The sequence below is a fragment of the Diabrotica virgifera genome, chromosome 6 (genome assembly GCF_917563875.1).
Source record: "Diabrotica virgifera virgifera chromosome 6, PGI_DIABVI_V3a".
NCBI classification, from domain to species: domain Eukaryota; kingdom Metazoa; phylum Arthropoda; class Insecta; order Coleoptera; family Chrysomelidae; genus Diabrotica; species Diabrotica virgifera.
This window is the reverse complement of record NC_065448.1, coordinates 102,206,225-102,278,313: the sequence shown is the minus strand read 5'-3', so window position 1 is coordinate 102,278,313 and position 72,089 is coordinate 102,206,225. Positions and strand designations below refer to the sequence as shown.

At 33.4% G+C, this 72,089-nt stretch overlaps 2 protein-coding genes across 3 annotated transcripts; one reads left to right on the top strand and one right to left on the bottom strand.

The window, feature by feature from the left end:
• The first annotated feature begins 26,902 nt into the window (after positions 1-26,902).
• LOC114343442 (UNC93-like protein MFSD11) lies at positions 26,903-28,102 on the top strand. Its single transcript, XM_028294272.2, has one exon. It carries the CDS (start codon positions 26,903-26,905, stop codon positions 28,100-28,102), a length of 1,200 nt encoding a protein of 399 aa, XP_028150073.1.
• Positions 28,103-43,555: 15,453 nt separating this feature from the next.
• On the bottom strand, positions 43,556-48,392 carry LOC126885900 (uncharacterized). 2 transcript variants are annotated; one of them, XM_050652692.1, is made up of 2 exons: positions 47,406-48,392; positions 43,556-43,907 (listed from the first exon to the last, which is right to left on the bottom strand). In XM_050652692.1, the coding sequence occupies exons 1-2, from the start codon at positions 47,680-47,682 to the stop codon at positions 43,654-43,656; spliced, it is 531 nt and encodes a 176-aa protein (XP_050508649.1). In that variant the 5' UTR covers positions 47,683-48,392; the 3' UTR covers positions 43,556-43,653. The 2 variants fall into 2 exon arrangements, with proteins under 2 accessions (XP_050508649.1, XP_050508650.1); XM_050652693.1 differs by having other exon boundaries at positions 47,421-48,392.
• Positions 48,393-72,089: the final 23,697 nt, after the last annotated feature.

Below are 72,089 nucleotides of genomic sequence, written 5' to 3'. Positions count from 1 at the left end.
CGTTTGCACTAATTTACTACCGAAATCTATCGAAACTGCAGAAGATAAGGTGCCTTAGGCACCAGATGCTCCGGAGTCTGTTTTGATGTCGTATTTATGTTCAGAAACCCCAAAAACCCATGACTAATTCATTTGCACCAACTAAGTACCGAAAACCCTCGAAACTCCAGAAGATGACGTGCCCTAGGTACCAGGTGCTCTGGTGTCTGTTCTGATGACGCAATCGTGTTCAACAACGCCAAAATACGATTACTAAGTAATCAGCTTGCACCAATTGAATGTCTAAAACCCTCAGAACTTCAGAAGATGACCTGCCTTAGGCACCAGGTGCGCCGAGGGTGAGATCTGATGGCGTATTCGCGTTCAGCAACCCCAAAAACCTATGAGTAATCCATTTGCATCAATTTAGTACCGAAGACTCTCGAAGCTTCAGAAGATGACGCTCCTAGCAATAACCTTGGGCACCAGTTTCTCCGGGATTCGATTCTGATGGCATATTCGTATCTAGCGAACTCAAGAAGCACTCGAAACTCCAGAAGATGACGTCCCTTGCAATGACTCTGGGTACCAGGTGCTCCGTGGGTCTGTTCTAATGGTATATTCGTGTTTAGCGACCTCAAAAACACCCTTACTAATCCATTTGCATCCATTTTTTGCCAAAAACCCTCGTAACGACATAAGATAACGTGCCCTAGTAGCGATCCTGGTCACCAGATTCTCCGGAGTTCACTTCTGATATCATACTCGTGTTTAGCAACCCCAAAAGCACGTAAGTAATCCATTTGCATCAACTTAATACCGAAAGCCCTCGAGACTCCAGAAGATGACGTCCCTTGCAGTCACCTTGGGCACCAGGTGATCGAGAGGTCTGTTCTGGTGGCATTTTCGTGTTTAACGACTCAAAAAACCCCGAGTAATCCATTTTTATAAATTTCATGCGAAATCTCTCAAACTCCAGAAGAAGACGCCCCTTGCAGTGAGCTTGGGATTCAGGTGCACAGGGAGCCGGTGTTGATGGCATATTCGTGTTTAGCGACCTCAAAAACCCGTAAGTAATCCGTTTGCATAAATTTGCTACCGAAAGCCCTCGAAACTCCAGAAGATAACGTCCCTTACAGTGGCCTTGGGCACCAGGTGATCCTAAGTACTGTCCTAATGGCATCTTCGTGTTTAACCACCTCAAAAACCCCCCAAGTACAGATGAGTCCAGGAATCTTTACCCGTGCGTCATCATTTAAAGTATACGAAATAAGTCGATGATAAGTCGGAAATTGAAATTTACTAAATGCAACAGCAAGTCACTTACAGTCACTTGCTGTTGCGTTTAGTAAATTTCAGTTTCCGACTTATCATCGACTTATTTCGTATGCTTTAAATGATGACGCACGGGTAAAGATTCGCGGACTCAACTGTAGTCCAGTTACATCAATTTAGTGCCGAAATCCCTCGAAACTCCAGAAGATGACGTGCCTTAGTAGCGACCCTGGGCACCAGGTACACCGGAGGTCAATTGTGATATCATATTTGTATTTAGCGACCCCTAAAACTCGTGAGTAATTCGTTTGCATCGCTTTAATGCCGAAAACCATGGATACTCCAGAAGATGACGTCTCTTGCCGTGATCTTGGGCACCAGGTGAGCCGGGGATCAGTTCTGATGGCGTAACCGCATTTAGTGACCCAAAAAACTCCCAAATAATAAATTTTGTTTCTTAGTATACTGATATTGACTTTATTTTTATATTTATGCAATTTTGGATGCATTTTATGCACTTTACAGTGCAATTATGCATTTCCACCCATTTTTAAATAGTAGACATTTTCCTGACGTCATCCTGAACATAATGCAAAAAACTGTAAGTCTCTAGGTGCTGTATTTAAAAATTTATTTATTCGGGTGTTTTTAGTGCTAAATGCTTGTCTAATAAGAAGTTTTCCGCTAACATCAGAGGAACCGTCTGTCTTGATCCCTTACTTAGGACACTATTTATTTTTGTGAGGATATGTCTTGTGTAATGTTTTAAACTACCTGTAACCGTCTATTTTGTACTTTTAGCTTTTAAGGTTTTATAAAAAAACTCTTGCACTGGGCCTGAGAATGAGGCATATATTGTAAGCCTCGAAACCGGTCGCCTTATTTAACACCAATAAAGATTGTGAGTTTTGATCCTTTTTTCATATATTATTATCATGGACTCACACCTACAACCATTTCATCACTTCAGGTTTGACTTGATAGTGTCTGTTAAGCCTTTTCAGCTATAAAAATTTCTGTTTAAGTTAAAATATATAGGGTGGCCGGACGAAAACAAAACAATTTCCGGTATTTTCGATTATTTTACTTTCATCTCTAAACCGGGATGATATTGTTTATTGGCAATGGACGCCACATACGTCGATTTAATTGATTTACGCGGCCAAAATTATTTTACAGCATATTTCTACTAAAACTGGTACAAATCAAAGAAGAATGTTTTTTTAAAATTGACTTGTATTTTTCACAGAAAAAATCAAAATTTAATATTGATACAAAATATGCAGGTTTTTTACTTATACCTCAGTCGGTATCTGACATATCGGACTCAGTATTTGGGGTCACCCGGTAGGTAACAGCATTTTAATCATTTCGGAACAAAATGACCGTCGTTTTTTGTGACAACTACACCCTATGATTAGTTAAGACTTACTGAAAGTATTTAACCCTTATCCGGGCAAGGTGGGTCCAACGGGCCCGAGACGCAAATTCTTTTATCATAAACTGAAAAAAAATTTATTAAATTTTATGCATCACTGAATTTGTTTAGAAGTATGTTTCCTTAAATATAGTCATGAGCTATTCAAAACATTTATTATCATTTTTGAAATTATTGCTTCGAAAGAATTTTGTCACGTAAAGGGGCAACACGGGCCCGTTGGACCCTATTTGTATTTATAGCTAAAGTCTAAATATTTGTTACAGAAGTTAATCTGGTAGTCAGGTAATATTTTTGTCGATTATCTAAACGACTTTTATGATTCCTCAAATCCAATAATAAAGTCTAAACGTGTAACAAACAATGTAAACATCTCTTTGATGTGAACATCAAAGAGATGCTTACAATAGGTGTTATATAAATATATTCTAAATGAATTTTAGAAACTGATACTCATTGTTGGAATGCAATAATATTATTAGGTAGATACCTATGCATATTTTGAAATAAAAAATGCATCTGCTATCAGTCGTTTGATATCGATGTTAGTGTAGAAAACTAAGCTCCTAAAAATATATTGAATTACAGTGAAAGTAGATAGTGCGAATAAAATGTCCCGAAAACTAAACAATGGTTTTTATTTTAATTGTTTTTTTAAATCTAATACTTAATAATAATTTAATTTGTCACATAATTTGCTATTCTATTTGGGAATAAGCTAATCTTGTGGCTTAGTCCCAACTAAAATAGTAAATTGATATGACAAAGTATTAATTTGTAACAGTAAAATAATAATATTCTTCTGACTTATGCGTTTTATTCATTTTGTAAAAATTGCTTTTGTCGGTACTTTATACGTGAGCTGCTTATTAACATAATCTTTTCTCAGAATGGTTTTCACACAATAATGAAAGGCAACAACACCGTAATCTTTTTCCGGGGTATGCGTAAACATCAACCCCTCTTTTCAAATAAAATGGCCTGGTAGATTTACAGAAGTTTTTATTTATTTATTAATTAAGTCTTTATTTGGCTCCAAATGTTTATTACTTGTAAATAAATATTTTTTCTACAATAGTTTTCTTGCATTTCATTATTTTGTGCAAATCCTTCAGGTAGATCGCACCCTCGAGGTAGACCACATACTATAGTAGCAGCTGTTTTTTTAATCTAGACAATTTAAATTCAACTTTAATAAAAAATCAAAAAAGAATATTAGAAATATAAATGGGTAAATATGAATAGTACATTCAAGAACAGTGGTGGGCCCAAGGGACCCATGTGTTGCCCGGATAAGGGTTAAGCTGTTACCAAGACAAAGAATGTGCGTATGTACAAGCATTGGTACAAGTCAAAACATGTTTATGGTGTACAATTTATTGTACGTCAAGCACATCTGGGTTAAAGCTGGTGTACTATGATTAAACTTATCTAACATATTAGACTGCACTATAACACTTATAAAATTCACTTCAAATTAAAAATAAAAAAGTGAAGTAGTATGAGAAGCTATAAATTCATTACTATTAAAAAATTCCATTCATTGTGTTTCAACTATCAACTACTGCAGTAGGTAATGATGAAAGTATACAAAATGAGAAACAGTTTAACAAATGTATTATTGCTAAGCATAGCATTTTTATTTCTATACATATATAGGAATTCAAACGAAGAGCAACATTCAAAAAATTGTCATCGATAGTATAAAGAAAGAGAAACCATCTTACAAAGAAAATGGGTACTACAGCCAAGGTCTAAATAACGCATTCTTTGCTGTATCCACTTGGGCAGTACCATCAGTCATTAATATGTTTGGAGTAAAAGTGTGTATGTGCTTGGGCGCCTTTTTTAATATTTGGTTTATATTACAATTTTTGTTAGAAGAAGTTTGGATTCTGTACCTGTTTTGTGGTTTAGCAGGGATTGGTTCAGCTTTATTAGGAGCAGCGCAAGGTGATTATTTAGCTCTCAATTCCTCAGAAACAACGATGAATAGAAATACTGCCATATTTACAATAATTTCGAGTTTCAGTATGATAATTGGTAACATAATTGTTATGTCTGGGTTAAGTGGAAAACATGAAATAAATAAGAACACAGTGTAACGTTGAGTGATACTCATCGTCACTTTATAATATGCATTTCAAAATATTTATTAGGAAAAGCAACTCCCAATAAGTATGCAACCAAATATACTTCAGCCTGTCGTAGGTATTGCCTAGATTTTTAATAAGTATTTGGACAAAGTTGGTGACTTTTAGGGGAATTCGTAATCTAGAAGTTGGTCCGTGTGACGATACGGCTTCCGGCTGACGTGTTTGTCATTGCTTCCAGGAGAGCAGGCCGTCACTTAATTTTCAACTCTTGTACAGAAGACATCTAATCTACCAATCTCCGGTGGCCATTGCAAGAATTTACCTTTTAGTTGAAAAAGTTATAAGATTAATTTACGTTGGAGGAAGTTTTTATTTTGTTTTGGGTTTTGTGAAGAGTTTGAGGAGAAGAGTTTTTTGTTTCCAATACTTTTTTTGAAGAGCAATGGCCACTGGAGAAAAAGGAAATTAAGTCACCGTTTTGTTTTGTTGGATATGGAATAAGCAATCAGTTTGGGGTTTCTTTTGGTTTGGATTGGGATTTTTCTGTTTTTTTTTTTGGAATGAACATTGATTTTTACCGGTACTAGTAAGTACCTCCTCATCGGACCATCCGTATTGTGGTTGAGTATCTCCCCAGGATTGGAAACCGGAGGATACCTACCTGGCTCTCCCATCATCAACCTCTCAAGGAGTTTGGAGAAGCCTCCGTCCCTACTTTTGTAGAAGCGACAGGTTTTTATTATAAAATATACATTTTCAATTCTTTAAATAACTTCTTGCAATATTAATATTTTTTTTCAATAAATTAGAAATAACCTTAATAATCATATAAACTCATTTTGTCTAAAATCACCATTTTGTAATATTCAATCATTTTTTTCCAATAAGTTTTATCATTCACTGTTCGTACCATTCATTTAAAATAGTCCGGGAATTATAAACTATATGTTAAGGTGTTGTATACAATATCTACGGTTTTAATTCCTATTTAATAACCATATTTCAGTTAACAGGTATTGTACTCAGGGTTATCCCTTAGGTCCGATACGAGATTGTCAACCAATACTGTAACCAATATCCGTATTACATTTTTGCTTAGGTAAATAACTTGTGATTCCAAATAACTGTCTTAATCTAACTAATTATGTTCTTTGTTTTAATTTTATTGTAATCTCATTGTCGACAGGAGCGTACTTTTCTAGTACAACAGGTACTGATTAGCTAGTTTGTATAAAATTGTATATAGGGGTTATAGGTTTTTTCATTAAATTTGTTGGTTGTACATACTTATATGTTTTATTATCCTACCATTTTAATAGTACCATTTTAATAATATTAGTTAGGTATAGCAATATAGGTCACGTGGAGAAGAATTTATAAAATCCTTCCCTGGCGCTCAACACTACTTCTGAATATCTTCTTGGTCAGTAGTTCCCTTTCTTTTCATTACTCCTTATATTCATTTATTTTCTTTGTCATTCCAGTATTTCATAAGGTACCGTCTTACTAGGGCATGCAAATTGGCCTAATCCTCCCCTGAGCCCTACTCTTTAGTCTCTTAAATTTCCAGCTAGCCTAGTTTGAGGAAACTTCCATAACTAAGTAACTACCCCTTTAAAGCTATATCTATTCTGCCACATCGAGCCTCATTTCGTTACAACAGGTATATTGCGTTTTGACAATATTCTCAGGAGTCACTGACAGGCGGTTAATTGAAGGCCAAATCACCACATACACGCAGTTTTCGTAAAGGCGTTGGCACGCTCCATCCCAAAACTGCATGTGTGTGGCGTCTCAACTGCAGTTCATTAACTTAACTACTCAAATAACGGCCTTCAGTCCTGGCCTGCATGCCATGGCCTCTTCGATATCCGTAAGTGAGTGGCCAGCATAAGCAACTAGTTGGTCTATCCGGAATATTTATATGTATCGGAGAAATATTTGGAGGAACCATAATAACAATGATTGGGGAAAAATAGTTGGCTTGGGTAGGACAGTCATGATAGTGATAGGATGTTCTGTGCACTGCTTGAGTTTTATTTTAATTTTCATTAATCTTCCAGATAGTTCCCTAATCGCCGATACGGAAGACGCAGCAATTATAGAAAGTAATACGTTTATTGCTATTTTTTGTTCGTTTCTTTTAGGGTTTGGTGACTGTATAAATGGAAATGTTATATATAGCTTATTGGGAACAGTATATTCTAAAAGTGCTGCTGAAGTCTGTTCCATCTTACAATCTTTTGAGAGTATTGCATCGGTTATTAATTTTATGACTGCTGAGCTACTAGGACTTTATTATCAACTTGCAGCTTTAGAGGTATCACTTGCCATAAGGTCCCATTTAAAATTATCGGTCACAGTGGCTCTGTAACGTCGTCTGTCACTATTACGTCACCTGTCATAACTAGTTAAGAAGCTTACGTCCGTTTATTTCGTTCCTCCAAATTTCACTATTATAGGTATAACCGTTCAAAAGATATGAGGGGGGTACGGACTTTTGATTAGCACTGTATATTAATAACATAGGTATGCAAAGTCCGCAGATAGTGTGCTACTTTTTTTATAAACAAAATGACGCCCGAAAATCGTGTTTCTTTCAATTATTGCTCTATAACTCCGAAGATTTTAACTTCACAACAAAAACACTCAAATAAAAATTAACCGCAGCAATTAAATTCGTTTAATTTTTACCGGCTACTGCAGTTATAATCCATACCAAGAAAGCTTTTATTTTACCAAGTTATTTAATTACTGATAAATAATTACTTACCCAAAAAATTTATTTGAAAATTCGAGATTTTGTTGCGAAAACCCACATTTTCCGAGGAAAATTTTCGTCGAAGCAAATCGGGTAAAACATGCCTCTATGTAGAATTAAATTGGTGTGAATTTTTATTTGAGTGTTTTTGGTGTAAAATTAAAATCTTCGGAGCTATAGACCAATAATAGAAAAAAATAAGATTTGGGGGCGCCATTTTAATAATAAAAAAAGTAGCACACTATCTGCGGACTTTGCATACCTATTATTAATATATAGGATCATAATGTTCGATTCCAGCAATAAAACTGCTGGTAAATAACCTTTCTTTGTACTTTACTAATTAGACCAGCTACCAACTATTTTTTTTTAATTTAAAGATTATGCAAAAAAACGAAAAATTTATATTTTATCGATAAAATACTAAATAAGCAACTCATCTTTATAATCTTTATAAGTTTGATCAATGTATCATGATTATTTTGGTTATTATTGCGATCGTAAATTGTTAATTAACAATTGAATTGTTGCTAAAATATTCGTTTAATTTTCACCGGGTTCTGGAATTACAATCTGTACCAAGAAAGCTTTGATGTCACTAAGTTATCTAATTATTGATTAATAATTACTTACCTGAAACTTTATTTGAAAATTAGAGTTTTTGTTGGAAAAACTTTTGTCGGAGCAAATCGGGAAAAACATATCTCTATGCAGAATTTAATTGCTGTGAATTTCTATTTGAGTGCTTTTTGTAAAGTTAAAATCTTCGGAGTTATAGAGCAATAATGAAAAAAATACGATTTTTCGGCGCCATTTTGTTTATAAAAAAAGTCGCACACTATCTGCGGACTTTGCATACCTATATTATTAATATATAGGGTGTTTCATTAATAATTGTCCATATAGTAACTGAAGAAACCTTAGCACAAAATACGAAGATTTAACCTAAAACACTTAAATAAAATGTGGTTCCTAACTGAGTTACAGGGTGTTTTATCTAAAAATTTAAAAATTATTTTTGCTCAGCATTTTAAAACTATTCGACGTATCCTTTTCATACTTGGCAAAAAGTGCGACTACTAGACACCCTACTAAATTATGATAAACAAACGTTTCTAGCTACTGCCAGAGGCGTACGACAGAGGATGGTAAATGGTTGACCCTTCTCAAATTCTACGCCACTGGAGGAATTACTATTTTAGTGCCATTTTTAGATTTTCCAATACTTTCTACGTAAATAATATTCTCTTTATCGGTAACGATAAAGTCGTTAGTTTTCGAGATATTTGAAGTTAAATATGAAACGGCGCAGTTATTTTGGTTAATTTTAGGATAATATGATTCATATGATTAAAATTTAAAAATTATTTGTACCCAGTACTTTAAACCTATTTGGCGCATCCTTATCATACTTAGCAGAAAGTGTAGGTACTATACAACCTACTAAATTAAGATAAATAAACGTTTTTAGCTACTACCAGAGGCGTACGACAGGGGATAGTGGCTGGTTGACCCTTCCCAAATTCTACGCCACTGACGAAATTGCTATTTTAGTGTAATTTTTTGATTTTGCAATACTTTTTATGTAAGTAACATACTCTTTATTCGTAACGATAATATGATTACTTTTCGAGATATTTGAAATTAAAAATGAAGCGACACCATTCATTAATCAAAATAACTGTGTCGTTTCATTTTTAACTTCAATGATCTCGAAAACTAATGACTTTATCGCTACGAATGAAGAGTATTTTATTTTCATAGAACGTATTGGAGAATCCAAAAATTGAACTAAAATAGCAATTTCGCCAGTGGCGTAGAATTTGTAAGGGGTCAACCACTCACTTTCCCCTGTCGTACGCCTCTGGTAATAGCCAGAAATATTTGTTTAACATAATTTAGTAGTTTGTATAGTAGCTATACTTTCTGCCAGGTATCAAAAGGATACGTCGAATAGTTTTAAAATGCTGAGCAAAAATATTTTGTAAATTTTAAGATAAAACACCCTGTAACTCAGTAAGGAACCACATTTTATTTAAGTGTTTTAGGTTAAATCTTCGTATTGTGCGCTAAGGTTTCTCCAGTTACTATATGGACAATTATTAATGAAACACCCTGTATAGGATCTTATAATTCGCTTCCAGCAATAAAATTGCTGGTAAATAACTTTTCCATGAATTTTGCTAATTAGCCCAGAGTAATAATTTAATAATCAAGTGTCAAATGTGCTTAAAAAATAAAGATAAAAGAGTTTGCCATAAAATAAACGTTGCGCTAAGGGACGCGTATGACCGGTACTAGAAATTTCCATCTGAGATAATCGATTTATCTCTAGACTCTAGAAGATGAATATACGTACCAGTTTTAGTTTTTCTAAATAGAAGCGTTCTGGGAATTTTTTAAATTGCTAATTACAAGGCCCCATCTTCAAAGAGCTCTAACTCCTTTAGGAAGCATTTTCGGACTAGGTGAATTGGGTTAAATTGTGTTAAAATTATCTAAGAAATCTTCGTTTTTATTTTGCCAGGAGAGTTTCAGGATATCCTCTATAATATAACTACATCGATTATATACATAGTTCAGTTTACGTTTAGTTTGGCAAGTGGTTTCAGTTCCCGCAATCATCAAAAAAGAGGAAAAAAGTAATAATTCAGTCTAACCACTGTCGAGATGGTAGCCATCTTTTGTTATTTTAGTAAGGGTATCTTGGAAGATGCAGTTGATATCGGAAGGTACCTTGCTGCTCATTATTTTGAACACCTCCTTTTCTTAAAGTTCCGTTTTCTATCGAAGGTTGGATATCATCATCATCATCAGGGCTTTTCATTCCGGGTGGAATGTTTGCCGCTCTTACTTTGAGCTCTCAGATTCGCTTATTACGGTGAATCACTCCGCATTCCACTTGTATGTTGTCAACGTTTGTTGTATGACTTGGCTTTCGTTACAATTTTCTTCCACTCATTTCGATATGTGCATAGTTCCCTCCAGTTTCTCACTTCCAGAATTTTGATATCTCTCATGACCTGGTCCTCCCATCTCTCTCTCTGGGTCTTTCCCTTGGTCTTTCAGTTGCTGGTTTCCATCTGGTGATCTTAATCAGTAGCTCGTTTTTCCTTCTCTCTATGTGTCTCAGCCACCTCAGCCTCTGTGCTTTAATACATCTAACTATATCTTCTCCCTTTATTATGTCTCTTGGTTAATGGTTCATTCTTCTTCTCATTTCTCCGTTGTCCATTCTTATCGGGCCCATAATGCGTCTGAGGATTTTCCTTTCGAATATTCTCAATTTTTCTTTATTTTTTACCGTAAGGCACATTGTCTCAGCTGCGTACGTAACTACTGGTCTGATTGCAACTCCGTATATTTTCAGTTTTGTATTTCTGGATAAATTCTTGTCCTTCATAAGCCTATCATATCTCCAGTATGTTCTGTTGCCTGCTAGTATTCGTTCCGTTACTTCTTCACTTCTCTTGTTTTGGCCATTCACTATTACTCCCAAATATTTAAATTGTTGGACTCTTTCAAAAGTGTAGTTTTCTATTTTGATTTCTCTCATCCTGTTATTTTCTCTTCTAGAGCAGAGTAGATATTTTGTTTTTCCTTCGTTAATTTCTAGACCTCTTGTCCGTGCTTCTTTTGCCAGGATTGTTACTGCTTCTTTTAATCTTTCCTTGTCTCTTCCCATAAGAACTAAATCATCTGCATATGCAACTATTTGTGTTGAGGAGTGGGCTATAGTTCCTTTAATTTTGCTGGCCTTGACTGTTCCTTCTAGTGCTATGTTGAATAATGTGGTTGACAGGGAATCGCCTTGTCGCACTCCTGTTTCTATTGCAATTGATTTTGTGCCACTTTCTTCTGTTGTTACTTTAGCTCGAGCTCCATCCATGGTCATTTTTGTTAATCTGATTAATTTTGCTGGTATATCTTGATTTTCCATTTCAATAAATAATTTATTTCTTCCAATACAGTCAAAGGCTTGTCTGAAGTCTACGAAGAGGATGTGGAGTTCTATGTTGTATTCGTGGCATTTTTCGATTGTTTGTGTAACTATGTAGATCGCATCTGTAGGGGAGTTGGATATCAACATGCAAATTTTTACTTTATTTATGACAGTCCTAAAAAGTTGAATAAAGCTAAATTATTCACTCAGATTTCTCAACCAAGAGGTCCTGCTTCTTCTTCTTCTATCTATTTTATCTTCCATAATCGACTGTAACAGTATGTTTCTTCGTCCTCTCATGAGATGTCCAAAATATTTATGTACTTACAATAGTGTGGACAAGTTTCTCGTTCTTATGGATTATCTCACATATTAACGAACAGTTGTCACAGGAAAGTTAAATGAGACGTAGGTGAGACAAGGATGCCTACTTTCGCCAATGTTTTTTAAGCCTACTTGAAGAAGTCCTAAAGGAGATTACTCTTAAAGGTGAAACAGTTAGAATTAAATGGAGTTCTCATTAAGAACACTAGATATGCGGGTGAGACTGTCATCTTAGCCGAAACCATTGTAGATCTTCAGTGACTGGTGACCAGAATAGCGGAGTATGCACAAGAATTCAGTCTCACAATGAACGCCAAGGAGATAGAATTTATGAAAATATTGAATACTTCAAGAAATTACTCCCAAGAAATTTATGAGAATATTCTCATAAACGGAACCAATGTCGAATGAGTACACCAATATGCATATCTTGGAACAATGATAAATTCCACAAATGAACTTCTAAGAAGTCGAAATCAGAATGGGAAGGCTAGAGCTAAGTTTAACAAAATGAGAACAGTACTCTGCACAAGAGATTTGAAGTCATAAATAAGAGTTACGTTGACCAGGTGCTACGTTTTCTCGACTTCGCTTTATTAAATGGAAGGTTGGACCACGAGTACGAAATCAGTGAAAAGACTGGAATTGGATTAAAACTATTCACGTGCTTAGGAGCTTTTATAAATATTTTATTTATCTTGGAATTTTGGAAGAAGTTTATAGATTATATTCGGCCTCATCTCATAAATAAATGATTTTGTAGTACCTCCGCCTATGGCTATTTCCACAATATTTTAAAGCGTAATTGAAACTTCCCTGCCTCCTGCTTCTCTCCTCACATATCCGATCTCAGTCTTCGTTTATTGTGCTACAGGTTCACACTGCGTAAATTAATTATTAGTAAATTAGTAGTGATTTCGACAACAAATTACCGGAAAACAATGCCTAAGCAGGGAGAAAAACGAAAAAGAAGTCTATCATCAGACAGAGGAATATATAAGATCTAAAAAAGTCTGGAAAGGAGATTAGATGCTATTAAAAACAAGCGAATACATCGTTCCAAACGCATTTCGTCTTATGAAAATAGTGCGACTGATATTCTTGACAGTAACCAGACAGAAATTTCGAATACGGAGCGGAATGAAAGTGAAGGTACGTTGTAATAATAATATTCTGTTGATTATGCATTACTCACCTAAATTATTATCGCATGTATAAATAAAAAACTATTGCTACAAATACCAAATATCCACTTCTACTATAAGGAGTTTGTGTGGACACCTGACCGAAGTAGGTATTTACATTGATTATTTGTCTGTGATGACGAATATTGACAATACTGGAATATTCAATATTTTTATTTTTCTCTTTTTCTGCTTTTCTTTTTGGAGACTATCCAAGTAAATATTTGTTTGTGATGACAAATATTCAGGACAAAACATTTTTTCTCTCTTTCTTCTTTTCCTTTTGGAAATTATCCAAGTAAATATTTGTTTGTGATGACAAATATCGTCAATAGTATAGTTAATACCGTCTGATAAAAAGTATGCAGAAGAAATTGATATTTGTTTGTGATGACAAATATTCAGGACAAAATATTTTTTTTCTCTCTTCTGCCTTTCTTTTTGAAAATTATCCAAGTAAATATTTGTTTGTGTTGACAAATATTCAGGACAAAATAATTTTTTTTTCTCTTTCTGCTTTTCTTTTGAAAATTATCCAAGTAAATATTTGTTTGTGATGACAAATATCGTCAATAGTATAGTTCATACCATCTGATAAAATTTATGCAGAAGAAATTAATATTTGTTTGTGATGACAAATATTCAGGATAAAATATATTTTTCTCTCTCTCTTCTGCTTTTCTTTTTGAAAATTATCCAAGTAAATATTTGTTTGTGTTGACAAATATTCAGGACAAAATATTTTTTTTTCTCTTTCTGCTTTTCTTTTGAAAATTATCCAAGTAAATATTTGGTTGTGATGGCAAATATTCAGGACAAAATATTTGTTGGGATAACAAATTTTGTAGAGGAGATATACTAACCTATTGATAATGAATATTGTTTGTGATAACAATTATTGAAAATAATAATACCTTGCTGTTTGTAGTGACAAACAAGGGTTTGAAAGCATAGGGTTTGAAATACATGTTGGGTTTCAAGTCAGATAGAAGGTAGTGTGCCTTTTGGATTGCAAGAAGATATTCTATCAATTCTGGGCGATGATAATAAAGTGAAAATGTCATTTGCAAGACCCATACAAACAGATATTGCCGCCCGATGAGCTCATATTTTAACTTCTGGACTAGAGAAAGATATCCGCAAAGACCTTACAAGCAAATATCTGCCTCCAGAAAATTGCAAGCTTGTGGCTCCTCCAAATGAAAATCCGGAAGTAAAAATAGCAGTAAGTGACTCGTTGGGTACTTCTTCAGCAACAAGTTGGTGCTAGTATGGCGGCTATGGGAATAGCCCTAACAAACATGCTTAGTGAAAAGGAGACAGGAAATAAAGAGCATATTAAGCTACTTAGCAATGCCAGCCGCTTATATTGGCAAATATTCATAATTCTGAGTCAATTTTACGACGAGAATTAATAGCCAATAATTTAAATAAAGATATGACGGAGGTGCTAAAGGACACACCAATAACTGAAAATCTTTTTGGAAATGATCTTGACAACAAGGTCAAGACGGCGAAAAAGTTGGAAAAATCAGGGCAGCAATTGAAGGTAAAAAAAAGAGAGTTACCAGAACGACAGGAGACGTCGTTATTAAACCAAGGGACAGAACATGAGGTTAGCGAGGTATGTGGTCGTTTAAAATTTTTTTTTATGAAAGGTGGCAACAAGTATTAAAATACATAAAAGGTATGGTTATCCCACCTGTAAAGAAGCGAAAACAAACAATTGTAGCTTCTGAGGATAAGAGGTCAACTAAAGAGGTAAGAATTATTACAAACCTTATAAATAAATTAATGCTTAGTGGTGCAATATCTATAGTTGATCATAGTGATGATCAATATATTTCTAAGGTTTTTGCAATTCCAAAATCAGATGGATCATACCGTCTTATTTTAAATCTAAATAAATTTAGATTTGTTGAAAATCCACATTTTAAGATAGAAGGTAATAAAGTAGTGGTCAGACTTATATTTCAAGGTTGTTTCATGTCAAAAATTGATTTAAGATATGCTTACCATTTAATTAATCAGACTAAAACCAACATTACCTCTACGAATGTGTGCACATATTTAGGGTTTACTTTAGACTCCAATAATTTGACAGTAACATTACCCAACAGCAAAAAATTGAAGATTCTAAAAATGCTTCAATATTTTTTGCGATTACCGGAATGTAAAATTAGGAAATTTGCAAAAAATTTTGGAACTCTTGTTTCCGCTTGCCCGGCTATAAAATTTGCTTTTTTACACATAAAATTATTTGAACGTCATAAATATTTAGCATTGATCTGAGAATGAAAAGGAACACCACACAAATTATTTAGAGCTTCTCGCATTACCTTTTGGCATAAAACGTTTTGCATCAGAACTATCAGATTGTAACATCTTGTGTCGCATAGATAATACTACAGCGATCTCTTGTATCAATAGAATGGACAGTGTCCGGTTCGAAAAATTAAATTCGATTACAAGGCAGATCTGGATGTGGTGTGAGCAAAGAAATACTTATTTATTTGTTATATATAAATTCTAAAGATAACCGCGAGGCAGATAAATCGTCTCGCCAGGTTAACAAAGAGACGGAGTGGAGTTTGTCAAAGGACTCTTTTAAAAAAATAGTAGATATATTTGGTAAACCTAATATTGATCTTTTTGCTAGCAGATTAAATAAAAAATGTCCTATTTTTATATCATGGAAACGGGATCCAGAAGCATCAAATATTGATGCTTTTACAGTAGATTAGGGCTCTCTTGATTTTTATGCATTCCTCCTTTTTCCTTAGTATTGAGAGTACTTCAGAAAATTATAGAAAACAAAGCAGTAGGAATAGTTGTTGTTCCCCTTTGGAACTCCCTACCATGGTTTCCAATTTTTCAGTCCTTATTAATAAGTGAGCCGTTGATTTTTAAACCTAAAACAGACTTTTACTTTCTTTTAACAGAATGCTTCACCCTCTGTGGAAAAACCTTTCCCTGGTGGCAGGGAGATTATCAGGAAAGCTCTGTTAAGGGGAGATGTGCCAAAGGACTCTTTAGATATATGTTTATGTTCAATAACTCCTTCCACATTAAAACAATATAATTTAGGACTTAGATTATGGTGGGAATTCTTTTCTAAGGTTAACACTAATCCATATGAAGTTACTGGGCCAAGTGTCTTAGAGTTTTTGACCCTTCACTTTAAAAAGGGGGCAGCTTATGGGTAGCTAAATACGTACAGATCGGCGATCGCTTATATAGCAGGCCCAGAACTAGGACAGGATTATAGGAAAGAGATTTTTTAAAGGTATTTTCACTTTAAGACGACCTTTACCGGGGTATGAAAATACCTGGGATCCAGGCATAGCTCTGAAGTATTTGCGAACTCTTGAAAATAATACCATTTCACTTGAAATTCTTACAAATAATTAGTCACCTTAATGGCCCTTGCAACTGGGTACAGAATAAAAACTTTAAGTCTTATTGACATTGATAATATAATAGAGCATGACGGTAAAATTGAAATTAAAATCTCTGATAGAACAAAAACAACAACTATTAATAAAACTAAACCCTTTCTTTTCTTACCATTTTTTGAGAAGGATCCAGATATTTGTGTAGCAAGAGCCCTTAAAATGCATCTGGAAAAGATAAAAGATTTAAGAGGATCATGCAGAGCCTTATTGCTGACTCATAAGAAACCCTTTCATAAGGCCACTCCACAAACCATTGGCAGATGGATCAAGTTTATTCTACAACAGAGTGGCCTGGATATAAGTCAATTTAAAGCACACAGCACACGCCACGCCGCAATATCTGCGGCAGCTAGAAAAGGAGTCAGTTTTGACACTATAAGATTGGCGGCAGGTTTGACGCAAAATTCTAAGACATTTGCAAAAATTTACAATAGCCCCTTAGTTTGTAATAAAGAATTTGCAAATACGATTTTAAAATATGTAAAAGAACCTGATTTATGGTAAGAACTATAATACTTGTAAGGATTTTTTAATATAATTTTAGTTTAAGTTTGGATAAAACCTAATACCTTAGGTTATTGGCATAGTGTTAACTAACTGCCTCAGGGCATTTTTAGATAGGAACTTTATAATTTACGCATAGCAATATGTTGTAAATTATTATAATAAAGTTGTTGCAACGACTTTAAACATCTACAAAATCATTTATTTATGAGATGAGGCCGAATATAATCTTAAGATCAAACGAACTTACCTGAAGTGATGTTCGATCTTGATTATATGAGGCCTCATCGAAATAAATAAGTCCCAACCCACCCTAACAATTTCGAAAAATACCCATATGTTGCAACAACAACTTTCAAATAGACTGGGATCGGATATGTGAGGAGAGAAGCAGGAGGCAGGGAAGTTTCAATTACGCTTTAAAATATTGTGGAAATAGCCATAGGCGGAGGTACTACAAAATCATTTATTTATTTCGATGAGGCCTCATATAATCAAGATCGAACATCACTTCAGGTAAGTTCGTTTGATCTTAAGATTATACACGTTCTGCGGTTTATCAGGTATGATTTGCCCTATATTGTGAATAGAAGAAGACGAATATTTAGCTCAAAATTCTTCAGACAAATCAATGAAGCTCTTACCTAGTCTGGAATTTCAATTGGTACTTTTTTGAAATACACATAGTTTCAAAAGTTATGCATCACCTCTCCTATTAACGATGTTTACTCTTTTATAAATCCGTATCTTTATCACATATTTAATGGGCCTTTTGTATAAAAAATATACCATTTTTGGTTTTTATTTTATTTGATTACCCATTTAATTGACCTGGTTTTGCCAAGGTGTAAACATTTGAAAAATTTATTCTGGTGAAATTTTTGAAAACGTGATTAAAAATGAATCGTACTTTAATTTCTGAGTTGGACCGTATAAGAATTACCGATTTAGTTGAAGAAGGCCATCCACAGTGGTTCGTGGAGGAAAGAGTGGGTGTTTCTCAGAGTGATGTCTCATGGATATGGAATAGGTTCCTGGAGACAAACTCGATACGGAATAGAACTCGGTCTAGTAGACCCAGAGTTACCAATGATCGACAGAATAGATATATCAGAATTTCCATCTGTAGAAATTCTTCTATATTTGTACCAGCCCTCCAAAAAGAATTCAGGCATGATACAGGAGTCAGAGTATCGTTGGCTACAATGAGAAGAATTTTTGACTCAATCGACCAATAAGAGTTCCTCAGATACAACCTAGACATGTTTTGAACCGCCTCCAGTAGGCTCAAGAACGCATACAGCTCCCACAACTATTTTGTAATTTTGCGCTTTTTTCAGACGAGACCAGAATCTGTTTAAATAGTGATAACCGGCGAATTCGTGTGCGGCTATTTGTGCAGCTCTTGTTGGCTCTGGTCACACACAAATTCGCCGGTTATCTCTATTTAAACAGATTCTGGTCTCGTCTGAAAAAGCGCAAAATTCCAAAATTGTTGGGGGAGTTGTATGTGTTCTTGAGTCCACTGGAGGCGGTCCAAAACATGTCTAGGTTGTAGCTGAGGAACTCTTATTAGTCGACGACTCCTCAAAGGTGAGTCTAAAATGTTTGTTCTTATTGTAGCCAACGATGCTCTGACTCCTGTAGCATGCCTGAATTCTCTTTGGGGGGCTGGTACAGACATAGAAGAATTTCTACAGATGGAAACTCTGATATATCTATTCTGTCGATCATTGATAACTCGGGGTCTACCAGACCGAGTTCTATTTCGTATCGAGTTTGTCTCCAGGAACCTATTCCATATCCGTGAGATATTACTCTGAGAAACACCCACTCTTTCCTACACGAACCGCTGTGAATGGCCTTCTTCAACTAAATCGATAATTCTTGTACGGTCCAACTCAGAAATTAAAGTAAGATTCATTTTTAATCGCGTTTTCAAAAATTTCACCAAAATAAATTTTCCAAATGTTTACACCTTAGCAAAACCAGGTCAATTAAATGGTATTCAAATAAAATAAAAAACCAAAAAAGGTATATTTTTTATAAAAAAAGGCCCATTAAATATGTGATAAAGATACGGATTTATAAAAGCGTAAACATCGTGAATACGAGGGGTGATGCATAACTTTTGAAACTATGTGTATATACGCGAGAGTTTTGAATCCAACACTATAAACTAACCAAGTCGGCGTCCAGCTACACTCGATTGCAAGTGATTACTGATTACTAACTAGAGCTCGGGAAATATGCAAAATGCATATTAAGTGTATATTTGCATATTTTGGATAAATTTTGTAAGTGCATATGCATTTATTAAAATTGCACATTTTTAGACTTTTTTACATTTTTTTTTGCATAGATGCATTTTAAAGAGAAATGAGAAGTCTCAGATCTAAACAATAAATCTGAAAATTCTCGTGGAACCACTTTCTGGTAATATCCTTAATATCTGCCTTTTACAATTTATAAGGCGACGAATGAAGGAGACGAAGGGGACTCTACAATATGTAGTAACATTTTGTTAGTGAAAACATTTTGTTAAACAAATGAAATAGAGAATGTGGAAAAATCCCCTTACGAATAATTCACACATCCACCATTTCGGGCTGGGAAAAATTTTTTGAATAGAATCAAAGATCGAAACACCAGTTCTTAGAAATGTGTTTCGCCCTCTTCAACCTCTCTACGTACGAGTGGTCGTTAAACCAGTACCTGTGGATCTTTTGATCACTGAGTGTGTTTCAGAGATCTACATTTTTTGTTTTTTCAAAAACATTTTGTTATTGTTAAGTGATGCTGCGCCATATGACCAGAGGTGGACAACATTTAAAAATATTTTTTTCAAATTTGTTACTTGTCTAGAGCACGCGTCTGCTACAAATAGAGCAGCAGGATGCTACAATCTGTAAGGATGGAATTTACAATGGTCAATACCCTTGTATAAAATATAAAAACATATTTTTAAAAGCCTTTCTGCGCGTATAGGTGTATAAAGATCGTTTACCTAATGTGCCTTTACCACCTGAACTTGTGATAAGTAGATGGAGAACATGGTTAAATTATGTAAATTTCTTAACCGATAATTTTGAGGGAATAAGAGACGTCATTTGTAGTTTCGACGTAGACGCAATTGACGTGCTATGAAAAATGTGTGGATATTTAAAAAAACCGTTATGAAAAAGTAATTTGACAGATATAGTATTCAAACACATAAAAGTATTGAAATTATCAATTATTTAAATGAAATAATAATTAAACACCTTGGTGAAACCAACAAAGTGTATCAAAAATCTGCACGGTGTTAAAGAAAAATGAGGGATGATAGAGGATAAGAAGATAATTTAATTTTATAGTTAGAACCCTTAATTAAACAATATTTTAGTTTGCTTCTTTAACTTCATGTGAAGTAGAAAGAAGTATTTTCGTGTATGCTTAAACAATTACAATCAGACATACCTACGACTGTTTTTCTGTAGAAAATTTTGAAAAACGTTTCAAAATGTATAGTTTTAATAATAATTGTAATAATACAAATAATGACAGATGCCGATATGGATGTCAAGCCCAAGAAACCATCCAACATCTTACAGGGGGCTGCCAGGCATTTACTGCAACTGAATACAAGGAACGGCATGACGCAGTGGGAAAAATCCTTCATCAAGAGATAGCGATCAGTCTGGGACTTCTCCAAACGGACCATCTCCCATATTATCAATACGTCCCTGAGAGTATGCTTGAGGATGGCAACTACAAGCTATACTGGGACCGCACTGTGCTCACAGACCAAACAGTGGCACATAATAGACCAGATCTCGTACTAGTTAATAAATTAACAAGACAAACAACACTAATTGATGTGGCGATACCTAACAACAATAATCTACGTAGTAAATTTACTGAAAAGATCGCCAAGTACAGAGATCTGGAAATTCAAATACGAAGGCAATGGAGAATGCAAAGTACCCAGACGATACCGATTATTATGTCTACTACTGGAGTCATTCCAAAGACCCTCCTCGAAAGCATAAAAAAGCTGGGTCTGAATGAACATCTTTATAAGACCATGCAGAAAGCTGTACTACTCGCGACGGCCAGAAGTGTACGAATTTTTTTGGGAGATACACCTGCATTCCAAGTCACCTAGGGCTCGATAACACGGAAAGAGTCCCACTAGAGCTCAATCCTTTTGATACCGTAGGTATCTGGGATGGGTCAATTTTCCCCTTAGAGAGAGTGTGAGCCGTATGACTAAATTTGGAAAATTAATGATGATAAATATAAAGAATAAGAAATGAATATAACGATGTATGTTATAGAAATTTCAATAAATATTTTTTTGACTTTAGCATAAAAAAATTTTTTTTAGCAAATACCTCGACAGTCCATTGGCATCAAATAAATAATTAAATACCTTCAAAACAAGGATTACTGTGTTTTTTATTTATATGCAATAAATGCATAAAAGCATATTTAAGTGCATATTTCAACTGTTTTTTGTGCATATTTGCATGCATATTTTAGGGTTTTTAAGTGCATATTTCCCGAGCTCTACTGATTACATTTAAATTATCACTGCTTCTTCTATCAGAGATCAGGAAAAATTCCTTCGAAGTTTCTACTAGGTAGTTTAAATCACCTTTTAAAAGTTTTCTATCCGGGATTTCCTGGGTACAAGTTTTCGGTGGGAAAATACATCTTTTGAATGCATTATAACCAGGATTTCTTGGGAATTTGCTCAGAACATTACTTGGTAGGTTTGACGAAAGTTTTTTTGCTACCAGTGACGTAGCAACACTTGAATACTGTGAATTATATAATCAATATCAATAGCAATATGAAAAAAAGATGACTAGTCGCACGTAAAACTGTAGCCCAACAATTTGAGAAATACAGAATCTTCTTCTCCTTTAGCCTGTTTGCATTCACTCCTGGAAAAGGCCTCCCTATTTGTTCTCCATTCTTCTCTGTTTTGTACTGTTTGGTGCCAGTTTCCCCCCATTTCTGCTTTGATGTCGTCTACCCATCGTTTTTGTGGTCTTCCTCTTTTATGTGCTCACGTGGTCTCTAATGTATAATATTTCTCGTTTACCTTTCATTTTGACGTGGCACGTGTCCTACCCAGCTCCATTTCATTTGCGCAATACTTTCAATTATATCTTCCACTTTCGTTCTGCTTCGCACCTCCTCATTTCGTATATGTTCTCTAAGAGATACTCCTCATAAAGAATTTTATTTAATATCCTCTTAAGGCCTTGTAGGCCTAGAGCTTAACAATTTTACAATTACAACTTTACAATTTTACATAAAATGTCAGGCCATGGAGTTGGGGTGTTTACATTGTAAAATGGCGTGCACCCTATCCTCCGTGCTATGGCATGCTGGACGAGCCATACAGCCTGTAGTCAACACCCCGAAGTATGAGCGGGAATACAAAGTGAATTATTACTCATACGCTTATGAAACCTACCTGGCGGATCATAAGGGCCTTCACATTTTACTCTTTTTTAACTAGTCTTGAGTGAAATGTCTTTAATCCTTTCTATCGGCCTCTCTTGGCTACCTCTTCTTCTTCCTAACCCGAATGGCTATTAGGTTTCCGAGGGCAGACTATATTTCTTTCTACTACATACCTGCTCTTCACCGAATGATTGCCGGTATAAGCAATCCCCCACTTACTGACCAACGGCTTCGGGCGGATGAGTTGGTAAATGACAGGGCACTATTTTGTCCTGAGACTGAGAAATCGGTCTCGAAGGCGGATGAACTCTACAGAAGGGTCAACGGTATAAGAATGCAGAAGACAACGGGAAACCACTACACTAAAAACTCGTGAAGTATCCCTAGAAATCGTCATGGCTTACAGAAATGACAATCAACAACCTACTAATCATGGTTTTCGGATGCCAAGATTCGGTAGGGGGAGAAACAACAGTAACGACAGGGCTTCCCAGGCCGTTAGTCAGCGAAATCCCTGTTCAACTAAATATATACAATTCCACCTACAAAATCGCTACATGGAATGTAAGAAGTATGTATGAACCTAAGAAATTGAGGAATATACAGCAAGAGATGATGCGACTAGATATCGATATATTAGGAATAAGCGATAAAAGATGGGTCAGCTCTGGCGAAGTCAATACAGACAATGGACGAATCTATTACTCTGGAAGCAGCGACATCCAACACAGATATGGAGTTGCTATGATCATCGGTGAAAAAGTAACGAGATCAGTAACAGGCTTCGTTCCAATGTCCGAAAGAATTATAATGTTGCAGTTATTGACAACCCATGGAAAAATGAACCTTACCCAGATTTATGCGCCAACTGCTGACAAAAATGAAGAAGAAATAGAAAACTTTTATAGCGAACTTCAAAAAACATTACATCTCACAGCATCTAGAGACATATCAGTGATCATGGGTGATTTCAATGCAAAAAATTTGCGAAGGAAAATGCTACCCTAATGTAGGACACTATGGGGTCCTACATAGCTTGGCAAACGAAACGACAGAGGGGATCGCCTAATTGAATTATCAAAACTCAATTCAGGCAGTAAAGACATATCCAGGAGCGGATGTATCTTCTGATCACAGTCTTCTTATTGCTAGGTTTCAACTTCAACTAAAAAAGACGCAAAAAAGTCGCAACAACAATAAACTTAACATACAGAAACTAAAGTCAGAAGAAACAAAAGAAAATCTGAAACACCATCTATCTATATTAGAGCCAAGTAAGAAAAGTAGTTACAACAACCAAATGTAAGAAAGAAGAATGGATGACGCAGGAAATTCTAGAGTTGATGAATGAAAGAAGAAAAAACAAAACCATCAATAAGACCCGCTATAAACAGCTTCAAAACCAAATAAGAAGAAAAATTAGGGAGGCTAAAGAAACCCACTTCTCTGAAAAATGTAAAGAAATAGAAGAATTGCAAAACAGATATGACAACTTCAACTTCTTCTTCTTCTTAACGTGCCCTATCAAGTCTCCTTGACGTTGGCGATTAACATGGCGAAACTGTCTCTGTCTCGAGCTATTATAAATAGTTGTTCTGCTTTCTTTATTCCTGTCCACTCCAGGATATTCTTCAACCAAGAGGCTTGCTTTCTACCAATTCCTCTGCGTCCTTCGATTTTACCCATCATAATAAGTTGAAGAATATTATACCGCTCTCCCCTTACTACGTGTCCAAAATAGTCCATCTTTCTATATTTGATGTTATTAATCAGCTCGCGGGCAGCATTTGCTCTCTTAAGGACTGCCACATTTGTCAGCATAGCCGTCCATGTTATTTTTTGTGTACGTCTGTGTAGCCACATTTCAAAGTCCTCCAAACGATTAATGGTGGATATTTTTAATGTCCACGCTTCGACACCATACAAGAGGACTGACCAAATGTAACATTTAATCATGCGCTTTTGAAGTTGAAGTTGCAAGTTATCATGACAGAGGAATGACCTCATTTTTAAAAATGTCGTGCGGGCTATCTCGATTCTACATTTTATCTCTTTATCCGGATCTAGTTGTTCAGTAATATGGCAACCAAAATATTTAAAACTGGGTACTCTTTGAATTATATGACCATCAACAAATAACATACCACCTTCAACTTCAACCTACATAAAAAAGTCAAAGAAATAGCCGGAAGAGGAAATAGAAGAACCTCAAATATATTGCTCGACAAAAATGGAAATATTATAATGGAGATATAACGAAAACTACGACGATGGAAAGAGTACATCTAGGAACTATTTCATGACCAGAGAGAAGCTAGTACATCCGTAAATAGCCAAACCGGAGATGTGGGCCCAGAGATAACTAAATCAGAGGTTAGTCAGGCAATAGACTCTATGAAAACCTTTTACAAAAATGGAGGGCATTCAAAATGGCGACGATACATAATGTTACTAATAGCACGATAACTTTTAAACGAAAAGTCCGATTTCAACCAAATTTAGTATATTGGTTCTTTTTTTGATTTATCGAGCTCTTGAACCGGAAGAATCGGTTTAAGAGAAGTTGTGTTTTTCCTGATTTTTTTGTAAAAATATGTTGTTTATTTTTTCAATTCTTCACCCTGTATATACTAATTTTTCAAAACAGTAATACCGGCGTTGAAAAACATTTTTTAGAAAATATTTTGAACACTTTAGTTATATTGATTACCATTTAATAAATGCATAACGTATCTTCACATGTAGGTATGGTATGTTAAACAGTAAATGGTTAAGTTCAATTAGTTACCACTATAAACAGCCCGGATTAACCGATAATAGTATAAAAGGCCCGGTTTCAGGTAAAATTTATTTTAGGCTTTATGATGGGAGTACCGTCTAGTCAGTGTTAATTGCAAAAGACCAACTCTGTCTACCTCGGTGGCTTATCGCTCCGGGTGGATCTTAACAATGGGCCAGGTCAGATAAATTTAATAATATTTACGACCGCACTAATTTAATTCAAACCATTTATTGTTGAACAAACCATACCTATGTATGTGCGGCAGATTTGTGCAAATAATAATATAAGAATAATTGTGCATTTATTGGTTGAAGCATATAATTTGGTCCACACATACTACACATACAAAGATTCAAATTTAGATATGAGGACATCCCAGATTTTGTCTTCTACAAAAATGACGGGCATTCAAGACGAATCTGCCACCCATAGGTACATGTGAATATACGTTATGCATTTATTAAATGATAATTTACATAACTTTACAATTCAAAATATTTCCTAAAAAAATTTCTACACTCTTTTCAATGCCAGTATTACCTTTTTGAAAAATTTATATATACGGGGTGAAAGAATTGAAAAAGAAACAACATATTTTTACATAAAAAACAGCAAAAACACAACTTCTGGCAAACCGATTCTTCCGGTTCAAGACCTCGATCCTTATCAAAAAAAGAACCTATATACCAAATTTGGTTGAAATATGACGTCTCGTTCAAATGTTATCGTGCTATTAGTCACATATGTATAGTCGCCATTTTGAATGCCCGCCATTTTTGTAAAAGGAACAAAAACTGAGATGGCATCATCCCTAAATTTAAACCTTTATATGTGTAGTATATGTGGTTTAACTGATATGCTTCTACCATTAAATGCAAAATAATTCTTATAATATTTGCACCAATCTGCCGCACATAGATACATATGAAGACACGTTATGCATTTATTAAATGGTAATTAACATAGCTAAAAAGTTCAAAATATTTCCTAAAACATATTCTTACGCTTTTTTCAATGGCGGTATTAACTTTTTGAAAAATTAATACCTACAGGGTGAAAGAATTGAAAAAAAAAACAACATATTTTTACATAAAAACCAGAAAAACACAACTTCTGGTAAACCGATTCTTCCGGTTTAAGACCTTAACCTTATACATCAAAAAAGGAACCTATATACCAAATTTGGTTGAAATCTGACGTCTCCTTCAAAAGTTATCGTGCAATTAGTCACATATGTATAGTCGCCATTTTGAATACCCGCCATTTTTGTAAAATGCAAAATCTGAGATGGCCTCATATCTAAATTTGAACGACGAAGACGAAGTAGTTTTCAATCCTAATAGTAAATTATTAATATTATTATTAATGGTATACATTTTTATTCTAAATTTGAACCTTTATATATATAGTATATGTGATCCAAATTATATATTTCTATCATTAAATGCACAATTGTTTCACATATCGGCTGCACTATATTTTTCCTGCACTTCAATTCGGTTATATTTTTTTATAATTTTTATAAGTGAAGTACTGTTGTTTATCATAAATATGGTTATCCAACAATTAAACAATCACTTGTGATTAAACAATATTTGTGATTATTAATGCTTACTGAAAGTGTGTTTAATGGATCAAGGTCTCAGAAACGTGTTATTGCTAAGTATAGCATTTCTCTTATTATTTACTGGAATACAAACGATGAGTAATATTCAAAAAATTATTGTGGATAGTATAAAGAAAGACAAATCGTCTTACAAAGAGAGTGGCTATTACAGTCAAGCTATCAACAATGCAGCTTATGCTGTTTTTGCCTGGGCAGTACCATCAGTTATCAATGCTTGTGGATTAAAACTATCCATGTGCTTAGGTGTTCTTATAAATATTTTATTTATCTTTCAATTTTTACTAGAAGAAGTTTGGATTTTATACACGTTCTGCGGTTTAGCAGGTATGGGTTGCGCTATATTGTGGATAGGAGAAGGTGATTATTTGGCTCAAAATTCTTCGGACAAAACAATCAACAGAAACACTGCAATATTCTCAACAATAGTTAATTCAAGTATGATAGTTGGAAATATAATTGTTTTGTGTAGTTTCAGTGGAAAAGAAAAAATAAATCGAAACACGCGTATATTGCTTTTAACAATTCTGGCAGGTGCATGTGCAGTCGGATTAGTGATAATGTTATTTCTTCCTAAACATAAGCCAAAAGAAAAAGATAGTAAAGACAGTGGAGTTATCGGACCAGTAGATTCTATTCTGAACGCATTGAAGTTATTTTGTACAAGAAACATGTTGTTATTAAGTTGTTTGTTTTTATATGGAGGGCTGGAATACGCTTTCTTCAATGGAATTTATTCATCTGCAATTGGATTTACAAAGGTACTGGATAATCGTAAGCAATTAGTTGGCATGTCAGGAGTTTTTGTAGGAATTGGAGAAATATTTGCTGGAGGTGTAATTAGTATTTTTGGTAAACAAGTTGCCGACTTGGGTAGACGGGTCTTAGTAGTTGTAGCGTTCTTCATACATAGCATGAGCTTCATATTAATTTTCATAAACCTTCCAAACGATTCTCCATTTGGGGATACTGACCAAGCTGCAATTATTGAAAGTAGTAGTGTACTTGCAATGTTTTGTTCCTTTCTTTTAGGCCTCGGTGACTGTATATATGTCAACGTTATAGTTAGCTTACTGGGGACGGTTTATTCTGAAAATACTTTCTCAGGTTTTGCAATTTATCAATTTTTTATAGGTGTGGGAATTGTGATTAGTTTCATTAGTGCTACATTTATAGGACTTTATTATCAACTCTTAATACTGTTTGTATTATGTGTAGTTAGTGCAGCATGTCTTTTAATAGTTGATGCTTCTTGTAAACAGAAGGTTTTGAAGTAATAATTATTTGAAATTAATCTTTCAAATACTGTCGCCTTTCTTTTTCTTTTTGTAGTGCCTATTCGTTTAGGATGTTAGTGACCATCATGGAAATATGTAATTTGCATACTACTGCTCCGAAAATATTTGTGGTTGGTGTGTTGTACCACCTACGTAGATTTGTCAGACAGGAAATCTCTCGCGTTACTGGTCCTCATTTTCTTTCTACCTTTCTCTGTAAAATTAGTTGCAGCAATTCGTATTTTTCACTGTTCCTCATGACGTGACCGAGGTATTTGATTTGGCTGTTTTTAATGTGGTTAACAGCTTTTTCCTTTTTTTATTCCTAATATGTTGTCCTGATTAGTAACGTGGTCGGTATAAGATATCTTAAGAATTTGACGATAAAGCCACATTTCAAACGTCTCAAGTTTCATGAAGGTATCGTCTGTGAGAGTCCACCACTACACGCCTTACAGCATTATAGGAAACATATAACATCATAGTATTCCGATTTTTATGGGTATTGCTTAATCATCTAAATAACTGATCAATTTTTTGAAATGCAGTTTTTGCTTTCTCTATCCAAAATTTGACTTGTAAGGAATGGTCCCAAATTTCATTGACGTTCGTACCAAGGTAGGTATATTTAAAAATTGAAATAATTCCTTATTGGGTTGTGTTGATTTCTAATTGGCTAATATCTTCCTCAGGATACTTAATTGTAGGGATCCTTGGTACGAGCAGGGGTTTAGTTCCTTGAAGTGAAATTTTTAACATTGACCTTGTGTCAATTGAATTTAAAAATTTAACAAATTTAAGATATAAAATCTTTGTGAAGGGTTATTAGACCTTTCTATATCCCTAGTTTCAATTTCTATTAAGATATTTTCATTGGCGATGGTCTGATAAGGCCGAAAACGTTCTGAAAAATGTGTTAATCCATGTGGATAATTTAAATTTTAAATTAAATGTACCTATATACGATTATATAGGGTGTCCCAAAAGTAGTGGAACGGTCGAATATTTCGCGAACTAAACATCGGATCGAAAAACTGAAAAATATGTGTTTAATAATTTTCAAAAATCTATCCAATGACTTTAAACACCAGTCCCCACTACACCCCCTGGAGGTGGGGGGGGGGGTAACTTTAAAATCTTAAATAGAAACCCCCAGTTTTTCTTGCAAATTTGAATTCGTTATGTAAAAGTAGGCAACTTTTATTCAAGACATTTTTTCGAACTGTGGATAGATGGCGCTATAATTGGGAGAAACGATTTATCCTGATACCATAGGTAAAATTATAGAAACGGTCTAATATCTCGCGACATACACTTCCAAATGAAAAACCAAAAACAGATTTTTAATATTTTTCGAAAACCTATCGAATAACACCAAACATGACCCTCCAACCCACCCCCTAGAAGTGGGGTGGGGGGTAACTTTAAAATCTTAAATAGTAACCCGCACTTTTTATCGCAGATTCGGATTCGTCATAAAAAATTAAGCAACATTTACTGGAAACATTTTTTAAAATTTCTGATAGATGGCGCTAATAAATCGTATTTTTCCAATTAAAGCGCCATCTATTAACAATTCTAAAAAAAGTTTCAAATAAATGTTGATTAATTTTTCATGACGGATCCGATTCTGTAATAAAAAGTGGGGGTTGTTTAAGATTTTAAAGTTACCCCCCACCCCACCTCCAGGGGGTAGGTTGGAGGGTCACGTTTGGTGTTATTCAAAAGGTTTTCAAAAAATATTAAAAATCTGTATTTTAGTTTCTTATCTGGAAGTGTATTTCGTGAGATATTAGACCGTTTCTATAATTTACCTATGGTATCAGGATAAATCGTTTTTCCCAATTATAACGCCATCTATCCACAGTTCGAAAAAATGTCTTGAATAAAAGTTGCTTACTTTTACGTAACAAATTAAAATCTGCAAGAAAAACTGGGGGTTTCCATTTGAGATTTTAAAGTTACCCCCCACCCCACCTCCAGGGGGTGTAGTGGGGGTTGGTGTTTGGTGTCATTCGATAGATTTTTGAAGATGATTTAATACGTATTTTTCAGTTTTTCGATCCGATGTTTAGTTCGCGAAATATTCGACCGTTCCACTACTTTTGGGACACCTTGTATATTAGAAGTTGTTTACTTCATTTTAAGTATAGGAAAAATATTTTTTTACAAAAATTATATACTGAATGCTAAAAAGTTTCATCTGTGATTTAAATTATTTCTCATTTAGTTTGTTAAAAGGTGTAACAATTAAAATAAATTGAAATCTTTTGCTATTCTACATGATTAATGATAATTTATTTTATTAATACATATTTTGTTATGGTTCTTTTTATAATATTCATCGTTTTTTTATAATAAATGTACAATTATAACACTTTTTATTAAATATCAACCTATACTCCATTTCAAACGTTAGAATCAGTATGGTTGTATGTATATGTATAGCAAGCGGGATTGTAATTTTGTGAATTATTATAACTAAATCCTCCTTTAGAGTGCGGTCCTGAACTTAGTTGATTAATTGCACCTAAATTTAGTCTCAAAGTTTTTCATCGCTTTACTATAGTAAATCTTTAAATTAATTTATTATAAGAAACATAACCAGTAGTTTAGTTATTAGTGGTGATTTGATTGCCGTGTACTTTTATCAATATATTTACGGTTTCATCAAAATCTTATAGAATTTCAATACAGTCATACAGTTTTGTAAATTCAAAGGTGTTTAACAAAAACTTGTTTTTTGGCTTATCTTCGATAAGATAAATACTTTGTAATTAACAGAGTCGTACTGACCCAATTACAATATAATGAAACGAAATAAGAAAATTAAAATAAAAAGTATTTAACAATTTTATCCGATGGCCGGTACTTTTAACTACAGGGGTCCTCCAATTTTACCCGATCAACAAGCACCATCTTACTCTACAATTATTCAACTGAAAGCAGCTACATTTCCCTCGAAACAACAAGCCATTATTATCTCAGCAGTAGGCACAATAAAATTAGAAGACTACGTTGCAGCAATAGGATCACTAGTACAACACAAAAATGTAATCTTTTCATCACGAATTTCTAACGGCAGAGTCTGCATCTACATCTCCAGCACAGAAGTTGTTAACACTTTTTTAACAGACCACGGAGGTATACAAATAGGAGATAATGTTATCAGAACGAGAAGATTAGTCTCTTCTGCTAACAGGTTACTGTTGTCTAATGTCTGTCCGACTATTCCTCATCACATCCTCGAAAAATATCTTGCTGAGAAGGCCTTTCATCTTTTACCGATGTCTTTCTTAAGAGCGGGAATTCAAGACTCTTAATATAGTCACGTATTAAGCTTTCGTAGACAGGTGTACTATACCCCTGTCGACAATCTTGTTATTCCTGAATCAATTCTCATTGACTTACAGAATATTTCTACTACATTTTACAGAATCTTTCTTTCTTATGGACTCACTTGCTATCTCTGCCATCAATCCGGTCATATCGCCTTAACATGTACCAATACGGGCATCCAGCCAAACCCGTCCATACCTACATCCCAAACTGACCAAGACTCTATTCCTTCCTGTAATGCAACAGCTGAATACAAAAATCACTCTTTTCAGAATCAAACAGAAAACACTGGTAAAGTAATGGATTCCCAAGAACTCCATACAGAAATTAATATACCGAAACGTTTTCATTCTGAAATATCGACTCCACTTAATACACCACCGTTAGAAAACACAGAAATAGATTTTACAAAACCTAAAGCAAAGTCAACAAAAAAGTCAAGAGTCACTAAATCTGATACAAAAATTGAAAAAACAGTTTCTACCGAATCACTTGTCTAGCCTGCAAAGGAATTTATTGATGAAGCTTTAACCCAGTTTGAATTAAACTATGCAGAGATAGTCAGTTTTCTGAATCATGCACATGGTTCCCCCAATCCATTAAATATCGCACAAGAATACACGAAAAATATACCAGGACTATTAGCAATGCTAACAGAAATCTACCCCAAACTCGAAGATAGACGCATTCAATCTAGAATTATACGAATAAAGAAGAAAATAAGTCGTCAAATAAATCTAGACCAAATTGAAACTGATAACTCCGAAGATACAGATGTTTCCCAAGAAAACCCCAATTAAAAAAAATCAATGAAATAAATATTATCCAACAGTAAATGGATATTATTCAGCGGAATATACAAGGATTATTTACTTACATCGAAAGACTTATCTTATGGGGAGACGGGAATTAACGACTAAAAAACAATGTTTCAGAATGAAATGAGTCCAAATGACTTATCAAGAAATGATAGAATAAGGTTTGAACTTAAATTTAGGTACTTCGTAATTTCAAAAATGATATTTTATACTTATATTGTTGAGCATTGAAAATCGTCATCTTTCGTTCTTTTTTCAGTTTTAAATTGTTTATAACTAGAAAACGATCAATTTTAGAGAAAAATTACAGAAGGCCTTTTTTGTTTAGAATCACCTATAACATCTGAAATAATATCTGCCCAGGTCAATTTTTTTTATTTATAAAAAAATGTCATTTTTTACTAATTAATTAATTATAGTTAGAACAAGATTAGATAGGGCAACCCATGTTTTTTGTAATTATTGTTAACGTGCTCAATTACATGTCCAATAATTTTTATCCATTAAACAGATCGGTGCAAATCGACCTTATATCGTATCTTAGACTATAAAGTTATATATAATTCAGTTCTTAGCCATTTTTTCCGTACAATCAGTTCTAGTTTGCTTTATTTTAGATACGTAATTTTTTAAAATTTTAAAGAGTGTATCCTAAATCTGAATAATTTATTCTCAGATTCTCATTTCGCTCAAAATTTGGAAGGGAACAAAATCACCTTGCAGACATTTGTCATCGATTTGGTAAATATACTCGTAAATGTTCTGATTAGAATTATCAAGGGGAACGCAAATTTATTTTTAAACCTATTTACTGTCTTTCTAGCGCGTTCGAATTATAATGCTTGGAAGAACATGTGATTTAAAATTTCATTTTGATTATTTAATTGTTTAGTTTTATTTAAACTTCGGAATTTTTAGTTTACTTTAGTTTAGGTGTAGTTTAAAACAAACTGATCGTCAAAAGTTAGGGATATAGAAAATTCTGCTGATTTTCATAGTTGATTTTTTCGCGAACAGACGGATTCCGCTATTTTTTTTTTTATTTTAACCTTTTGTTTAGTATTTACACAGTTGTGCAAAGGTTTACTCAAACTTATTTTTTGTACTTATACCGGGTGGAAGAAAAAAATATGTTTTTCTTGTGTTAAGTTTGAGACACCCAGTAGGGAGAACGAGGTAAAAATGTGAGCATACATCAGAATAATATTGCAGTCTTATGTGTTTTGAACATACTGTTGTTTGGATGTCCCTGATATATTTAGAAACAAAAAAATAGACGGTTTTGTAATTTAACATGCGTTTTAACCGAAACAAAATTTGAGACACCTTGTAGGGAGAAAAAGGCACAAAGGTGAGTATACCCCGATATTATATTTTTGTAAATATGTAGTCTCATATTTTTTTAATATTGTATTTTTTTAATTTCTCTGATATCTTTAATAACAAAGAAACTAGACGGTATTACTCTTTAATATGTTTTTCTATGTTTCACATGTGTGATGTGACGCATGTCGTCAATTAAAACACATATTAAAGAATAATATCGTCTAGTTTCTTTGTTATTAAAGATATCAGAGAAATTAAAAAAATAAAATATTTACAAAATGTGAGACTACAACAAAATATCGAGGTATACTCACCTTTGTGCCTTTTTCTCCCTACAATGTGTCTCAAACTTTTGTTTCGGTTAAAACACATGTTAAATTACAAAACCGTCTATTTTTTTATTTCTAAAGATGTCAGTGACATTCAAAAAACAAAATGTTCACAAAACATAAGACTAAAATACGATTTCGATATATACTCACATTTGTACCTCGTCCTCCCTAAAGGGCGTCTCAAACTTAACATAAGAAAAATATTTTTTTTCTTCCACCCGGTATAAGTACAAAAAAAAAAGTTTGAGTAAACCTTTGCATAACTGTGTAAATACTAAAGAAAAGTCTAAAATAATAAAAAAAAAATTAGCGAAATCCGTTAATCTGTTCACGACAAAAACCTACTATAAAAATTTAGCAGAATTTTATATATCCCTAACTTTTGACGATCAGTTTAACGACATAACGACAGAGTTTGATAAATTGACCTAACAGATAAAATAAGAGATTATAAACAGATATAATAAGTTCCTCCTGAACATAATTGAACCTCTAGCACACAACACAACAACATTCATTAAAAACTCACAAAAAATCTTGCAAACACTAGCAAAAATAAATTATAATTATAACAATATGCTAGTGAGTTTTGATATCAAAAGATTTTTTAGCAATGTACCATTCGAAAGAAACGCTAATAATAATAGTAATAGATAAACTATTATTCATGGAGGATTTCCAACGAAACATTGTACAAAATCAATACAAACAACCCACCATATGGTGGAGATATGTAGAATATTTGTTTTCCATTTGGCCTCGCGGACCAAAAGCATTTGATAATTTCCTGACTGAAAACAACAATCAAGAAGAATCAATCCAGTTTCCAATCCAATCAACAATCATGTTTACCATCGAAAAAGAGGAAAACAGGAAAACAATTTATTTCGTTTCCTGGATGTGCTCATTACCAAAGAAGTTACAGCGGATGCAACCAAAGTGTAGAGAAAGTCAACCCACACCAACAGGTATTTATATTTCCACTCAAACTTCAATGTAAATATCAAAAAAGAAATCATCAATTCATTATACGAGAGAGCCCAAAATACCTTGTTTAACCAAAAGGCATTTCAAGAGAAAAAGAATTTGCTAACTAAGTTCTTAACAAAAAAGACTATCCAGTGTCAAATACGAGATTTAAAAATATAGAAAAAAAAAACAACGAAACAACACACCTCAAATGCTTTAACTAATTATACAAAAGCGAGTATTCGTTCTGTGTGAAAGTTGAATGAGTAGGTAATAAGCAATTTTGATTTAGAAATGGTATAGAAACTCTTGAACCACTATTTTGTATGAGAGTTCTTATAATAAGTTTTTTTGTTCCGAAAAATCGTTTATGTGTATTTCATCGACGACGAGAAGGCATTCGACCTAGTACAACAGGATACACGATTGTCTGTGAGTAGAATAATTATTGTTGGAAAGAGAAATATAGATCAATATTTGTGTTCTCTTAATGGAGAGGTGATATAAGGTGTAAAGCATTTTAAATATCTTGGTAGCTAGTTAAATACTAATATATATCAAGATTTGCTTCCTCGGAATGGAGATAATTTAGAAGATGTAAATAATTTTAAATATCTTGGCAGCTGGTTAAATGTAAATGGTGACACTAATAAAGAGGTATCAACAAGATTCAAAGTATCCCTTATAGCTTTTACGGCTGCCAACGTACATTTGTATGCCAACGGACAAATAATAGAGCAGGTAACGTCCATAAAATATTTGGGAGCAAATGTCAATTGCCAGTGTAATTAAAAAAAAAAGAAATCCTATCAAGAATTGAACAAGCGAAGAAAACACTCATGAACACGAAAACATTTTTTATAAGATCAGACCTTGGTCTGGAGCTCAGAATTCGAATGATCAGCTGTTATGTGCTTTCTGTCTTGCGATATGGCTGTGGAATTTGGACAATGGCCTCTGAAACAGAAAAGAGAATAGGTGCCTTTGAGATGTATAATATACAGTGAGGACGCTTGAGTGGGAATAAATCCATTATCTCGAGAATGGGTAAATTTATAAAAAAATTCTGAGGCAGTTCGATTTTTATTTTTAAATTATGAATTTTTGGCATATATGTCATACTAGTGACGTCATCCATACGGGCGTGATGACGTAATCGATGATTTTTTTAAATGAGAGTAGGGGTCGTGTGATAGCTAATTTGAAAGGTTATCAAATTTTCCATTCAATAATATAAACAATAACATAATTATTTATACAGGGTGGCCAAAAAATATTTTTTTTTTGATTAAATTAATTGACACAACAAGAAGAATGTAAGCAATTTATTTATTTCAAAATACATTTTACTGCTGTCAGAAAACAGATAAAAACGTTTATTTCACAAATAAACGTTGCTTTTCGCTTAAATTCAATGTTCAAACTGCTAAGAACGAAGTGGGTTGCAGATTTAACATTGAGTTTAAGCGAAAACAATATTTTTGTAAAATAAACATTTCCTTCTGTTTTCTGACAGCACTAAAATGTATTTTGAATTAAACAAATTACATAATATATTCTTCTTTTTGTCTAAATTAATTTAATTAAAATAATTTTTTTGGACCCCCTGTTATGTTAACGTGTATATTACTGAATAGAGAATTAAATAACCTTTCAAATGAGCTATCACATGACCCCCGCCCTCATTTAAAAAAATTATCGATTACGTCATCACGCTCAGATGGATGACGTAACTAGTATTATATATATGCCAAAAAGTCATAATTTAAAAATTAAAATCGACCTGTCTCATTATTTTTCCCAATTCGCTCATTCTCGAGATAATGAATTTATACCAACTCAAACGTCCTCACTGTATACAGACGGATGGTGAGAATTACATGGGTACAAAAAGTTTCTAACAATGAGGTACTTCGGCGCATAAACAAACAAAAAGAATTACTAAGAATAATCCAAGATATAAAAATGCAATACCTGGTCCATAGAGGGGATAGATATTATGTACTTTAAATCGTATTAGAAGGTAAAGAGCAGAGCAGAAGATCAGTAGGAAGACGCCAGAACTGGTGGCTGAAGGATCTAAGAAGATGGTTTAACTGCTCATCCGCAGAAATTTTTTGTGCAGCAGTTTCCAAAGCTACAGTGTCCATTTGGATCGCCAACTGTCGAAAGGAGATGGCGCAATAAGAAGAAGAAACCAGTTTTATGTAGGCCACCTAACAAAAAGGTGCTGAAGCATATTCGCAAGAACGTCTTAAAATGTTATGTGTGGTCTATTCTATAGTACAACCACAATCGTTCTCACAACCACATTTATAATATATATGGTTGTGAGACATGGACAATAAAAACTACAACGCTAAACAAATTTGAGACATTGGAATTGGACGGAATATCGACGGATCCTAAGAATATCGTGGGTTTTGCATGATATGTTCAATGAAGATATTTATAAGATGATGACACCAGAAAGTCTTCTCGTAAACATCAAAGTGTAGAAAAACACAATGCTTCGGCCATATTATTAGAGGACCTAAATACCATCTACTTTGCTATATAATAAAGGAAAAGTTGAGGGAAAGAGATCGATTCGTCGAAAGAAACTTTCATGGCTGCACATTATTAGAAGAAATGAAAAAATATTAACAGGAAGTATACCATAAATGGCTAAATGACAGAGAAAACGAGAATAAAAAAAAAGTGAATATCGGCAAGCACGTGACAAATTCAAAACCGAAGTCATAAACGCTAAAAATCAAAAATGGGAAGACAAATGTCAGGAGTTGGACACATACATCAGAGGGAGAAAATATAGAGAAGCCAAGAGATTTATAAAGAAAGTAAGAACCAACAAAATGGAAGAAACCCAATAAAAATAAACCCAATAACAACAACGAAATGGAAAGAACATTACAAATCACTTTTGGTAGAAAACAGACCAGAATACAGGACCACATCACACAATATAGTCAAGGTCACAGGACAGCCAATTCATATAAACGAAGAACAGACCAAAAAAGCAACATCCTTATTAAAAAACGGCCGCGCCCCAAGGCCGGAAGGAATACCTACAGAACTACTTAAAAATGGTACTGATAAATTAGATAAAATAATAACAACATTAATGGACGGAATTTTAAATGGAGAACCGGCACCACAGACATGGAAAAAAGGTTGGATAACATCTATAAATAAGAAAGGTAATAAACAAGATCCAAATAACTACAGAGGTAGTACCGTAACTAGTACACTAAGTCGACTGTACGGAAGAATTCTAAAAGATCTAATATGTGAAGATTACCATCCCTACGAATCTGAGGAACAAAGCGGCTTTAGGACAGGTAGATCCACAATAGACAACATTTTTTCTATAACTCAAGTAATAGAAAAAAGGTTGTCAAGAGCCCAAGAGTTGCATTTACTCATGGTAGATCTAACGAGGGCATATGACACGGTCCCCATTAATAGACTATGGGAAGTACTAGAAAAGACCAACATAAATGTATCTATTATACAGGCACTCAAAGAACTATATAGAAACTCGACATCCAAAATGAAAAGCAGAAATATAATATCAAAAGGTTTCCTGGCCACTAAAGGCCTAAGGCAAGGATGCTGTATATCGCCAGTATTATTCAATATATATATGGATGAATACCTTAGACAATGAAAGAAGAAGTGCAATGGAATGGGACTACCGAGAGGAGATGCGATACTCTATATGCTGCACTATGCAGATGACCAAATTGTAATTTCACAGAACAAGGAAGATCTGGAATATATGGCAAGGAAACTAATAGAGGAATATAGAAAATGGGGCCTGGAGGTGAATACCAAAATAACACAATATCTATGCGTAGGACGGGAAGAAACGGAGAACCTGAAACTGGAACAGTAGACAAGTAAGACAGGTAAGACGACTGGACGAAAGGAGAATCCCAAAAAAGTGTTAGAATGGACCCCACAGAAAAACGAAAACGAGGAAGACCAGCAACTACATGGATAAAGGTCATCTCCAAGGCGATGTCTGAAAGAAAACTAAGAGAGGAAAACTGCCACAATAGAAAGGAGTGGCGATTAGGAACGTAAAGGCGTAGAACGCTATAAAACCGATATAATATATATATATATATACATTATTAAAAAATGGTGTGGTTCCAAGTAAAGAATTATTTCGCACAACAGACGATAAAGAAAGGTTTCAAAAAATTCTAAACATGATGACGGCCAACCTCTGAATACGGACACAGCAGCTAAAGACGAAGAAGAAAATCAACAGATAATAAATACTCAAACGATTATATTAATTTTAAATTTTAAGAAATAGAAAAACTTATTTTATAAACCTACATTCTATGTTTTTATGCATAAATCACTTTCAGTGCTAAAATTGCAGTTAGCGGAAACAATGCTGGTATGAAATCAGAAAACAAATATTATTCCATCAAGTACCCACTTGAAAGGCTTTTATGTTATTAACACAGTTCAATTATAATTTTTTGCCATTAGTTCTTGTTATTGACAAAACCCTAACCAGTACATTTGCTGTATTTACCCAACTGGATAAATTGAAAATGGTAATTGCTATGCGTCAATTAAAGTGTTTTCAATTCAATTTTATCGTCAAAACTCCATACGCTCTTGTCAGTAAAATAGGTTAAACAGTTATGTTTCTGCAAGTCAAAACAGTTTCAGTGAAAATTTCTAATAGGTTTATTAATTAAGAGTTTCATTGAGATTAAAAAAACGTTGGTTAATAAGAGGATTCCAATAGTTTACATATTTTATAGCGTATTTAATTGCATCTTTGGTCAGGTTTGCATTGGAAGCAATTCCAATGACGCAACTGACGTTCTGCAATGTTAGTTAGTTATGTTTCTTAACGTCACATGGATCAGTTCTTATCATTTTGTGTTTGACTATGATTTTAAGTAATCTGACTTGTAAATGGCTTTCCTTGTTTACAATTTGCCAAATAAAATAAACGTGCTTACTTACTGGAACCTGAAACCTGGATTTCAGAGAAAAATGACCAAACAACAGAAATAAGGATCAGAATAGAAATAGCAAGAAATGCGTTTGTAAAAATGAAAACAATTCTTTGGAACAAAGACCTTATAAGGGAGTCCATATAGATTTTCACTTCGGAAAAAATTAAACAAGATGGAACTTTTTGTCATTTCATTAAGAAATGTTTAATAAACAACATATCAAAAATTTCTACTCGAGAAGTTGGTGCTTCATTTTTTAATAAACAAATGAACTACGAAGTTTGATGTTTTTTTAAATAACTCCGAAAATATAAATTTCAGAACAAAACTGACTTGACCGTTGAAAAATTCAGAAAATTTTACAAAAAAAAACCTTATATAAAGAATTTTCTAAAATTAAATCTGTATCTTCTATAATTTTTTATTTATAACGCTAAAGTCACCCTTCTCACAAACATTGGCGCACTGTAAACTAGCGTACGGCGAAGTGCACGGTTGAGTTATTTTAATGTAATTCTTTAACTAATGGATCAAATGAAATTTTACAAATTGAACCTAAAAGAAGAATAATTAAGCTATATTATGGTTATAATAAAAATAAATAAAATGTATGGGCATAAGTACGGTGGGGGCGGAAAATGAGCCTTACATGAATTTTGTTTAAAAATGATTTAAAAATGTGTAACTAATACAATTTTTCTTATAAAACCCTCAATTTTGCACAACTTACCTTTTAAGTATCGTACTAAATGATGTATTCGAAAAAAATTAAAAAAATTTAATTCAAATGATATGACGTCTTAAAAAATGTAATTTTGGAAATCTTCGTAATTTTATAGAATTACCACCATTTTAAGACGATATTGCTCAAGTTTGAACAGATCTATTACAGTTTTATAAATGATTTTTTAAATATTCGGATATAGTCTTTAAAACGCACTGAATTATTTTACTTTAAAAATGAAATGAACTATTTCTTCTTGAGAAAATTAAGAAAGATAACAAAAATGTAATAAAAAACCGAAAATTGCCAGCTAAAAAAATGTTTATATAAAATCTTTTTTCTGTAAAACTTACCTAAAATACATTTAATATTAACCTTCAACAATAATAAATGTTCAGCAAAAAATTTTTTTTAGCTCATACAGTATGTCTGCGTAACATGGAACCTATTGATAACTTTTTTATTATCAGTTTTACGAAAAAAAAGTTATTCTTTATAAAATACTCTGCATCGTATATAATCTAAGATGCAATCATCAAATATCACATTCAATAAATTTTATACGAGGTATGTCAAAAAATATGAATTTCACTCAAGAGTAAATTATCGTTAAATTTCACAATATCGAAAATTGTTATTAATTAAGAAAAGTTGTTTGGAATTAAAAAAATTGTTTGAGTGTTCAATTACATCCTTCTAATTAAAATATTGTGAATAATAAAGGCAGTTGACTCTTAAGAAAAATTAATATTTTTTGCATACCTCGTATAAAATTAAAAAGGTTTAATATCTGGTGGTTGTATCTTAGATTTTAGATCAGGGAGATCATTTTATGAAAAATAACTTTTTTTCGTAAAAGTTATAATAAAAGAGTTATCATAATTGTAATAAAATGATGATGAGTATCCGTTATTTGAGAAAAAATTGAAAAAAAATTTTCGATTAGAATAATATAATTGTATATTTAAACATAGTTTTTAATTTCAAACTTTTCATAATAACATTTTTTGATATTCTGAAATATAAAGTTACTTTACTCTTTAACGAAATTCATATTTTTGACATAACGCGTATAAAATTGATAAAATTTGATATCTGATGGTTGAGTTTTAGATTTTTGACTATCTAGAGCATTTTATGAAGAATAACTTTTTTTCGTAAAATTGATAATAAAAAAGTTTTTCCATGTGGTTCCGAGCTACGCAGACATACTGTATAAGATCTTCTGTATAAGAATTTTCAAATTGCAATGCCATATTGGGATTCAGTATAATCAAAAACAAAATAGAAACATATTTGATCTAAGTAAAATGATGGATTTAACGAAATTTTAAAATTATTAATACAAAACAATTATAATTGTTTAAACAATTAACAAACAATTAGCGGCCAAATCCGCGAGTAAAACTTTTTACTTTAACATAATATATTATTATAAACTAACAAAAAAAGTTTTAGAAAAATATAAACTTGTTTGAATTTTTCCGAAACAATGCATATTTTCGTTCTAATTGCACTCCCCTATTAAAATTAGAACTGAGAGTAAGAGCTTTGAGATGGTACGTGTTCTCGATACTTGAATATGGACTTGAAAGCTGAACACATAAAATATGCTCTGTTGAAGCAAGAACTTACATAAGTAAGCTACAGTCATTTGAAATGTGGTGTCACAGAGTGATGGTTAGAATAGAATGGACACAGAAGGAAACGAACATGGAAGCATCGCGAGAAACGGGAAAAAAGTACCAAAATAATGAACACAATAAAAATAAGAAAGTTAAAATATCTGTAACATTCTCCTAAGAAGGAGAGTGTCATTATTGAAGAATTTAAGGGCCTGATTTAAATGCAGTTCTATAGAACTCTTTAGAGCAGAGGTAGATTGAGTAAAGATAGTGATAATGATATCCAACCTAAGATTGGGAGAGGGCACTTAAAGAAGAAGACTTGCTTACTCCGTGGCGTAGCAACTCTTCGTGGGTTTCAGCCGCCTCGATAAAATGCTTCCACCACTTCTCTGTCTTGAGCTGCCTCCATCCAGTTCTCCACACCTATAATAGCTTTGAGGTCTCCTACTATATTATTATCTCGACACCGGAGTTGAGGACGTCAACGTTGTATTCTTCCAGTTAGGACTTTCTCCCATACCGGCCTCACTGTTCTTTCGTTACAATGTCTTCTGAGGTGTTGTACCCATTGGCGTTTTCTGGAGACTTTATTTCTTTTATTATGTTGGCGTCTGGGTGTAGTCCTTCCAGCTCTTTGTTAGTCCTTATTCTATATTGTCCTGTTTCTTCATCAAGCAAAGGCCTAAAAATCTTTCTTAGGATTTTTCTTTCCCAAACAGGTTGCATGTTCGTTTGCCTTTGTCTGTCTCCGATTGTCTTTGTTATCGTCTACGGTTCGCTCCCATACATCACTACGGGTCATATTACTGTTTTATATAGTTTTATCTTTGTACATACTGTTAATAGTACAAAAATAAACGATTGGTCATTCAATTTTAGTGTGCTGTAGGTCTGCAACCATTAATTCGTATGCGAATGCGAGTAGTATATAGAAACGCATGGTTTGCGTATCAAACTGTAAAAAAATGTTGTAGAAAATTTTAAGAGTGGAAGACAGAATATCAATGGTAAGCTCCGAGTTGCCAGCCTCAAGTTGCCAAAGTAGTGAACAAAAAATCTACAATAGCCCGATCAAAGAACAATTTGACCCCCAAAAAAATAAAGGAAGGACGAAAATTTGGGAATAGGTAGGTAGTTGAAATTGTCTTGTAACGAAAAAGCGATGGACTACCCCAGCTAATTGAAACAATATTCGAAAATATTACCTCAACTAACCAAGATAGCCATCGTTACACCCTTAGCTTAGCTCAGTCACTCAGGTGTGTGTTCGTCTTGTCCTAACCTCAGATATGAACTATGAAAATTGGAATGGAAGCAAACAAAACATAGTTTTTAACTAATCATGTTTATTGTTCATAAAGATATAATAAATAAAATGACTTAGTAAATTGCATTAACAAATGTATTTAAATTCTTGCCAAAAACTAACAATTCTGGATTATACTTATGGCTTTTGGTAGCTGATGGTATCTTCTTGATGTCGTATGGTATTGCTGCTGGTTCTGCAACGGGCTCTGGGGTTGTAGGTGTTGTATTCCACCAGGCCTACGGATGTTGGTCGTTGCAGTCTTGGTTATGTGGTTGCAGCCCTGATGACATGGTCCTCGTTGTTGTATCGCCGGCGATTTGAGGGTTGTTGAAACTCCCGGAGGGAGAAAAGTGGTTTCTTTCCAAAAAACTATAAAATAGAGACACATATCAATCATCAAGAAGAAAAACCAACGTGTGCCATCTGCCGTTCTAATCGTCAGAAAGAGTAGCAGACGACAAGAATAAATCAAATGAAATTTAGATGAGAATAGTTAAAATTCTGATTACTAAACGTGCATACATGTAAATTAAAAGATAATTATATTTGAAACTAAAATATCAGAACACATGGTCTGACATTGGAAGTTAGGTTAGATAAAAAACAATTAGAAAAACTGTTAGACGGAGAAATATAATCACTGTAAGAAATTATTAAAAAAACTATTTGTAGCTCACCCCAAGAGGAAGATGATTTGTTGAAATAGAAATGATTTATTTTTCGAATTACATGCCTTTTTAAGGATTAATTTTTCCCTTCCAGTGTATGTCAGGGAGTAGGGGGTCAAGTCGATGAAGTGACACTGTCATTGAAAACGACGTTTAAAATGACAACCAAGTACTATGAAGTAGCGGCATGTTCCGTATTGAAAATACAGATATTTGGAGAGTATGAATATACGAGGTATGTTCAGTATGATGATTTAAATGAAAGAGATATATTAAATAGAAGATAATAAAAGAGGGTAATAAAAGAGAGCGCCAACCGATTTTTAAAGGGGAAAATGGGTAAACCAATTAGAAGAAGATAATTATTAATGAAATATTAAAGGAAATAAGGTAAAATAATTATTTAAAAATAAAATATCAAATATGTGACGTTTGTAACGTTACACACTCCTCTCACCCATCAGAAAAATTTTGAACACACGTGAGAAATTTTTCTCACAGAAAACAGGAATGTTACACACTCCCTCCACTCATCAGAAAAATTTCGAAGACAGGTGAGAAATTTTTCTCAAAGAAAATAAGAAGACATAGTTCTAACTAGAAATAAATATATGCAGTAGTAATCGTTCAAAACAAATCAAAAATAAATACTCATAATAAAGTAATTATTAAGTCAATGTATATAGTTAATTTAAATTATTAATCATAAAAAATTTTAAAGTACCAAAATAATTTTCAGATGTTACTCTGGGGAAAATAAAAATATTACCCAATGAATTGTAGCATTCATCACACTATAAAATATTTATTATAAATAAATGACATCAGAGAATATCTATCTCTGGGTAAAAAAAATAAATGTACTTTAAAAAAGTATGAAATTAATTCAAAATTATAAAGACTTATCGTATAAAGTGTAAGTAATAATCAAATTTAATTAATAATCCAAAAGTAAGTAAGTAACTATAGTCAAATAATGTAGACATAATAAAAATGAATTGCATTGCAAATATTCTGGTATTTATATAAAATAAAAGGCATATAACCAAATTTAAGTAAATATAAGGGATATCACATCCTATATAAAATAAATAAATAGCTATTGGAGCTACTAACAACAACTGAATCTCGAACAAAATAACAAGTACTCGGATAACAAGTACCTAAAGTAAGGTAATAATATAATAATCAATATGATAAGGTGAGTAAAAGCATATAAGTAGATAAAGATAACATAAGTATAATATGATAAAAAGAAATGCAAGTGCAACTATAGATAAACCATTAAAAAAAATAAGTACCAACTATATGGAAAGCCAAATAAGACAAGGTTCTACACCAAAGGGTTTGAAAAAACTGCATAAAACCAGTCCTAAAAGACTTAACCAATAAGTTAATAAAGAGAGAGAGAGATAATGATACATAATGCAAATGCTACTTCCATCAAATGCATACCAGGGATCTACACTAAAGAACAAAATATATGTATAAAAATGCATAAATATGATTTGCAAAGATGGAAAATAACAAATGCTAGTAGCTAAACTACAATCATACTTCAAAGCGCCACAATTCTACACCAGATTTCTAAAAGTAGATATGCATAGAATTGTTTGAACTCCAAAAGAAAAAATTTATAAAAGACATCATCCTAAAAATAATATACAGCATTAAACTGTATATCAACAGTCATTAAGACCAAAAAAACGGAACTCAGACTCAATAGATCTGGCCCAACCCTATGGATAACTTATATGTACCCTAGGAAAAAAAACACTAGGTGTCTATGCAGCTATATATAAGCCATACACAACTTATAAGTGCCGGATGAGGCTTTCATGCTAATCTGTATCAAAAATCAGTACAACACCCAAAATAAAATAATAAAACAATAATATATAGATAAATAGGGCATTGTTAAATAAAAAGATGTTAAATATAATGTTTATCATAATTAATATAAGTGCAATAATGCAAAAAATTGAAAAATGTAAAATATCATGCTTTACGAACAAAAAATTTTGTTTGAGATCCAACACAAGAAGAAGAAGAAGAAGAAGAATGATTTAAATTAATATTCTGAATACGTAAAGAAGAAGAATAAGAATAAAATACCTTAATGAAAGAAAAGAACTTGAAAATTGTCCTAGTCTTTACTATACAAGTAAAGTAGTGTATACCATCCGAACAAAAAGTTCGACGGAAACAACAAAATTTTTGGTAGTTGTATAAAATTGGTAATAAATATATGAAAACAACTAGGAAATGTAAGAATAAGTAAAAAGTAATTGAAAATAAGTAATAAAACAAGATTTAAATGCACTTTAGAGTACACAGAAGTACCTATGAAAAGAACGCAGAAGAAATAGTACGTATAAAAAGTACAGAAAATATGACAATAAATGGAAAAATCCTCTTGGGTTTTGGAAAGTTACAATAAAATAAGAAAGTAATTAAAGAAGAACTACCAAAAAAAACTGGTTAAATTGAAAAAACAGAAAAAACACCATGTGGACATTACTATCAAGGTTCTAACATAAAAATTAGCCAAAAAAAGTAGGTAAAAAGTATCAAAATGTTAAAAATACCAATATTTGCAACTGTAAATGTATTTTAAATCAATTATGCTGAAATATATAATTAAATTATTGAAACTGGTAATACTTTTTGACCCATAACATGTGAAAATATATAAAAATTAGTCAAAAAGGTAGTCAAAAAGTACCAAAATAGATAATATATATAGATTTACTGCAAAAATTGAATATAAAAATGAAATATAAGAAAATAGTATTTATTAATGCTTGTTGTCTGCTACCAAACCACACACTCACAGCTCGATTCCTCGGATAAGACAAGTGCGTTGGTGCGCCAGTGTAACGAGTAAGCTCACACATGAGAAACGTTGCGGCGCCAGTGTAACGAGTAAGCGATGGACTACCCCAGCTAATTGAAACAATATTCGAAAATATTACCTCAACTAACCAAGATAGCCATCGTTACACCCTTAGCTTAGCTCAGTCACTCAGGTGTGTGTTCGTCTTGTCCTAACCTCAGATATGAACTATGAAAATTGGAATGGAAGCAAACAAAACATAGTTTTTAACTAATCATGTTTATTGTTCATAAAGATATAATAAATAAAATGACTTAGTAAATTGCATTAACAAATGTATTTAAATTCTTGCCAAAAACTAACAATTCTGGATTATACTTATGGCTTTTGGTAGCTGAAGGTATCTTCTTGATGTCGTATGGTATTGCTGCTGGTTCTGCAACGGGCTCTGGGGTTGTAGGTGTTGTATTCCACCAGGCCTACGGATGTTGGTCGTTGCAGTCTTGGTTATGTGGTTGCAGCCCTGATGACATGGTCCTCGTTGTTGTATCGCCGGCGATTTGAGGGTTGTTGAAACTCCCGGAGGGAGAAAAGTGGTTTCTTTCCAAAAAACTATAAAATAGAGACACATATCAATCATCAAGAAGAAAAACCAACGTGTGCCATCTGCCGTTCTAATCGTCAGAAAGAGTAGCAGATGACAAGAATAAATCAAATGAAATTTAGATGAGAATAGTTAAAATTCTGATTACTAAACGTGCATACATGTAAATTAAAAGATAATTATATTTGAAACTAAAATATCAGAACACATGGTCTGACATTGGAAGTTAGGTTAGATAAAAAACAATTAGAAAAACTGTTAGACGGAGAAATATAATCACTGTAAGAAATTATTAAAAAAACTATTTGTAGCTCACCCCAAGAGGAAGATGATTTGTTGAAATAGAAATGATTTATTTTTCGAATTACATGCCTTTTTAAGGATTAATTTTTCCCTTCCAGTGTATGTCAGGGAGTAGGGGGTCAAGTCGATGAAGTGACACTGTCATTGAAAACGACGTTTAAAATGACAACCAAGTACTATGAAGTAGCGGCATGTTCCGTATTGAAAATACAGATATTTGGAGAGTATGAATATACGAGGTATGTTCAGTATGATGATTTAAATGAAAGAGATATATTAAATAGAAGATAATAAAAGAGGGTAATAGAAGAGAGCGCCAACCGATTTTTAAAGGGGAAAATGGGTAAACCAATTAGAAGAAGATAATTATTAATGAAATATTAAAGGAAATAAGGTAAAATAATTATTTAAAAATAAAATATCAAAGATGTGACGTTTGTAACGTTACAGTCTCTTATTATATTAGAAAAAGTTTACAATTTTACATCCCCTCCATTTTACAAACATTGAGGGGAATAGCCCCCTCTCGAAGGTGAAAAAAAATACATTCGAAATAAGTCCAGAATTGGATAAAATGACTTATTCTAAGCAACTTTTGTTCTATAGAATTTTTTCATTAAGTCAATACTTTTCGAGTTATTTGCGAGTTAATATGTTCCTGTTTAACAAAATAAAACATGTTTTTGGACTGTTTTTCGGAGATAACTCAAAAAGTAAGTATTTTAGCGAAAAAAATATTCATAACAAAAATATAGCTAATAAAAAATTGAAAAAAATGGTGTATACTTGAGGTCTGTAGACCCAGTAGAAGCAGAGTTGCAGCTAATGAAATTAGGTTCCTCTTCGTCAAATTCCAAATCTAATATTTCAATGTGAAATAACCCAAAAACGGAGCACTTTTCGAAAAAAAATCATTTTAACTTTTTGTAAGTGTTTTATAAAGGTTTATTTTTGTTTCCTAGAAAAACTTATAACATTAAGAGTAAGTTAGTTACGCTCAAAATATTTTTGTTCCCTTTTATTTTTTGGTGAAAAAATCGCGAAAATCACCCCTTAATTAGTATCACAAATAAATTTTATCATTACCACTTCACAAGTTATTTTGTCTATGTATTATTTATACGATCTGTAAGTTTCATCGGTTCAAAGTGCTTCTTTTTGAAAAAGCTGTAGTTAAAATGGCTTGAACGAGTAACTAATCACGAATTTAGGCAAATTTTGAACAGTCATGGCGTAACCAATTTTTGTCTAAGAAGAAAACAAAAATTCAGAAATATTCACAAAAGCAAAACGTGCATTTTACTACTCTTTGAGAATTTTAGTATTACTAATATTTTTTAAGTTAATTCCATAAACAATTCCGATTTTTGTCAAAATTAAAAAAAAATCCTTTATTTTAACCCATTTTTTTTTTCAAAACTGAGCACTTTGAACCAATGAAACTTATAGATAATATAAACTATGCATAAGTAAAGTAACTTGTGTAGCGGTAACGATTAATTTTATTTGAGAAGCTAATTAGGGGGTGATTTTCGCCATTTTTTTACCTACTTTTTGAGTTATCTCCGAAAAACCGTTCAAAAACATGTTTTTTTTTTGTTAAAATTGAACATTCACTCGCTAATAACTCGAAAAGTATTGACTTAGTAAAAAAACTCTATAGAACAAAAGTTGCTTAGAATTAGTCATTTTATCCAATTCTGGTCTTATTTTGAATGTATTTTTTCACCCCCGAGAAAATATTTTTCACCCCGTATTTTCCAATTTGTATAAAATTGAGGGTATGTAGAATTGTAAACTTTTTATTATATAATAATAGACAATTTCAACTACCTATTCCCAAATTTTCGTCCTTCCTTTATTTTTTTGGAGGTTTCCGTAAAATATTTTGTTCCCTGATCGGGCTACAACGTATATTAGAATATCCACCCTATTAAAGTTTAGATTGATCGCCTTGTGACGTCCTATTTCTTCATCAAGCAAAGGCCTAAAAATCTTTCTTAGGATTTTTCTTTCCCAAACACGTTGCCTGTTCGTTTGCCTTTGTCTGTCTTCGATTGCCTTTGTTATCGTCTACGGTAAGCTCCCATACATCACTACTGGTCGTATTGCTTTTTTATTATAGTATATTATATTATACGTCTTCTTAGTAGTACAACAATAAACGAGCGGTCGTTCAATTTTAGTGTGCTGTAGGTCTACAACCATTAATAATTCATATGCGAATGCGAGTAGTGTATAGAAACGCATGTTTTGCGTATTTAACTGTCAAAAAATATTGTAGAAAATTTTAAGAGTGGAAGACAACAGCTCAATGGTAAGCCCCGAGTTGCCAGCCTCAAGTTGCCAAAGTAGTGAACAAAAAATCTACAATAGCCCGATCAAAGAACAATTTGACCCCCAAAAAAATAAAGGAAGGACGAAAATTTGGGAATAGGTAGTTGAAATAGTCTCTTATTACATTAGAAAAAGTTTACAATTCTACATCCCCTCCATTTTACAAAAATTGAGGGGAGTACCCCCCTCTCGAAGGTGAAAAAATACATTCAAAATAAGACCAGAATTGGATAAAATGACTTATTCTAAACAACTTTTGTTCTATAGAATTTTTTCATTAAGTCAATACTTTTCGAGTTATTTGCGAGTTAATATGTTCCTGTTTAACAAAATAAAATATGTTTTTGGACTGTTTTTCGGAGATAACTCAAAAAGTAAATATTTTAGCGAAAAAAATATTTATAACAAAAATATAGCTAATCAAAAATTGAAAAAAATGGTGTATACATGAGGTCTGTAGACCCAGTAGAAGCAGAGTTGCAGCTAATGAAATTAGGTTCTTCTTCGTCAAATTCCAAATCTAATATTTCAATGTGAAATAACCCAAAAACGGAGCACTTTTCGAAAAAAATTCATTTTAACTTTTTGAAAGTGTTTAATAAAGGTTTATTTTTGTTTCCTAAAAAAACTTGTAACATTAAGAGTAAGTTAGTTACGCTCAAAATATTGTTGTTCTCTTTTATTTTTTGGTGAAAAAATCGCGAAAATCACCCCTTAATCAGTATCACAAACAAATTTTATCATTACCACTTCACAAGTTACTTTGTCTATGTATTATTTATACGATCTGTAAGTTTCATCGGTTCAAAGTGCTTCTTTTTGAAAAAGCTGTAGTTAAAATGGCTTGAACGAGTAACTAATCACGAATTTAGGCAAATTTTGAACAGTCATGGCGTAACCAATTTTTGTCTAATAAGATAACAAAAATTCAGAAATATTCCCAAAAGCAAAACGTGCATTTTACTACTCTTTGAGAATTTTAGTATTACTAATATTTTTTAAGTTAATTCCATAAACAACTCCGATTTTTGTCAAAATTAAAAAAATCCTTTATTTTAAACCCATTTGTTTTTTCAAAACTGAGCACTTTGAACCAATGAAACTTATAGATAATATAAACTATGCATAAGTAAAGTAACTTGCGGTAACGATTAATTTTATTTGAGAAGCTAATTAGGGGGTGATTTTCGCCATTTTTTTACCAAAAAATAAAAAGGACCAAAACTAATATGAGCGTAACTCACTTACTTTTAACGTTAGAAGTTTTTTTTAACAAAAATAACCCTTTTTTAAACACGTTAAAAAAGTTGTAATCAATTTTCCTCAAAAAGTGCTCCGTTTTTTAGTTATTTCACATTGAAATATTCAATTTGGAATTTGACGAAGAAGAACCTACTTTTCATTAGCTGCAACTCTGCTTATACTGGGTCTGCAGACCTCGCGCATACACCTTTTTTTTCAGTTTTTTATAAGCTATATGTTTACTAAGAATATTTTTTTCGCTAAAATACTTACTTTTTGAGTTATCTCCGAAAAACCGTCTAAAAATCTGTTTTTTTTTTTGTTAAAATTGAACATATTCACTCGCTAATTACTCGAAAAGTATTGACTTAGTAAAAAAACTCTATAGAACAAAAGTTGCTTAGAATTAGTCATTTTATCCAATTCCGGATACTTATTTTGAACGTATATTTTTTCACCCCCGAGAAAATATTTTTCACCCCGTATTTTCCAATTTCTGTAAAATGGAGGGTATGTAGAATTGTAAACTTTTCTTATATAATAATAGACAATTTCAACTACCTATTCCCAAATTTTTGTCCTTCCTTTATTTTTTTGGACGTAAAATTTTGTGTTCCCTGATCGGGCTACAACGTATATTAGAATATCCACCCTATTAAAGTTTAGATTGATCGCCTTGTGACGTCCTATTTCTTCATCAAGTAAAGGCCTAAAAATCTTTCTCAGGATTTTTCTTTCCCAAACACGTTGCTTGTTCGTTTGCCTTTGTCTGTCTTCGATTGCCTTTGTTATCGTCTACGGTCCGCTCCCATACATCACTACTGGTCGTATTGCTTTTTTATTATAGTATATTATATTATACGTTAGGGTGGTTCGAAAAAAACTTTTTCTTTTATTTCAGATCGCTACAGTGTGCAAAAGTTGCCATTGGTATAGACTTGAAAAAAGCACTAATTATTATTTTTTTATTAATTTGTCTTCCGGTCGCGCAATGCCTTCGAAATTAGCAAAAATGGTGAAAAACTTTAATTTTTCAAATTTATTTTTTAAACAGGCCAGATGGTTTTAATTGCGTTCCTATACTAAGCATTATCTACTAAAAGTATGTAAAATCAATATAAATGCACTTATTATACTTTTGTTTCATATCTTCCGGTCGCGCAACATAATACAAAATGAGTAAATTTAGTAGTTTTTGCAAAATTTCAAAGTTTGACTGTTTTAATCATACGACTTTTAGAGATGCTATAGTTTAATTCAATTACAATAATATATTTAAAATCCAAGCATATAGGATAAATTTTGATATTCAAGTGGAGTTCGGTCGCGCAGCTTCGTCAAAAACAGCAGACTACCGAGAGGCGAGGCGAAAGTGATGAGTGCCAGCGAAGCGCGCGCAGCCACAAATAGAGATACATGTGGGAAGACCTCTACAATGGAGTATTTGTCTTCTCCATTACAACGAACTGCCATTCCGCCACCTTTTCCAACACTTAGATGGAAATACAACAGGCACAATAGGATATCCGGACCGATTGGAAAGTCCCTACCTGATTGTGGAAGACTACCAGTTTTTGTTGATTTTAATCTTATCGATTATGAGATTCAAAAAATTGAAAATCGGATTCTTAGCAAGGATCGATTGTACTTGCTTGAGATATCAGAAGTCGTCAAGTTAGGACATTGTTCAGAAAAATTGTGGTACGTGATCCTGGCCCAATTCAAAGTTGGCATCGCTGAGCGGTGCACTAATGTGGTTCTAATATAGCCGTCGCTGGAACTGTGTCCACACACTTTACTTGAAGCTTCGGTCACTAGCTTAACGCATCTTTCAACTGCCTGTGTATGGCATGGGAAAGTATCTATACTCATAACAGGCTTGAAGTCATTGCTCACATACTGTTTTATCTCTTCATTAGTCAATGTTCCTAGCAGTGGAGAGAAGTCAGTGTACTGGTGTTCCATTTGATAATTTCATAATACTATTTAGCTTCAAACTTTAAGTTTGATCGTTTAAAGGTTCTGATAGAGTCACTTTCACATATTGTTGGCTTCTCCTTCATGATACACCTAAAGCCCAGCTCTCGGATATGGTTTCTTTCATCAGTTACCATAGCCAACAGTAAATTTTCGGGTGGACAAAGTAAGCATTCTGTTGTAAAACGTGATCAACAACTTGAAGAAGTTCTTTTGGTAACAACCTTGAAGATTCAATGATTTGAAGATTCATCTGTGAATTTGTGGTTTATTTTTGTGGCAAACCACATAGGCATATTATAACTTTTGAGAATGAATGTGACAATCTCTCTCAGATTTTCAGAAGGGTTGGGCACACTGATCTAGAAACGCAAAACCCTGTTAGCAGTAGCAAGCCATCTTGAATGTGACGTTGGGCTAGGATCACGTACCCGCTACAAAGTCTTCTGAACAATGTCCTGACTTGATGACTTCTGATACCTCAAGCAAGTACAATTTTTGGTGCTTGCTAAGAATACGCTTGTCAACTTTTGGAATCTCACAATCAATAGGATTAAAATCAATAAGTGGTAGTCTTTCACAATCAGGTAGGGCCTTTCCAATTATTGGTCCGGAATATCCTATTGGGCCTGTTGTATTTTCAGCTAAGTGTTGAAAAAGGTGGTAGAATGGCAGTTCGTTACAATGGAGAAGATAAATACTCCATTGTAGAGGTATTCCCACATGTATCTTTATTTGTGGCTGCGCGCACTTCGCTGGCATTCGTCACTTTCGCCTCGCTTCTCGGTAGTCTGCTGTTTTTGACGAAGTTGCGCGACCGAATTCTATTTGAATATCAAAATTTATCTTATATGTTTGGATTTTAAATATATTATTGTAAATGAATTAAACTATAGCATCTCTAAAACTCGTATGATTAAATTGCACTAAACAGTCAAACTTTGAAATTTTGCAAAAACTACTAATTTTACTCATTTTATATTATGTTGCGCGACCGGAAGATATGAAACAAATGTATAATAAGTACATTTATGTTGATTTTACATACTTTTACTAGTTAATTCATGGTATAGGAACGCAATTAAAACCATCTCGCCTGTTTAAAAAAATATATGAAAAATTAAGGTTTTTCTCAATTTTTGCTAATTTCGATGGCATTGCGCGACCGGAAGACAAATTAATAAAAAAATAATAATTAGTGCTTTTTTAAAGTCTATACCAATGGCAACTTTTGCGCACTATAGCGATCTGAAATAAAACAAAAAGTTTTTTTCGAACCACCCTATTATACGTCTTGTTAGTAGTACAAAAATAAACGAGCGGTCATTCAATTTTAGTGTGCTGTAGGTCTGCAACCATTGATAATTCATGTGCGAATGCGAGTAGTGTATAAAAACGAATGGTTTGCGTATCTAACTGTCAAAAAATATGGTAGAAAATTTTAAGAGTGGAAGACAGCAGATCAATGGTAAGCCCCGAATTGCCAGCCTCAAGTTGCCGAAGTAGTGAACAAAAAAATCTACAACGGATATTAGAATATCCACCCTATATTCCAGATTAATCGCCTTGTGATTTTCTCATCTTTGGCCTATCGAAAAAGGCGCTAAACAGTAATCGTTTTCAGTCGGACAAAAAAGTGTAAAATGACGTAAAATAATTTTTCTAGTAACAGCTCGAAGAACAATAATTCTTTAAGCAGTTTATACATCGGTTTGTAAAACAATGGGATATGGGCTTTAATTTTAGTGGTAACTATTTTTGGATATATTTACCAATAAGTTTTGTCTGGGTCAAAAGTCAAAGATGTGTTTCAATTGAACAAGTCTCGTAATTTAGGCATGAAGCGCTTGATAGTAGAAGAGATCTAATTCAGATTAGTTTCTTAAGAAAAAAGTAGATAAAAGTATAAGTAAAGCTACGATAAACCAAGTAAACTTGTAAAACTGGCTTTACGTAATCCGGATTTAAAAAGATTAAACTTTAGAATGTAGTCAAACTATTAAATATTTAAATGTAACTTCTACATTTCTATTCATAAAAACTATTAGAAAGTTTACTTTCAAATTTGGTTCAATTAAGTAATTAGTTCCAAAAAAATTGTTATTTGCTTTCCTATTATCTCGGCTCTAAAAAATGATCTTGCATTTAAATTTAGAGGGTCATGTCCAACTTGTGGAAGGTTTAGATACTAATTGTAAATAGGTTTCCCCTTTTCTTGGTACTATACAGTGAGGGGCAAAGCTATGGAATAAATTCATTTTTTCGAGAATATTCGACTTTGGAGACAAATCCAGGAACAAGTCAAGTTATGATATACGATTTTTAGTTATGATATTTTGGTGCTAGTGTTCATTTGTTCATTAAACACTAAGAAAACAAAACGTATGATGATATCTAAGAAGGAACAACAAATTGAACGGATCAATGTGAACCGTCAACGAATAGAAAGAGTAAAAACATACACCTACCTTGGTACGAACGTCAATGAAAATTGGGCCCATTCCCTAGATATCAAACGTAAGTTAGCTGGTTAGCGACAAAGCAAAATCTGCATTTAAAAACAAATGGCTAAGCTATTTAAATGACATGATTTATCAACGTTATATTCATCAAAATCAGATCACTACGACACTATACAGGGTGTCCAGAATCTCTACCCACAAACGACGACAGGATATTCCTCAGGTAATTTTAAGACAATTTAACCAAATTCACCTAATCCGAAAATGCTTCCTAAGAAAGCTAGAGCTCTTTGAAAATGGCATCTTGTAATTATTTTTTCTTAAATACCTCAAGAACGCGTCTAGTTAGAAAAACAAAAATTGGTACGCATATTTATCTTCCAGAGATAAATCGATTCCATCCATTGCGAATTTATAGTACCGGTCATAGGCATCCGTAACGGTTATTTTATCGCATAATTGTTTGTCTTTAAATTTTAAGCATCTTTCACTTTGAATTATGAAATTGTGAGGTATTCTAGTACTAAAAGGTACTCTTGATTGAAGTCGGTAAGACACAACGTTTTCTAGAAAAATCGATTTGAAAATTTTTCGTCTCTTGAATTTGAAAAAAAATTGAAAAATTTTTCAAAAAAAACGGTGTATTTTACCAACTTAAAGCAAGAGTAACTTTTACTACTAGAATACCTCATAATTTAATAATCGAGTGTCAAAAATGCTTAAAAATTAAAGACAAAAAAGTTATGCGATAAAATAACCGTTGTCCTACCCCGCCGCATATGACCGATACTAGATATTCGCAATTACTGAAATAATATCTATATACAATGTAGATATATCTATATAAATATACAATATTACTGAAATCGATTCATCTCTGGAATATAATTAAACGTACAAGTTTTCGTTTTTCTAAATAGTTTTTATTTTAATTTTTCTTTTTTTAAATTTCAAAATTCGATCGTTGAATTTTTTTTTTTAAATTTAAAAAACGAAAAATTTTCAAATCGATTTTTCTAGAAAACTGTGTATCCTATCGACTTAAAACATGAGTATCTTTTAGTACAAGAATACCTCACAATTTAATAATCTCCAGAGTCAGAAATGCTTAAAAGTTAAAGACAAAAACGTTATGCGATAAAGTAATCGTTGAACTACCCAAAACGGACGCCTATCACCGGTACTAGAAATTTGAAATGAGTGGAATCGATTTATCTCTGGAAAATAAATATGCCTATCAATTTTTGTTTTTCTAAATAGAAGCGTTCCGGAGGTATTTAAGAAAAACTAATTACCAGACGTCATCTTTAAATAGCTCTAGCTCCCTTAGGAAGTGTTTTCGGACTAAGTGAACTGGGTTAAATTGTCTTAAAATTATCTGAGGAATCTCCTGTATTCGTTTGTCGGTACAGTTTCTGGACACCCTGTATATTTTCTATACTGTTGTACGGACTAGAGTCCTGGATTCCCACACACGTTATCTGTAAAAAATTTGAGGTTTTCGCAATATTGTTTTATGGTCGAATCCTGGAGATATCTTGTACCGACCATGGTACTTATCAAGACTGCAAAAAGAAAAGAGCTGTTAACCACAACAATAATAGACAAAATGATGAGGAACAGAGAATGATATGGATATGGAGGAAGTCGAAGGATTTTTTGGCTGAAAAATCTACGTACGTGGTTCATCACCAAAACCACAAATCTTTTCAGAACAGCTGTGTGCAAAGTACAGATTGTCATGATGATCTCCAATATCCGAAAAGGATAGGCACTAGGTACAAGAAGTGTTATTTTGTATTTCTCCACAGTCACAGTTTACATTATATTGTTATATTTTCTCCCATTTTGCCATGATTTTTTAATTTATTTATTCATAGTTTATTCATATTAGTACTCGATTCATAGTTTTTGCTTTATTTTTTTAACCTTGGGAAGAGGGAAATATTAGAACAGTTCATCCTACACTCTTACCAGCAAGCTTTTCCTGGATTTCAGTCGCTGTCGTGGTGTTCAGAGCTCTGTATAGGGCATACCAATCGTCCACAATTTGTTTAATTTTCTCTATATTATATTCTGGCGTTGGGCTTTCGCTTCTCTAGACCAATTGAGTTTTGGATTGAGATTTCGCCCAAGATAAAACGCATGGTACTTTTGACTTGGTGGTACAATGGTACACGAGAGGAATGGGGAATTGAAAACACTTGACCCAGAGTGCTTTCTACCTGGTACATAGATGAGTTTTAAATTGCAAAAGGGTGCAATGCAGGAAAGTAGTGGTGAAAATATAAAAATCTGTATTACACTAGGTATTGTACACTCTATTCACAGTAGTGCACGTTAAACTCAAAAAGATTGTAAGACGTAAATAATAAACCAACACTTGATTATACAAAATTAAGAAAAAATAAATACATCAAAAAGTGATCCAACAAGTCAACTCAAATCTAACACAAGTAATAGAATAAATTTTAACATCAGAAGATGTCAATGAAGGCGATCAAAGGGTTGATAAGGAGTCCTAGGGGGTGGTTAAGGTTGCCGAAGCCTTGGCCACACAAAAAGCCTTGGGAGATGCTCACAGTATCAGGAGAAAAATCAACAAATCCTACTTCCACGTCCTTGTCGTGATTGCTGGGCAATGCATAGCGTACAATGGGTGTGCGTTATGTAGCAGACGGAAGAGGGTGAAAGGCGAATTTCCAGCGCCTGAAAAAATGGAATATCTCGGCTAAGGGAAAAAACCCTAACAGAAAATTCTAGCCCTCCAGGTTGGGGGTTGGGCGATGGGCTAACAACTCATTCCCGTAAAATACTAAAGTTGTTACAAATCCACGCGCTATGCCTCGGATCCAGGATGGAACTTACGGAAAACGAAACAGGCTACGGAAACGGACGATGATTTTCGGAACATGGAATATTCAAGGAATCTCTACAAAACATAATATTTTTGAAGAACTAAAAATGAATCGCATAGATATCTGCGCTCTAACAGAAACAAAAAAGAAAGGAACTGGAATGGAACAAAAGGAAAACTACATTCATATATACAGCGGAGTGAAGAAGGAGAACAGAGCAAAGTCAGGAGTATCATTTGCAATACGCAAGAAATATAAGAAAAGTATAAAAGATTGGGAATACGTAAATGAACGAATTTTAAGAGTAGGTCTAAAACTCTATAACAGAGAATTAGAAATATTTGTTGTATATGCTCCTACCGATGATTCAAACCAGGATGTAAAAGATAAATTTGAGGAAAGCCTAGCGGACACCATCTCAAAAATCAGCAACCGAAAAGAGATTATCATGATGGGCGACTTCAATGCCAGAACTGGGTCAAAGATCAATGACGACATTGTGGGAAGATTTGGCGAAGAAACTGTTAACAACAATGGAACAAGACTTGTGGGACTATGTGAAGCGTATTCCTTACGGATAACGAATGGATTTTTTCAACACAGATCCATCCATAAATACACATGGACGCAGCCAACCCGACAATTGAAATCGATTATAGATTACGTCATCATGAAGCAGAAATCATCAATTGTGACGAAAGATGTACGAGTCTATAGAGGTGCAGAATGTGGAACTGACCACTTTTTACTCAGAGCAGATCTATACTTTCCATATATCTTGAACAACAAAATTGAAGAGACCCAGGAAGAGATTACAGAAGAACACCCGCCTCAGTACAAATACAACATCGACGCACTGAAAGATAATTCAATCTCCTTTCTTTTTAAATTAAGACTGAGCCAAAAGATAACCAATACACAGTTTAATACAAGAACAGCAGATGAAAAATATGATCGGCTAAAAAAGTGCTTACATGAAGCTGCATTCGAAGCGTTAGGGGAAAAATCCTCAAATAACACTAATCACCCTTGGTTTACAGATTCTTTAAAAGAAAAGACGAGGGAAAAAAAAGAAGCATATCAAAAATGGCTCAGTACCAATTGCTCAGAAGACCGAAAAACCTACGCAAGAATAAGAATGGAAACAAAAAAAGAAGTGATTAAAACCAAAGAAAATATGTGGCTGAAGAAATGTGAAGAAATAGACACTCTTATGGGAGGAACAAAAAGCAGAGAAGCTTGGAGAACAATATCAAATACAAGACAAAACGTACAAGAAAGATGCCAGATATCCCTTATAAGTGTAAACGAGTGGGAAACATACTTTAGAAACCTATTGCAAGAGAATAGACAGGAATATGTAAGGCAAACCATCATCGCCCCAAACAACCTGGAACAACTAGAAGATATAACTATTCGAGAACTAGAACAAACGTTAAGAGAAATGAAAAACAATAAAGCTCCTGGTCCCGGAGGTATTCCAATTGAACTCATTAAGCACAGCACGACACAGGCAAAAGAAATTTTAGTTGAAATATTCAACGGATGCCTTTCAGGCAATAGTGGCGTGCCCTCTGAGTGGAAAAACTCCATAACTACCCCTATATACAAAAAGGGTGGTAGAAAAAATTGTAATAATTACAGAGGCATTAGTGTGACCAGCTCAGTTGGAAGACTGTACGGACGAATAATAAAGAAACGGATAGAAAAGGAGTGGCAAGATTCCGAAGAACAAAGTGGATTTAGGGCAGGTAGATCATGCACAGATAACATTTTCTGCATAAGGCAATTACTAGAAAAACGTTCTGCTAGAAATCTAGAAACTCACATGGTATTTGTAGACTTAAAAAAAGCATACGATACCGTTCCCAGAGAAAAAATGTTTGAGGTATTACAACAAACCACTTTAAATAGAAAATACATCCAAACAATAAAAGATCTCTATGCTAATGCAACAACAGCAATTAAAATTGGAACGAAACTTTCAAATACCTTTGAAACTTCGAAAGGCCTTTTGCAGGGATGCTGTCTGTCGCCCACTTTATTTAAAATTTACCTTACACATGTGTTAAAATATTGGACTAGGAAATGCCAAACAATGGGGATACCAGTAGGAGATTCTTATTTGTATACGTTGCTATTTGCTGACGACCAAGTTGTGATTGCTGCTGATAAAGATGACGCCAGTTACATGATTAGAAAATTGAAAGAGGAGTACCAAAAATGGGGTTTGGAAATGAGCATGGAGAAAACTGAATACCTTGTAGTCGGAGGTGATACTGAAGACTTAGAATTAGAAGGGGAATACATAAAAGGATGTGATGAATTTAAATATCTAGGTTCAATTTTTGACAAAAACTCCACATGCAATCAAGATATAGAATATCGAATAAGCCAAGGAAGAAAAGCTATAAAACAGCTAAATGGCATTTGGTGGAGTACAGGACTGCAGAATCAGACAAAGAAAAAAATCTACCAAACTATCGTGGAAGGAATTGTCCTGTACAACTCGGAAGTGTGGGAAGTAAAAGACCGACAAAATAAAAGACTTCAAGCTTTAGAAATGGACGCGCTTAGAAGAAGCTGCAGAATATCTAAACTGCAGCATATCCCAAACGAAGAAATAAAAGAAAGAATGGAAGTAGAAAAGGATATTATAGACAGAATAGAACAAAAAAGATTAATATGGTACGGGCATGTCCAGAGAATGGGACCAACAAGATGGCCCAAGAAAATGATCCAGTATGTACCACCCGAGAGAAGAAAAAGAGGCAGACCGAAGAGAACATGGATACAAGATGTAGAGAAAGCAATGAACAGTAGACAACTCAACGAGGAAGATATTCGTGACCGAAAAGCATGGCGAATAGGATGCGGGAAACGGCGAATGCTGTAGAACACCCGATATATATAAGATGTCAATGAAAAGTGGAATAATATAAAAAACGCATTGCTAAAGGCTGGAGAAGAAAATGTAAAGCCTGAGAAGACAAATAAAAGGCAGAAGTCGATGACTTCGGAAATTCCAGCATTAATGGAAAACAGGAGAAAATCCAAAGGGAGAAACGAACAAAAATACAAAGAACTACAAAGTAGAGTTAAAGTAGAGATAAAAAAGGCCAAGGAAAAGTGGTTAAGGGACCAATGCATAGAAATCGAAGAGTGTGGCAGAAAATACGACAGCTTTGATATGCATAAAAAAATTTAAAAGGACTAACAGGTACCAAAAAGCAAGCACACTATGGGATACTTAAAGATGATAATGGTAAACTTATCGCAGACATCAAAGATAAACTAAGGCTTTGGCAAGAGTACCTAATGGAACTATTCGACGATGATAAAATGATACAAGGAGAACCACAGGAACAAACAGGCCGAAAATAATAATGCGCGAATTAGAACAGGCAATTAGAAATGCAAAGACCGCAAAAGCAGTAGGCCCAGATCAGATATCCACTGAGCTAATTAAATGCATGACGAAGACACACTGCATATTATACTTTTAAATCGTTTCAACAAGGTATACACAACAGGAGTAATACACCATGATTGGTTGCTGTCCACGTTTGTAACACTACCCAAGTCAGTACATGCGACAGAATGCTCCCAGTACAGAAAAATGTCCTTAATAAGACACACACTTAAGATATTCCTTAAAATAATACACGGAAGACTATATAAAAAAATAGAAAAAGATATAGGTGACACCGAGTTTGGATTCAGAGAAGGACTAGGAACGAGAACGGCTCTGTTCACTTTTAACGTTCTCGTACAAAGACGACTAGATATGAACCAGGATCTCTATGTCTGCTTTATAGATTATCATAAGGCTTTTGATAGAGTACGACATCAGAAACTCGTAGAACTTAAAAAAAAGATGTGGGCAGTCGAGATATACGGGTTATTGTCAATCTGTACTGTCAATCTGTACTAATATATTATATTTTAATTAAATCCTGTACTGGGATTCGTTGTTCTAATCCTGTACTTAATTAAATCCTTGGTTCCTGTACTGGAACCAAAAAGCAAAGGTTCAAATCGAAAATGTCGAAACTGAAACCATAGAAATTAAAAGAGGTGGTAGACAGGTTTGCGTGTTGCCTCCACTGATATTCAATATGTACAGCGAAGCTATTTTTAAGGAAGCAATATCAGACAGGGTATATCAGGATATATCAATCTTCCATATCAAAACGGAAGAATCTTGAACAACATAAAATTCGCAGACGACACCGCTATATTTGCAGAGAGTCCAGAAGCATTGAAACGATTAGTACATAGATTATATCTAATCTTCGTTTTTAAACCAAGAGGAGTAAACTAAAATATAGATTCACACCCAAGAAAGTCACTAGAAATATCACCAAATACATCTTTTTTTTTGGTTGATCATATCGGCCTTTGACGGTAAACCACAAATATTATATTATCTCACAATAAAACACTGAAAAACGTTTGTTTTTCTATGCTTCCACAAAAATTTATTACAACTATGTTATTACTACAGCTGTTTCGGCAAAGTGCCTTTCTCAAGTGATATATTTTACAATGTGTTTGCATTTTTAAGTCTTTAACTGGAGAGGTTGAGGAGTGGGGAGCTGTTTGTCTCGAGTTGGTCATTCAGAATTATATCTGTATTTTTCAATTTATTAATTTCCATTGATTCTAAAAGTGATAGCTCAAGGCCTTTATTTTGAATATGTAGAATTTGAAACTCTTCATTGAAATAATGATTATGATCTAGAAGGTGAAGTGCGTATGTAGAAGTGTCTGTTTTTCTATTGTTGAAAGCCCTTTTGTGTTCTGCTATCCGTTTGTCAAAAGTTCTGCCAGTTTGACCGATTTAAGTTTTCGGACAGTCACCACAAGTTAGTTTGTACACACCACTCTGTAGTTGCTTTCTCTTTCGGCTTTTATTGTTTTTAATATGTTTGCTTAAGTTGTTGTTAGTTCTGAAAGCTGGTGTTATTCCTTTCTTTTTTATGTATCTGACTATTTTTGTTGTTATTTTGCCAGTATATGTGAGAGAGCAGAAGGTACTGGGTTCTTTCTGTGGTGGTGGATACACTAATTTCAAGGCTTCCTTATGGAGTTTTTGGTTTAAAATGTTGTTAACTGTTTGTTCGTTATAGCCATTGTTTATTGCTATTAAACATGGCTATAACGAACAAACAGTTAACAACATTTTAAACCAAAAACTCCATAAGAAAGCCTTGAAATTAGTGTATCCACCACCACAGAAAGAACCCAGTACCTTCTGCTCTTTCACATATACTGGCAAAATAACAACAAAAATAGCCAGATACATAAAAAAGAAAGGAATAACACCAGCTTTCAGAACTAACAACAACTTAAGCAAACATATTAAAAACAATAAAAGCCGAAAGAGAAAGCAACTACAGAGTGGTGTGTACAAACTAACTTGTGGTGACTGTCCGAAAACTTATATCGGTCAAACTGGCAGAACTTTTGACAAACAGATAGCAGAACACAAAAGGGCTTTCAACAATAGAAAAACAGACACTTCTACATACGCACTTCACCTTCTAGATCATAATCATTCTTTCAATGAAGAGTTTCAAATTCTACATATTCAAAATAAAGGCCTTAAGCTATCACTTTTAGAATCAATGGAAATTAATAAATTGAAAAATACAGATATAATTCTGAATGACCAACTCGAGACAAACAGCTCCCCCCTCAACCTCTTCAGTTAAAGACTTAAAAAGGCAAACACATTGTAAAATATATCACTTGAGAAAGGCACTTTGCCGAAACAGCTGTAGTAATAACATAGTTGTAATAAACTTTGTGGAAGTATAGAAAAACAAACGTTTTTCAGTGTTTTATTGTGAGATAAAATAAACTTCCATCAAGTAACGGTCGAATCTATCAAATATTATATTATACTAATACGTCGCTAAAAATTTTAAAAACAACTGTTTCTTATATAAAACAGACTAGTAACCTAAAAGTTAATGGAATAACCCAAGAAATACAAAAAAATCGCTGATATAACTTAATTACCCTACGAAATGCCAAAAGTGTCAAAATGTTATAAATGTCATTAGTGTCAAAATTTGATAACAGTGGCGTAAACTTGCCTGAGGTTGGACCAATTACAAACAAGCTTTACGGCGCGCGAAATTTGAATTACTCCTCTTGGTTTCAAAACAGACATAGTCAGTATAAAATATGGACTACAAATGAACGTTAAGAAAACCAAGTTCATGATTATTTTTAAGCAACACACAGTAGGAAGGCTAGATATCGAGGGAAAACAAGTCGAGAGAGTAAATACTTATAAATATCTGGGAACCTGGGTAACAAAAAACAACTACCACGGTAGAGAAATCAGGACACGCATCGAAATTGCAAGAAAGGCATTCATAAAAATGAAAAAATGTTTGTTAATCGAGACCTTCCTCTGGAGCTGAGAATAAGAGCCTTAAGGTGCTACGTGTTCTCGACTTTGTTGTATGGAATGGAAAGCGGGACATTGAAAGTAGACAACGCAAAGAAGTTAGAAGCATGTGAAATGTGGTGCTATCGAAGGATTTTGAAAATACCATGAATCCAGGGAATTACGAATGCAGGGCAAAATTAAGGGGAAAAGATCCATAGGTAGAAGAAGAATTTATTGGCTGAGAAACTTAAGAGAGTGGTATAGTTGCAGCTCAGTAGATCTTTTTAGATCCGCCGCCAATAAGGTACTAGTAGCTATGATGATAGCCAACCTCCAACAGGAGAGAACTACAAAAAGGGGATTACACTAGGAAAATATACCTCTGTATTTCAGGAGAATTAATATATGCATCTATAACCAAGTAGCTGAAGTACTGCAAAAAAAATAAATAGGAATTAGCTGAGAGTCATAGCAAGCTTCCTTAATGGACGCACGCAAATTCAAGGAAGATCTGCATAAATAATGAAACTATTTCATGTATTAGCGACATTAAAAACATTTACTAACCATCTTGCAGATATGTGTACAAGATGGTACAAGGTTCCATAACTATGGAACCATAGGTATCGTGAGTAAATTAAGGATGGTATTAGTATAAATAACTGTTTAACCTATAATAAATAATAAATAATAATTTCGTTGTAAAGCGGAACACGAGCCGTCTTATTTTAGTTAGTGCAGAGAGCGTCAAAAGCACTCTAACTAGTTTCTACCCTTCTAAGCGTCTCATCGGAGAGTGTATATTTGATTCTTTTAGAACCACTAAATTTCAGGCTGCCGGTATCGACCCACAACGAAATAACATGATGGCGTGGATACCGTGGCGACATCTGCTAAAGACGAATGAAAGTTTAACTTTTTAAGTAATATTAACAATATCCAAAATAAAACATTAGTAGAACTAATCTGGTAATAATTTTTAGAAGCCACGAATGGTGTAACCAGAAGATTATTACTAATAAAGTTTTATTTTTGATATTGTTTATATTAAAAGTAAAACTTTCATTCGTCTTTAGCAGATGCCGCCACGGCGTCCATGCCATCATGTTATTTTGTTGTGGGCCGATACCAGCAGCCTGAAATTTAGTGGTTCTGAGAGAATCAAATATACACTCTCCGATGAGACGCTAAGAAGGGTAGAAACTAGTTAGAGTTCTTTTGGCGCTCTCTGAACTAACTAAATTAAGATGGCTCTTATTTATTATTTTTATTTGTTCTACTCCTAATCCGAGTATTGGGAACTAATCTTTGTTGGAATTTCACCATACTGTACAGGCGGGAAGTGAAATGCAACCTGATAGATCACCTCGGCCTCCTTAGCTCCGGCAATTCGTTGGCTTGCAAATTTTAGAAGCCACGAATAGTATAACCAGAAGATGAGTTCTAATAAAGTTTTATTCTCGATATTGTTAATATTAAAATAAAACTTTCATTCTACTATTTAACCTTTTGTATAATAGGCTGAAGCAATATATGTGTTACATTTAAATCACCACTAAAAATCTACAATCTTTGACATTTGTGAAAATTGATACATTTTATAAATATTCTATATCGTCTGAAATACATACAGGGTGTCTCAAAAAGATTAGGCATAAATTATACTACAGATTCTGGGGTCAAAAATAGGTTGATTGAACCTCACTTACCTATATAAAATAATGCACACAAAAAAGTTACAGCCGTTTGAAGTTATAAAATTAAAATCGATTTTTTTCATATATCGAAAACTCTCAGAGATTTTTTATTGAAAATGGACATGTGGCATTCTTATGGCAGCAATATCTTAAAAAAAATTAAAGTGAAATTTGTGCACCCCATAAAAATTTGATGGGTGTTTTGTTCCTTTAAACCCCCCCAAACTTTTGTGTACGTTACAATTAAATTATTATTGTGGCACCATTAGTTAAACACAATGTTTTTAAAAACTTTTTTGCCTCTTAGTACTTTTTCGATAAGCCAGTGTTTATCGACATATTTTGAATATTTGTCGAATCCACCACATATTTGTAGTACGATTATAAAGACCTGTTAATAATCTGAAAATTTATTTATAATTTACATTTTTAGGTATATTTTGAAGAAGAAGCCACATCTCGATAAAAGGTGACTTGTCAAAAAAGACTAGGAGGCAAAAAAGTTTTAAAAACACTGTGTTTAACTAATGGTACCACAATTATAGTTTAATTGAAACGTATACAAACATTTGGGGGGTTTAAAAGAACAAAACCCCCATAATATTTTTATGTAAATATATTAAAAAAATAGCCGCATCTCGATAAAAGCTGGCTTATCGAAAAAATACTCCGAGGCAAAAAAGTTTTAAGAACCTTGTGTTTAACTAATGGTACCACAAAAATGAATTAATTGGAACGTACACAAAAGTTTGGGGAGGTTTAAGGGGACAAAACCCCCATACAATTTTTATGGGGTGGACAAACTTCACTATAATTTTGTTTAAAGATGTTCCTGCCATATGAATGATGCACGTCGATTTTCAATAAAAAATTTTTAATAATTTTCAATATATTGAAAAAAATCGATTTTCATTTTGTAACTTCAAAGGGCTATAACTTTTTTTATGAGCACATTTTTTGTACTAAGGTAAGTTAGATTCATTCGAACTATTTTTGACCCCAAATGTATAATTTATGACTAATCTTTTCGGGACAACCTGTATAATATATGCTTTATACAGGGTGTTTCATTAATAATTGTCCATATAGTAACTGGAGAAACCTTAGCACAAAATACGAAGATTTAACCTAAAACTCTTAAATAAAATGTTGTTCCTTACTGAGTTACAGGGTGTTTTATCTAAAAATTTAAAAAATATTTTTTCTCAGCATTTAAAAATTATTCAACGTATCATTCTTTTTATACTTGGCAGAATGGGCGACTACTACACACACTACTAAATTATGATAAACAAACGTTTCTAGCTACTACCAGAGGCGTATGACAGGGGATGGTGAACGGTTGACTCTTCTCAATTTCTACGTCACTGGAGAAATTACTATTTTAGTGCCATTTTTAGATTCTACAATACTTTCTACGTAAATAATATACTCCTCATTGTTAACGATAATGTCATTAGTTTTCGAGATATTTGAAGTTAAATATGAAACGGCACAGTTATTTTGATTAATTTATGATATAATTCACATCCATAGGGCCGGCGTAGCGCAAGCGGTAGTGTGCTTGCCTCGCATTTCGGTGGTCCGGAGTTCAAATCCTACGCGCCGGCAAGAACAACTAGACATTTTTAAAATGTTTATAGGCCCCAGGTCGACTGAGCCTGAATAAAATGAGTACCTTGGGTAAAATCAGGGGTAATAATAGGCAGTTGAAGCGTAGCACTGGCCCTGTTACCTTCCTTGTATACCGTAGGCCCTAGATATAGCACACTACCCTGCTATACTCCCAAAGCCGCGTGCGGTATAAAACGGGAGACTATTATTATTATGTGATATGATTCATATGATTAAAATTTAGAAATTATTTGTACCCAGTACTTTAAAGGTATTTGGCGTATCCTTATCATACTTGGCAGACAGCGTAGGTACTGTACGCCCCACTAAACTAAGATAAATAAACGTTTCTAGCTACTACCAGAGGCGTACGACAGGGGATAGTGACTGGTTGACCCTTCCCAAATTCTACTCCACTGACGAAATTGCTATTTTAGTGTAATTTTTTGGTTTTGCAATACTTTTTATGTAAATAATATAAGTCTTCATTCGAAACGATAAAATGATTAATTTTCGAGATATTTGAAATTAAAAATGAAGCGACACAATACACTGATCAAAATAACCGTGTCGTTTCATTTTTAACTTCAAATATCTCGAAAACTAATGACATTATCGTTACGAATGAAGATTATGTTATTTTTATAGAAAGTATTGGAGAATTCAAAAATTGAAGTAAAATAGCAATTTCGCCAGTGGCGTAGAATTTGGAAAGGGTCAACCATTCACTTTCCCCCGCCGTACGCCTCTGGTAATAGCCATAAACGTTTGTTTAACATAATTTAGTAGTTTGTATAGTACCTATACTTCCTGCCAAGTATGAAAAGGATACGTCGAATAGTTTTAAAATTCTGAGCAAAAATAGTTTTAAAATTTTTAGATAAAACACCCTGTAACTCAGTAAGGAACCACATTTTATTTAAGTATTTTAGGTTAAATCTTCGTATTTTGTGCTAAGGTTTCTCCAGTTACTATATGGACAATTATTAATGACACACACTGTATTATTGTTCAATTATTAAGTTATACAAAAATCAGTAACACTATAGTTTTTTATCCTCAATCTTCTTGGACTATCACTTTTAACGTGCATATTTATATCTTTTTTATATAGCTTCTAAATTTTTACAAGTATTTTTACTCTTCTATTTTGTAATAAAGTTATAGCTTTAATACATTTTAATTCCCAGTTTATTTGATAAAGCCAACAGTTTTGAGACCAAGTGGTCCCACTTTAGTAATACTAGAAGGTACGTTCACCTTGTGTACTATTTATACTTTCCTTTCTCTAGATACATACTTAACAAACTCTTACTTTGGAACTCCAAAGTGCTCTTCAGGCCACCAACACGAACTTTTAATAACTTTAGTATAAAGTCATAGGCTGCAATAAGAGTCCTGAAATATTCTATACATAAAATGACTGAAGTGCGGGAAGGAATAGGCCAGGTGTGATATTCATAAAACTGAAAATACAATAAACAGTTACATAGTAGATTCGGTGTTGTGTCCATTTCTAAGCATGCAATACGTTAGTGAAGATATTCATTTCATATTTTATATCAATTAATTATAAGTACGAACCCTAAACTCATGGAGTTTTTTAATAGCAAAAGAAACATATATTTAAGCGGTTAGAATGTGTAGAAAGGTGGGTTGTTTGCGTGTAGAGTATGTGAGAGAGATTACATTAGACAAATAATCTTTTTGCACAGATTTTGTTAAAAGATGTTTAAATTTTTATCTTATTCATAAGTTGGTCTGCTTTGCAAACGGACCTGTTTTATTTGAACTCCAACAATACTTAAATGTTTTAAATGTTTCTGTTAAGTTGGCGATTAGCGTAAGTATGTTTTGTTCTGTTTAGTGACAAGAAACATTAATGGCCCCCTCTGAAACCATTAAATCACATTATTCAAAAACCATTAAAGAATAAAACCAAAAAAATCCAAATCACAAGTACCAGAAACATTAACGGCCGAGACAGTAAACAAAGAGAAATTAGATAATTTATTTATTAGATTGGATTAATAACACATAAATTAAGACTAATTTTTAACCAAAAAATTTTTATTTTTCATGAAAGGAAAAACAGATGGGTGCGTATACGCACCTTTGGGCGAATACAGGTACAATTTTTAATAAAGGAACATAATATATTATTTTATCCTAAATGCAAATTAAATTGTAAGATAAAAATGTTCGAAATATTTGGGGTGTATATGCACTCTACAATTTTTACATAAATAAATAGTATTACTTTTGTACATCCGATATTTTTTTCTTGTATAATTATCGTTTCTTTTTATGATGTGGCCAATATTATTGAATCTAGTTTCATCGGGTAAAGCAAATTTATTCTATTTACTGTACTCTCGATGTACAGAGTTTGACACACGTAGCGGTTTTTCACTATTCTCTGCATGTCCACCATATGTAAGTTAAGAACCAATCTCGAAAGAAACTCCAGTTGGGAAATTTTAGAATCATTCGAAACTTTAAAAATTTTCGATCAATGTCAGCTCATGTTTTCTCTTATAATATGCACTTCCTTATCATCATCATTCGATTAATGCATATCAACTTGAGGTAGAGTGTGATAACCAGATAATATACATATGCCAATATTTTTTTTAAAACAGTAAAATCCTGTATAAAAGGTATATTTAAAATCACTCAAAAGGGCCACATCAAAATCACATAACTAGTTTTCGACTGGATTACCAGTCATCATCAGTACTTACGTACAATGTACATGCTAACCACCAAGATATTATTTAACAAAAATATGTGGGTCAAAGCCCAGTAAAAGTAGGCCGTCAAGGAAACATTGGTTTAAAATGCTACATTAAGCTAGGATGTTTAAAATATTTAGCTAATCTGCCCCAGGTAACATCTGAGCTGTAGATTTGACTTGTTCACATGTTGAAAGTATGACGGCAAGTGAGTATGTAGCATTTTAAGCCAATGTTTTCTTGACGGACTACTTTTACTGGGCTTTGACCCACATATTTTTGTTAAATAATATCTTGGTGGTTAGCATGTACATTGCACGTAAGCACTGATGATGACTGGTAAACCAGTCGAAAACTAGTTTTATGATTTTGATGTGGCCCTTCTGAGGGATTTTAAATATACCTTTTATACAGGATTTTACTGTTTTTGTATTACATGGTATACAGCCAACTACAGGAAAACTTTTTCCTTGTGGATTTTTTAAGCCTGTCATTCATTTCAAAATTGGCAACGATTATTCTGCGATACATAAATATTTGTAAAATGTCGAGTATGAGCAGTACCTGGTTTTACCCAACTTTGGACAAATTTGGATTTATTATTTTTGCCTGGTTCTTTCTTTTGACGTTCTGATCTGTGGTCCAGAGGAAGATCACAATCAGAATTGTCAGGATTCATATTCACTTGTATTTCATATACTTACAACATCCGTTTTTATTCTTTCTTCACCAATTATAATATTTTTACATATATAATCTTATACTCACTTGATGTGGTATATGTACCTACCGCCAGAAACAGATGAAGTTTC

Bases quoted from the DNA above. Each gene is read 5' to 3' on its own strand.
- LOC114343442 (XM_028294272.2), top strand. From the start codon at position 26,903: ATGAGTAATATTCAAAAAATTATTGTGGATAGTATAAAGAAAGACAAA.
- LOC126885900 (XM_050652692.1), bottom strand. From the start codon at position 47,682: ATGATTGATATGTGTCTCTATTTTATAGTTTTTTGGAAAGAAACCACT. The intron at 43,908-47,405 runs GTTAGTTTTTGG...TCTATTTTATAG, and splicing joins CATAAGTATAATCCAGAATT to TTTTTTGGAAAGAAACCACT.